The sequence below is a fragment of the Xenopus laevis genome, chromosome 2L (assembly GCF_017654675.1).
Source record: "Xenopus laevis strain J_2021 chromosome 2L, Xenopus_laevis_v10.1, whole genome shotgun sequence".
In the NCBI taxonomy this organism is placed as follows: domain Eukaryota; kingdom Metazoa; phylum Chordata; class Amphibia; order Anura; family Pipidae; genus Xenopus; species Xenopus laevis.
The window spans coordinates 68,438,720-68,510,808 of NC_054373.1; the positions used below are offsets into that span (position 1 = coordinate 68,438,720).

At 41.0% G+C, this 72,089-nt stretch overlaps 3 protein-coding genes across 3 annotated transcripts; all 3 read right to left on the reverse strand.

Moving 5' to 3' along the window:
• Nucleotides 1-394: 394 nt before the first annotated feature.
• LOC121399720 lies at nt 395-19,575 on the reverse strand. The gene is made up of 3 exons (XM_041581271.1): nt 19,065-19,575; nt 17,575-18,504; nt 395-951 (listed from the first exon to the last, which is right to left on the reverse strand). The coding sequence occupies exons 1-3, from the start codon at nt 19,519-19,521 to the stop codon at nt 395-397; spliced, it is 1,944 nt and encodes a 647-aa protein (XP_041437205.1). The 5' UTR covers nt 19,522-19,575.
• A 4,992-nt stretch (nt 19,576-24,567) lies between these two features.
• On the reverse strand, nt 24,568-29,483 carry prok1.L (prokineticin 1 L homeolog). The gene is made up of 3 exons (XM_018241123.2): nt 29,330-29,483; nt 27,336-27,461; nt 24,568-24,982 (listed from the first exon to the last, which is right to left on the reverse strand). Exons 1-3 carry the CDS (start codon nt 29,399-29,401, stop codon nt 24,860-24,862), a joined length of 321 nt encoding a protein of 106 aa, XP_018096612.1. The 5' UTR covers nt 29,402-29,483; the 3' UTR covers nt 24,568-24,859.
• An 18,506-nt stretch (nt 29,484-47,989) lies between these two features.
• On the reverse strand, nt 47,990-50,957 carry LOC121399958. The gene is made up of 3 exons (XM_041581997.1): nt 49,831-50,957; nt 49,484-49,643; nt 47,990-49,409 (listed from the first exon to the last, which is right to left on the reverse strand). The coding sequence occupies exons 1-3, from the start codon at nt 50,096-50,098 to the stop codon at nt 48,527-48,529; spliced, it is 1,311 nt and encodes a 436-aa protein (XP_041437931.1). The 5' UTR covers nt 50,099-50,957; the 3' UTR covers nt 47,990-48,526.
• Nucleotides 50,958-72,089: the final 21,132 nt, after the last annotated feature.

Consider the following 72,089-nt stretch of genomic DNA (forward strand, 5'->3'; position numbering starts at 1 on the left):
AGTACAAATTCAAAATTATGATAACCAAGTTAAACAGTAAAGAGCCGGCAAAGCATATATGGTTAGTACAGTCCTTCCAAGATTCTATAGTAAGTTACCATTATCCCAAGTCACTGTTTCAATCTTCACCACGAGATGGCTCTGAGTTAGGAGAACTTTGTTTAAGATGCAAATGCTGCAGCAACTCAGTTGCTTCGTCTAAATCTGCTGTGGAGTATTGCTTTCCATGGTGTAGAAAATGAAGACAGAAGGGGAAGGCCCATCTATATTTTATGTTATTTTGCTGCAAAACTGTTGTAATAGGCTTAAAGGAACGTCTTTTAGCAATTGTAGCAGGGGCTATATCTGCAAACAGTTGTAATGGGTGACCTTCATATTCTAGTCGAGTAGATTGTCATGCTGCTTGCATTATTGTTTCCTTTGTTGTATAATAATGAAGCTTTAGAATCACATCTCTGGGATTGCCTTCTTGAGGTGGTCTTCCCAATGCTCTATGTATTCTGTCAATTTCCATTCTAGATGATGGAAGGTGTGGAACGAGAATGGAAAAAAATTCAGTAATGTCAGATTCCAAATTTTTATAGGACTCTGAAAAGCCTCTGATTCTGATATTTCCTCGGTGTGATCTATTTTCCATGTCTTCCATTTTATCCTGTAGTTCTTGAAGTTGATAGCATAAAGAATCTATTTCTGTTTCATGACCCTCCAGGACTGTTGTTGCATCATCTAGTCTGTGCTCTAGGGTATCTGTTCTTTTGCTGATTTCTTTAATTTCCTTTGATAAAGAAGTAGTAATTCTCTTTGTAGTTATATCTAGTTCCGTACGCAACATTATTTTGAATTGTTCCATTAACGAGACATCTCTTGAATGAAGTTTAGAAGGCTGAGATTGCAATACTACTTGTTCGGCAGGTTCCTCTGACTCAGACCAGTTTACTGTGCAACCAGTTTCTGTAGCCAAGTATGCATCAAGATTTTTTGGCTTTTACTTTGGTGTAGTTTTTTGGGGAGGAGGGGCTTTCCCTATTTTCCTCATGTTGCAGATATTGCAGCTTATCAACAAAAATCCAAAATGGTGGATGAGTTGTTGCAAATTATGATATCATTATGGCTCCGAAGATTACACAAGTCCATAGTCTTTAAGATGTGTTAGCTATCCACTCAAATCTGCTCAAATAAAGCAGTAGCAAAGTAGTATATTTGAAAGCTTCTAACACATATACAGTAGTTGCCAAGATGGTTACAGGATTAAATGTGGAGGGAGCGGAGTTAGCTTTCATAGATATGTGGAGGAAGGTAAAACATATAGTATAGCAATGAGGAGAATGTTCCTGTTTTCCCAGCTGTATTGGCATAAAAGTTATGGCGGGTAAAATATATCCTGTCGAGCTATGCAGAGAAATATAACCTGCGGAACATTGTTTAGGCCTCAATGGCGCACCACGTCAAAGAGGAGTAGCTCTGCAAGTGCTGACATAAGTAGCTTCAACACAGAAATAGTCAACAGCGACCGGATTTATCGGTCCACACGCATTCTCACCTGTTGCTACTGCAATGCACCGGGTCCGAGTACAAACGGCACCAAACACCACAAGCGGGTCACGGCAGGCTCCAATGGCGGCGTCCGCCAAATCAGCTAGAACGGGCAGTCGCGACCGTCACCTGGATCCCCCGGTCTGTAGTATTACCCTTTAGGAGTTAGTACAGCGGATTGTCCAACTTCCGACTGGCAAAAAGCCTCTGGTTAGGTTGCTATGTGCGGAGCCCAAACCGATGCGACTGCTCCTGTTCGTGGCTAACTCCGCCTACCCACTCCTGTATTTTCATGGTCTGCCAGACCTGGATTTTACAGCAACTGTGCCTGTAGCCTTCCATTTCCTGATTACATTCCTTACAGTTGAAACTGACAGTTAGATAGCTTTTTGTAGCCTTCCCCTAAACCATGATTCTGAACAATCTTTGTTTTCAGATCTTTTGAGAGTTGCTTTGAGGATCCCATGTTGTCACTCTTCAGAGGAGAGTCAAACAGAAGCACAACTTGCAATTGGCCATCTTAAATACCCTTTCTCGTGATTGGACACACATGCCTATGAAGTTCAAGGCTTAACGAGCTAATCCAACCAATTTGGTATTGCCAGTAATCAGTATTGAGCAGTTACATGCATTCAAATTAGCAAAATTACAAGAGTACCCAAATTTTTGCACAGACAGTTTTTGACAGTTAATTTAATCCCATACAACTGAATACTGCTTCACTACAAATCTTTGTTCAGAAAACATCCCAGTACTCAGATGTTCCTGGGAAATGAAAGACATACCACTGTTATCTTTTTTGTAGAAAGTGGAGTAAATTATTATGCAGGCTGAGAGGGGTTCCCAAACTTTTTCATATGACTGTACTTAAAAAACTTTTTTGGGTTTGTCTTAGCCTCTGCCCAATAGTCATTAATGTGGTTCCTGGTGTGTTTCCTGTTGGCTGTGTTTGGCCCTTTTTGATCTGTTGTCTACACAACGTCCACTCCCACCTAGTAGAGTAGAGCAATAGATAATACAGTACATATATAAAAAGTACTATATGGCATGAGGATATAGTTATTCTAAAACAAAAAAAAAGTAAAGATAGCATTAGAGAGAAACACATACCATATTCATTATAACATCACTGTAGTTTTCTACATGTTATGCAGAGCTCACCTCTGTCTGCTTTGTATCATAATAATAGTGGCATGATACTCAACATAATATGGCTCACAGAACCCCCATAATATAGAACAGTGATTCTCTCCTAACTTCATTGCCATTACACTATTAGCACCGTTTTAATACTCATTATAGAGGTTTGGGACCTGTTATCCAGAATGCCTGTGACCTGGGTTTTTCCAGACTAGGTTAACACCTAGTTAATTAAAAAAGATATTTAGTGACCCGATATACATCACAAACCACTAAAAACATGCCCTTTCCTATAAAATCAAGGCAGCATGAATAGGAGAGACCCCTCTAATACAGGTATGGGACCTGTTCTCCAGAATGCTTGGGACCTAGGGGTTTCCAGATAATGGGTATTTTTGTAATTTGTATTTCCATGCCTTAACTCTACTAAAAAAAACAATTTAAGCAACAATTAAACCCAATAGATTTATTTTGCCTCCAAAATAGGCATCAAGTGCAAGTACTGTTTTATTATTACAGAGAAAAAAGAAATACTTTTTGAAAACTTTAATTGATTAAAACAAGACCTTTACATTTAGATATATTAGGGAATTCTAATATACAGTAACTACTAGAATAGATACATGGTGAAATGTTGCCAAAGGTGTGGTGTACATAAAGTGTAAAAACAAAGAAATGTTGCACTTAATACAAAGGTGTTTAAGCAAAAGTTAACACATGATGTGAAAAATCAGGAATGGTCTTAAAGGGCCCCAGTCCTGGCAACTCTGTAATAATAAACCAGTACAAGGGTATTTCATTGAAACTAAGATATATTTAATCCTTATTGTAAGCAAAACAATCCTTATGGGTTTATTTAAAGGGACTGTTCACCTTTAAATTAACTTTTAAATACATAGAAAGGTTGCACTTAACACAAAGGTATTTAAGCAAAAGTTAACACATCCTTGATTTTCAAATGATCTGGTTATGTTCTCCATTAGTACAGGTATGGGATCCATTATCCAGAAAGCTCTGAATTACAGAAAGGCTATCTCCCATTGACTTACTTTTATCCAAATAATTCAAATTTTAAAAAATGATTTCCTTTTTCTCTGTAATAATAAAATATCACCTTGTACTTGATCCAAACAAAGATATAATTAATCCTTATTGGAAGTAAAACCAGCCTATTGGGTGTATTTCATGTTTACATTATTTTCTTGTAGACTTAAGGTATAAATATCTATTGGTGTATTTCATGTTTACATTATTTTCTTGTAGACTTAAGGTATAAATATCCAAATTTCAGAAAGATCTGTTATCAGGAAAACCCTAGGTCCCGAGTATTCTGGATAACATGTAACGTGTTAAACTTGCATTAACTTGAGGGTTCAGGGCATAATTTTTCCTCTTTATAGATGCCTGGTGAGGCCTCTCCTTAAGTATGCAGAAGGGCACCAGACCTGGCAACTCTGTAATAATAAACCAGTACCTTGTATTTCATTCAAACTAAGATATATATAATCCGTATTGTAAGCAAAACAATCCTAATGGGTTTATTTAAAGGGACTGTTCATCTTTAAATTAACTTTTAATATGATGTAGGGAGTAATATTCTTAAGGTGGCCATACACGGACAGATAAAGCTGCCGATATCGGTCATTTGAACCAATTTGACAGCTTATCTGCCCGTGTATGGGGGCTTCCAACGGGTCTTCCCGATCGATATCTGGCCACGATAACGATCAGGAAGGTTTGATTATAAAACCGACCGACCCGTCGGAGCACCTTGGCGCATCGTAATTCGATCGTTCGAATTACCCCCGATATAGCCATGCCGTTAGTGGCATATCGGGGAAAGATCCGCTCGTTTGGCGATGTCGCCAAACGAGCAGATCTTTGAGTCTATGGCCACCTTTAGACAATGTGCAAAGGGTTTTAATTTATTATTTGTGTTTTTTGATTTATTTAGCTTTTTATTCAGCAGCTCTCCTGTTTGAAATTTCAGTTTGCTAGGGTCCAAGTGACCCCATTACAAAGCTGGAAAAAGTCAGAAGGAGGTTAATAATAAAAAAAAAACTGCAAAAAAATAAAGCAGACCAATTGAAAGTTTCTTAGTATTGGCCAGTCTAATATAATATATTATAATATAATAAATATAAAATATACTATATATATATAAATAAATATAATATACTAAAAGTTAACTCAAAGGTGAACCATTTACATGATTTTTAAGTAGACAAAGTATTTTCTTGGGTGTACCAAATAAGAATTGTGATTAGCTTTTTAAGAGTCTGTATGCAAACTGGTCAACAGGAGGCTCTGTTTTTAAGCAACCAAAACTTGCCTCCAAGCCAATAATTAAAAAATGTTCCAGAGCCATTGGTTGGGTATCACTGATTTATCATATGCCCTTTTCATCAAATAAAAAAGGGGGTATGTTTCCTCTAGCCTAAACCCAACACTTCCCATCACCCCAAGAACAACATCGCCACAGTGAAACATGGTGGTGGCCAGGGCTGGACTGGGAGTAAAAAGCAGCCCGAGCTAAAAAAATCAAAACAGCCCACATGTAAATAAACACTGGTTTTGTACTCATCCAAACATATATTGGGGTAAAACTGCAAAAATTATGTGCATAAAGAGCTGCCTTTCTCACTTTTACACATTAATGTAAACTATTACAGTTATTAACTATTATTATGACATTACAGTACAGTAAAATGTTCTTTTCTGGCACCACACAAATCTAGTGTGTCTTTATTAACCATTTTGCCATTTATTATAAGCCCTGAACATCTTATTTAAAAATGAAAAGGATTCATTAGTTACATTACAGTATGGGGTACATTGCTTATAATATGCAAGTGATACTCAAAGTTCCCTGCATCTTTGTGCCTTTATTTGGTCACAGAACCTCTCAGTAAATTCTAATATCTTCATCATTTACAGTAGGGGGTACATTATCCCTCATAATACATGAGTGATATGGTTCAAGGTGGGAGAAAAACTACTAGGCAAATCTGTGCAAGGAATAAGCTGATAAGGGAAGTGTATTGGCTAGGTACCAGGCAATACACAGAGATCTCAAAAAGCAGCCTGCCCACAGCTCTGTACAGGTTTCTCCACACTGGCGCCCCAGATGCTCTGGGAGTTAGAATGCAGCAATATAGGGGGAGAATAAGAGTAAGTCGTATGGGAGCAGAATTACTGTGTGTGTTTTGGGTACCTGAGGATGAATAGAGTATAACAGTGCATTAGTAGCAGACTCATGCAGCAATTACACAACAGTAACTTTCACTTTTCACGCTGTCCATGAAGTATGCACAGTATGCACAGTTTGTCTGAACACAGTGACATCTACAGGCCATTTGTATAAACACCACATATTCCCCCTATAGTAGGAAAGCATTTGGGCAAATGTAATAAACAAAACAATTAAACAGTATGCATTTTAAAACAATATTATACATTCTTCACATCACAAAGTCCTTGGTCCATGCAGGTAGTTTTCCGATTCTCTCAGTACGCCTTATAGGTTCACTTTCTTCAAGCCTATTGCAGTTGACATCAGGATTAGGAAAATGTCCTTCATCAAATGGAGCTTCTCCAAAGTCATATCTAACAGGACGACTTGCATTCCATATGCTTCCATCAGACAGTTCATATGTGTATGGTCCTCGCTGGCGTCTCATTTCAAGTGGTGTAGTAAATTTAGATTGTCCTTGTTTCAGTATTCCTGGTTTCTTAATTCTGACTAAAGATCCAGACTGAAAGTGTACTTCTCTGGAGACACGTTTTCTTTCAGTATAAGCCTTGCATTTGGCTTGGTGACGTTTCACAATGTCAGCAGTAGATGATTTTGTAGGCACAGTATTTTGTGGAAGTGCGCTTCTGTCTCCCATGTAATAATTCAGCTGGAGATGATTGGGTTGTTGCATGGCACGTTGCTCTGTAGTTATGTAGGAACTCTGTTGTAAATACTTTCCAAGATTTCGAAGTAAGATTTGCTGTCTGTAGTGCTTCTTTCAGACTGTTGAATCGCTCGATTTCTCAGTTTGCTTGTGGGTAATACACTGAAGATTTCATATGCACAATATTTCTCTCTCTCAGAAAGAATTCAAACTCATATGAGCCAAACTGTGGTCCGTGGTCTGATATTACTCCTTTGAATTACCTTCTTTGCTGAAGACTGTAGGCAGAAATGTTATTACTGTAGCTGATGTTATATGAGAAACAAATGCAATTTCAGGCCATTTACTGTAATAGTCTATCGAGGTTATAGCTAGAGATGTCGCGAACTGTTCGCCGGCGAACTTGTTCGCGCGAACATCGGGTGTTCGCGCTCGCCGGAAGTTCGCGAACGTCGCGCGACGTTCGCCATTTTGGGTTCGCCATTGTTGGCGCTTTTTTTTGCCCTCTCACCCCAGACCAGCAGGTACATGGCAGCCAATCAGGAAGCTCTCCCCTGGACCACTCCCCTTCCCTATAAAAACCGAAGCCCTGCAGCGTTTTTTCACTCTGCCTGTGTGTGCTGAAGAGATAGTGTAGGGAGAGAGCTGCTGCCTGTTAGTGATTTCAGGGACAGTTGAAAGTTTGCTGGCTAGTAATCGTTTTGATACTGCTCTGTTATTGGAGGGTCAGAAGTCTGCAGGGGTTTGAGGGACATTTTAGCTTAGGTAGCTTTGCTGGCTAGTAATCTACCTTCTACTGCAGTGCTCTGTATGTAGCTGCAGTGGGCAGCTGTCCTGCTTCTGATCTCATCTGCTGACTGCTGCAATAACAGTAGTCCTTGTAAGGACTGCTTTTATTTATTTTTTTGTTGTTTTACTACTACTACTACTACTACTACTATAAGAGCCCAGTGCTATTAGTCTAGCAGTGTTGGGGAGTGGGACTGGTGTGCTAATCTGCTGCTCCTAGTAGTTCAGCAGCACCAACTTTAATTTTTTTTTTTTAATATTCATTTTTTTTTTATTTTACTTTTTTTATTTTACTACCGCTGTAGTAGTGTATAAGTTGACCTTTTAGGCATTATTTGCCCTGTAGGCATTATTTGCACACTGTTTTCTTCAACCCGCCATCGAGCTGTGTGACCTTGTTCACATTCTGTCTAAATATCCATAATATTACCGTCTCCAGAAAAAACACCGGAGTCACTTTTTTCAAGCAGCCATAATATATTTTACGTAATCCGTATCCACCGCTGTAGTAGTGTATACGTTGGCCTTGTAGGCATTATTTGCACACTGTTTTCTTCAACCCGCCATCGAGCTGTGTGACCTTGTTCCCATTCTGTCTAAATATCCATAATATTACCGTCTCCAGAAAAAACACCGGAGTCACTTTTTTCAAGCAGCATTCATATATTTTACGTAATCCGTATCCACCGCTGTAGTAGTGTATACGTTGGCCTTGTAGGCATTATTTGCACACTGTTTTCTTCAACCCGCCATCGAGCTGTGTGACCTTGTTCCCATTCTGTCTAAATATCCATAATATTACCGTCTCCAGAAAAAACACCGGAGTCACTTTTTTCAAGCAGCATTCATATATTTTACGTAATCCGTATCCACCGCTGTAGTAGTGTATACGTTGGCCTTGTAGGCATTATTTGCACACTGTTTTCTTCAACCCGCCATCGAGCTGTGTGACCTTGTTCCCATTCTGTCTAAATATCCATAATATTACCGTCTCCAGAAAAAACACCGGAGTCACTTTTTTCAAGCAGCATTCATATATTTTACGTAATCCGTATCCACCGCTGTAGTAGTGTATACGTTGGCCTTGTAGGCATTATTTGCACACTGTTTTCTTCAACCCGCCATCGAGCTGTGTGACCTTGTTCCCATTCTGTCTAAATATCCATAATATTACCGTCTCCAGAAAAAACACCGGAGTCACTTTTTTCAAGCAGCATTCATATATTTTACGTAATCCGTATCCACCGCTGTAGTAGTGTATACGTTGACCTTGTAGGCATTATTTGCACACTGTTTTCTTCAACCCGCCATCGAGCTGTGTGACCTTGTTCACATTTTGTCTAAATATTGATAATATTATCGTCTCTAGAAAAACCACTTGAGTTACTTTTTTTCAAGCAGCATTCATATATTTTACGTAATCCGTATCCACCGCTGTAGTAGTGTATACGTTGACCTTGTAGGCATTATTTGCACACTGTTTTCTTCAACCCGCCATCGAGCTGTGTGACCTTGTTCCCATTCTGTCTAAATATCCATAATATTACCGTCTCCAGAAAAAACACCGGAGTCACTTTTTTCAAGCAGCATTCATATATTTTACGTAATCCGTATCCACCGCTGTAGTAGTGTATACGTTGGCCTTGTAGGCATTATTTGCACACTGTTTTCTTCAACCCGCCATCGAGCTGTGTGACCTTGTTCCCATTCTGTCTAAATATCCATAATATTACCGTCTCCAGAAAAAACACCGGAGTCACTTTTTTCAAGCAGCATTCATATATTTTACGTAATCCGTATCCACCGCTGTAGTAGTGTATACATTGGCCTTGTAGGCATTATTTGCACACTGTTTTCTTCAACCCGCCATCGAGCTGTGTGACCTTGTTCCCATTCTGTCTAAATATCCATAATATTACCGTCTCCAGAAAAAACACCGGAGTCACTTTTTTTCAAGCAGCATTCATATATTTTACGTAATCCGTATCCACCGCTGTAGTAGTGTATACGTTGACCTTGTAGGCATTATTTGCACACTGTTTTCTTCAACCCGCCATCGAGCTGTGTGACCTTGTTCACATTTTGTCTAAATATTGATAATATTATCGTCTCTAGAAAAACCACTTGAGTTACTTTTTTTCAAGCAGCATTCATATATTTTACGTAATCCGTATCCACCGCTGTAGTAGTGTATACGTTGACCTTGTAGGCATTATTTGCACACTGTTTTCTTCAACCCGCCATCGAGCTGTGTGACCTTGTTCACATTTTGTCTAAATATTGATAATATTATCGTCTCTAGAAAAACCACTTGAGTTACTTTTTTTCAAGCAGCATTCATATATTTTACGTAATCCGTATCCACCGCTGTAGTAGTGTATACGTTGACCTTGTAGGCATTATTTGCACACTGTTTTCTTCAACCCGCCATCGAGCTGTGTGACCTTGTTCACATTTTGTCTAAATATTGATAATATTATCGTCTCTAGAAAAACCACTTGAGTTACTTTTTTTCAAGCAGCATTCATATATTTTACGTAATCCGTATCCACCGCTGTAGTAGTGTATACGTTGACCTTGTAGGCATTATTTGCACACTGTTTTCTTCAACCCGCCATCGAGCTGTGTGACCTTGTTCACATTTTGTCTAAATATTGATAATATTATCGTCTCTAGAAAAACCACTTGAGTTACTTTTTTCAAGCAGCATTCATATATTTTACGTAATCCGTATCCACCGCTGTAGTAGTGTATACGTTGACTTTGTAGGCATTATTTGCACAGTGTTTTCTTCAACCCGCCATCTAGCTGTGTGTATTATCGTTTCCAGAAAAACCAACTGAGTTTTTGTTGTTGTTGTTGTTTTTTTAAAAATAATGCCAGGCAAAGGCAGGCCGCCACGCAGAGGCCGTGCTAGGGGCCGTGCTGCTATGCAATCCTGTGGCCCTAGCAAATTGCCCAGTTTTAAAAAGCCAATGACCCTGAACTCCCAAAATGCTGAAGAGGTAGTTGACTGGCTTACACAGCACACCCCATCCTCTACCGTTTCTAACTTTACCACAACATCCTCCTCATCCTCCACTGCTATGGCCACCCCACGTAACACTTCCTCCACCACCGGTGCCCCTTCTTCACTGGGGTCAGAGGAGTTATTTTCCAATGAGTTTCTTGAACTGAGTAATGCGCAACCATTATTGCCAGAAGAAGATGAAGGAGATGAGGACCTTACACCAGATTTAATTCTGGCAGAGAACACGATAGAGATGGACATAATGAGTGATGAGGAGGAGGTCCCCGCTGCTGCTTCCTTCTGTGATGTGTCAGAAGAAATTGATGCATCTGAGGAGAATGATGATGAGGAGATTGATGTTTTGTGGGTGCCTAGTAGAAGAGAGCAAGAGGAGGGTAGTTCAGATGGAGAGACGGAGAGTCAGAGAGGCAGTAGGAGAATAAGACTTAGAAGAAGCAGGGAGGACAGCCCGCAGGGATCAGTAGGGCAACAACATGTATCGGCACCTGTGTTCAGCCGGCCAACGCACCCGCCATTGCCGCCAATACCGCCAACTCCGCCAACTTCTACTGTTACCGCCAGATCGCACACTTCCAAAAAGTCAGCAGTGTGGGATTTTTTTAATGTGTGTGCCTCTGACAAAAGCATTGTAATTTGCAATGAGTGCAGTCAGAAACTGAGCCTTGGTAAGCCCAACAGCCACATAGGTACAACTTCTATGCGAAGGCACATGAGCGGCAAGCACAAAGCACTTTGGGAGCAACACCTCAAAGGCAACAGGCAAACTAAAAGCCACACTCCTTCTGGTCCAGCATCTTACTGCTCTACCTCTGCTCTCCTTGACCCGTCTGAACCACCCTCCACTCCGCCTTCCACCTTGACCACCTGTTCCCATTCCCAGTCATCTGCCACCAGCCAAGTTTCTGTGAAGGCCATGTTTGAGCGTAAGAAGCCAATGTCTGACTGTCACCCCCTTGCCCGGCGTCTGACAGCTGGCTTGTCTGCACTCTTAGCCCGCCAGCTTTTACCATACCAGCTGGTGGACTCTGAGGCCTTCCGCAAATTTGTAGCAATTGGGACACCGCAGTGGAAGGTACCCAGCCGCAATTTTTTTTCTAAAAAGGGAATACCACACCTGTACCAACATGTGCAGAGCCAAGTTACCGCATCTCTGTCACTTAGTGTTGGGCCAAAGGTCCATATGACTACTGACGCATGGTCCTCCAAGCATGGTCAGGGCAGGTATGTCACCTACACTGCCCACTGGGTGAACTTGGTAATGGCTGGGAAGCAGGGAATGGGTAGCTCAACAACAACAGTGGAGTTGGTGTCACCGCCACGGATTGCACGCGGTTCTGCCACCACCTCTACTCCTCCATCGCTCTCTACCTCGTCTTCTTCTTCTTCTTACTCTGCTGCTGGGTCCTCCTTCTCCTCCTCCACACCTGTGCACCCCAGCTCCCCCTAGGCTATTCGACGTGCCAGGTACGCCGTTGTCACGCTGTCTTGGGGATGACGTGCCTGGAAAGCAAAAACCATACCGGATCTGTACTCCTGTCATCTCTGCAGTCACAGGCCGATCGGTGGCTGACCCCACACCAACTGCAGATCGGAAAAGTGGTGTGTGACAATGGAAGCAATCTGTTGGCAGCGTTGAGACTAGGCAATTTAACACATGTGCCCTGCATGGCACATGTGTTAAATTTAATAGTCCAACGTTTTGTCTCCAAGTACCCAGGATTCCAGGACGTTCTCACCCAGTCCAGAAAGGTGTCGGCCCATTTCAGACGTTCCTACACAGCCATGGCACGCCTTGCTGACATTCAGCAGCGCTACAACATGCCAGTCAGGCGTTTGATTTCTGACAGCCAGACTCGCTGGAATTCAACGCTCCTTATGTTGGAACGTCTGCTGCAACAACAAAGGGCCGTCAACGAGTACCTTTTTGAACTGGGTGGTAGGACTGGATCTGCACAGCTGGGGATTTTTTTCCCCCGTTACTGGGTGCTTATGCGCGATGCCTGCAGGCTCATGCGACCTTTTGAAGAGGTGACAAATATGGTCAGTCGCACCGAAGGCACCATCAGCGACCTAATACCCTTCGCTTTCTTCCTGGAGCGTGCCGTGCGACGAGTGACAGATGAGGCTGTAGACCAGCGTGACGAGGAGCTGGAAGCGCACGATTTCTGGTCGGAATCACCAGAACGAACCCAGGCACCTGCTGCAACGCAGGGAGAGGTGCCAGAAGTTGAGTCAGAGGAGGAAGGTGGCTTTGTGGAGGAGGAGGAGGAGGACCAACAGGAGCAGGCTTCCCAGGGGGCTAGTGGTGACCTTTTGGGGACCCCTGGTCTTGTACGTGGCTGGGGGGAGGAGACCGTGGATGATGCAGTCCTTGATAATGAGGAAGCGGAGATGGATAGCTCTGCATCCAACCTTGTGAGAATGGGGTCTTTCATGCTGTCATGCCTGTTGAAGGACCCCCGTATCAAGAGGCTTAAGGAGAAGGACCTGTACTGGGTCGCAACGCTACTAGACCCTCGGTACAAGCATAAAGTGTCAGAAATGTTACCAACATACCACAAGTCCGAAAAGATGCGGCATTTACAAACCAGCCTGCAAAACATGTTGTACAATGCTTTTAAGGGTGATGTCACTTCAGGAACTCATCAACATTCCAGGGGCAGAGGTGCCAGTAATCCTGCCACGAGCACACCTGCAAGGACAAAGCCCTTTGGCCAGTCTGTAACGTCAGACATGCAAATGTTTTTCTGTCCAAGGCAGCGCCACAACCCTTCTGGATCCACCCTCAAAGAACGCCTCGACCGGCAGGTAGCGGACTACCTGGCATTAACTGCAGATATCGACACTCTGAGGAGCGATGAACCCCTGGACTACTGGGTGCGCAGGCTTGATCTGTGGCCAGAGCTGTCACAATTTGCCATGAACCTCTTGTCTTGCCCAGCCTCAAGTGTGCTCTCAGAAAGGACCTTCAGTGCAGCAGGAGGGATTGTAACTGAGAAGAGAACTCGCCTAGGTCACAAAAGTGTCGATTACCTGACCTTTATTAAAATGAATGAGGGGTGGATCTCGGAGGGTTACTGCACGCCGGAAGACTTGTTCTGACTTCTATGCAGCTGTCCTTCTCTTCAAGCCTCATGACTCCACACACAGCTGTCCTTTAGCGTCCTCCTCCTCCCTTCGCCACCGTTACAAACTAGGGTGCAAACCCTACTGGTTTAATTTTTTCTGGCCTCTGTGCTTCAGTGGCTGCGACCAAAAAAATGCCTATTTTCTGCATTTATATGACATAATTTTTCTGGCCTCTGTGCTTCAGTGGCTGCAACCAAAAAAATTTATATTTTCAGCATTTATATGGCATAATTTTTCTGTCAACTGTGCTTCAGTGGCTGCGACCAAACAAATGCATATTTTCAGCATTTATATGGCATAATTTTTCTGGCCTCTGTGCTTCAGTGGCTGCAACCAAAAAAATTACTATTTTCAGCATTTATATGGCATAATTTTTCTGGCAACTGTGCTTCAGTGGCTGCGACCAAAAAAATGCATATTTTCTGCATTTATATGGCATAATTTTTCTGGCCTCTGTGCTTCAGTGGCTGCAACCAAAAAAAATTATATTTTCAGCATTTATATGGCATAATTTTTCTGTCAACTGTGCTTCAGTGGCTGCGACCAAAAAAATGCATATTTTCTGCATTTATATGGCATAATTTTTCTGGCCTCTGTGCTTCAGTGGCTGCAACCAAAAAAATTTATATTTTCAGCATTTATATGGCATAATTTTTCTGGCAACTGTGCTTCAGTGGCTGCGACCAAAAAAATGACTATTTTCAGCATTTATATGGCATATTTTTTCTGGCCTCTGTGCTTCAGTGGCTGTGGCCAAAAAAACTGGGCAAACAATGCCTACAAGGTCAACGACGTTGACCTTGTAGGCATTGTTTGCCCAGTTTTTTTGGCCACAGCCACTGAAGCACAGAGGCCAGAAAAAATATGCCATATAAATGCTGAAAATAGTCATTTTTTGCCATACGTTGACTCAACGTATATGGCAAAAAATGACTATTTTCAGCATTTATGTGGCATATTTTTTCTGGCAACTGTGCTTCAGTGGCTGCAACCAAAAAAACTGGGCAAACAATGTCTACAAGGTCAACGTATGGCGAAAAATTACTATTTTCAGCATTTATATGGCATATTTTTCTGGCAACTGTGCTTCAGTGGCTGCGTCCAAAAAAACTGGGCAAACAATGTCTACAAGGTCAACGTATGGCGAAAAATGACTATTTTCAGCATTTATATGGCATATTTTTTCTGGCAACTGTGCTTCAGTGGCTGCGTCCAAAAAAACTGGGCAAACAATGCCTACAAGGTCAACGTATGGCAGTTGTTTAAAGAGAACAGTAGATTACTAGCCAGCAAAGCTACCTAAGCTAAAATGTCCCTCAAATCCCTGCAGACTTCTGTCCCTCCAATACAGAGCAGTATCAAGCAGATTACTAGCCAGCAAACTTACTATCATCTGTCCCTGAAATCACTAACAGCTCTCCCCCTACACTATCTCTTCCAAGCACACACAGGCAGATTTTTCAGATACATTTTTGCCCTTGATCCCCCTCTGGCATGCCACTGTCCAGGTCGTTGCACCCTTTAAACAACTTTAAAATCATTTTTCTGGCCAGAAATGTCTTTTCTAGATGTTAAAGTTCGCCTTCCCATTGAAGTCTATGGGGTTCGCGAACCGTTCGCGAACCGCTCGCATTTTTGCGCAAGTTCGCGAATATGTTCGCGAACTTTTTTTCCGACGTTCGCTACATCCCTAGTTATAGCAAATATACAATCTATAGGAGCATCTGTAAAAGGACAGACAATATCAATAGCAAGTTTTTCCCATGCTCAATGCGGAAATGGTACTATCTGAAGTGGTGGTGTATGTGTGATAGCTGTTTTGTCACGATTCTGACAAGTAACACAAGAATGAATTGCAGTTACCGGCAGTGGCATCAATTTTTTTTCTCCTTTGTGTACAAATTTCTTTGCACAACCCAGTGAAGTGTTGCTTTGTGGTGAAATTTTAGACACTGTCTGTGTGGCAGGCACTGGTGCTGTAGTAATGAGACCATCAACTAATTGTAGGTTTAATGCAGCAAAGAGATCCCTTCCAAGTATAGCAGTACTCTTATTCACAATGTAAAAGTCAGATTTTGCAGTATTTGATTCAAATTGTACAGTCAGTGGCAAGCAACCAAGCACAGGGATTGGACCCTTTAAGTAACTGACCAGTTTCAGGGCAGGTGTAACAGGCGGATCTTTTGCAAAGTATTTCAAGAAAATATCCTTTGGTAGTATAGAAACAGCTGAACCTGTATCAATCATCAGGTTAATGGAGTGTCCCTTGTCAGCAAAAGCAGTACTGACACTGGCAGTGCATATAAACTTGTCTGGAATAAATGTACCAGCTTTAGCCACACTTAATACTGTGACATTTGTAGTAGTGACTTCATGAACATCATTAGCAGAACTACGGCAGATCTGATCAAAATATCCTACTTTTGTGCATTTGCGGCACCATTTAGCTTTTGTAGGACATGTAACATGATTTGCAGTGTGTTGTGTTGAACCACAGTGAAAGCAGTATTTTCTATTTGTATTTGCTGCATGGTTTTTCAGTGTAGGTGAATCCCTTTCCTTAGCACTGTATTTTGCCTGTAATAAACAAAAGGAACACCAAGAGCCCCAATAGTGTAATATGTATTGGTAAGGGATAATGAAATAAGAGTAGATAACATATACTCACAAACCAAGGTTACCAATAGGCAACCACTGTAAAGGCAGGTGGGGAGATTGTCCTGACCCCACTCAGGATTAAGAAGTCGCTCTCTGTAGATAGAAAAAGGGTATCAACCCTCCACCCAAGGTGGACTTAGTATTGTATAAAAAGAACAGAGGCGCCAAAAGAATAAAAGGATATAAACGAGTTTAAAAACCAAAACTTGGTAAACAGAGGAGGCAGTAGTGAACTTACCTCCTCCAAGCAGACACAAAACGACTGTAATTTAGCAGTCAAAATTTATTAACGAACTCCAATCAGTGCAACGCGTTTCACGGGCTCAGACACGCTTCTTCAGGCAATAAACATAGGAGTTACAGCTGTGAATTTCAGAGACCAAAGTGACAAATAGTATGCTGTATGCTTATTTATCAAAACAAAAGCTTTTTTAGTATTACAAAAATATGTATGGTAGTCATTATTCTGGATAAAGGTATGGTGCAGGGATTGGTTAGCTATTAAAAAAAGGGGGGGTTTTTGGGATATACCAACGTAAAGGTTGATGTATTTTGCCTGTGACTGTGCATTATTAGGCCACAGTGCTGAATTCACAATCTGTACATTCCCAGTGTCACGGTCGGCACCCTACACCAGAACAGATGCCAGGCACCCTGGTCTCGGCTCGACTTCACCAGTTAAGTGACCGCCTTTGGCCTCGGGAGGAGCCCTCGGCGTACTCAGATGCCACCTGGACTTAACGAGAGGTGCAAGGCATAAGTTCTGGCAGGCAATGGGGCACGACTGTTTTACAAGGATGCTGGAAGATAGGAAGCCACAGGAACAGGCAGGCCGGGCTAGCACAAGTAGTAGAATAGTCAGACAGGCCAAAATCAGGATAGAGAAAGCGTAGAATGGTCAATGGACAGGCAGAGGTCAGGTTTGGAGATGTCAGAATAGTCACAGACTAGCAGGATCAGGATTGGAGAGTTCGGAGTTAACAGTTAACAGGCAAAAGGTCAGGATTAGAGAGATCAGCGTAGTAAATCAGGCAGGCAAGGGTCAAACACGGTAGAGATATCAGGAATCACAAGTAATAGCACCCAGGAACAAGCTAATTTGAACCTAACAACGGGCAACTTGCTAAAACCTAAATTCCCCTTAAATACATTTGAATTTGGCGCCATTGCGCGCTGACGTCACACGCCAGCATCACTGCGCCTTTAAGAACTGAGCGTGCGCGGTGCGCGCCTTAGGGGAAACCGGCACCAGGAAGTGAGCCGAAGCTGCAGGAGCTGCGCAGCGGGCGTCCACGCCGAAGGAGCGGCGGTGGACCCCGCTGCCCACTAGACCACCGGGGTAAGTCCTGACATTACCCCCCCCTCTAGGAGGGGCCACTGGACCCTCAAGCTTACCAGGAGACCTGGAATAAGACTGTCTCCTAAGGTGGTCTACCCTGGCATCAGACTTGACCAGACTTTTCACCAACACTGAAGTAGGACATGATTGTTGGTGGACCTGTATGGCTGGTTTTAACACAGAAACATGAAACAGGTTAGATAACAGAAATATCTCAGGTAACTCAAGGCGGACAGAGGTTGGGTTCACAATTTCCACAATAGGGTATGGGCCTATAACTTTGGGCCCCTGCTTAAGAGCTGGAATTTTAAGCTTAATATTCCCTGTGGATAACCAAACCAAGTCCCCAACCTGAAATTTGGGTACCTCCCTATGGGACTTAACTACTGCTCTTTTTTGAGCGGATGGAACTGCTGATAGGGAACTACGTACCCCAGAACAAGACTTAGAGCTATGCTCAACAGAAGGGAGTTTCTCTAAGGAAGTACCAGCTACCATCAGAGTGGAAGCTAGACATGAATCTTGGCACTTGGAACCCCACTGAATAACCTCCCCAGTTACCCAATCAATGTGGGGGTTGTGCACCTGTAGCCATGGTAACCCCAGAATTAACGGGGACGAGGAACCATCAAGAATGTGAAAAGCTAATTTTTCATAATGCATATTGTTCACACACATGGATAATGCTTTGGATTTTTGGGTTACCAAACCTGACCCCAGTGGGCTTTTATCAATAGCAGAAATCCTCATAGGAGGTGTGAGGGGATTAAGGGGAATATTATACCTTTCTGCGAAGGCAGCATCTAAAAAATTTCCCCCAGCCCCCGAATCCACTAAGGCCGAAACTGTAACAGAACCCCCAGGCCAGGATAAAACTACAGGTACTAAGTTTTTTGAGGCGAATTGGGAAGAGGAAATCTCTCTACCCAAATGGAGCTTCCCTTCTCCACAAAGGTTTTGAGAATTTCCAGGCCTCTTGGGACAATTTTTTTTTTTTTTTTTATAAGTTTTTATTTAAAATTTTTCAACATTCAACATACACAAGACAAATATTAAAAGGAAAAAAAAAATAAAAATAAAAAAAAATAAATAAAAAGATAGTAGAAGGGAGACAGTTGTGAGGGAAGGGGGAGGTAAGGTACAGGGTGTCATATCCAGCATAATGGAATACATGCAGTTAATCAGTTTGCACTTTCAACCAGGTACCCCATACAGCATCAAATTTTTCGGGGCAGCCCCTTGACAGATAGGTCAGTTTCTGATTTGAGAGAGAATCATTTATCAGCTTTTGCCAATATTGTAGTGTAGGAGGGTTAAGTGACTTCCAATGCATTAATATGGCTTTCTTGGCAAAATATAAGAGCTGTAGGTAACAGATTCTAGAATAGGAACGTAGCTGCAGGTCCCCCGTTATCCCCAATAAACAAGTTTCTGGTGAACGAATACTTGGCAATGCGAGTTTTTCATTCAAGAATTGAAGTACAACACTCCAAAATCTCCGATTACCGGACAGGTCCAGAATATATGAAACATGGTTTGGGACAATTTTTAAGGAAATGCCCCTTATCCCCACAATACATGCATAGACCCAGGGATCGCCTACGGGCCCTTTCCTCGGAAGACAGGCGTGTAGCCCCCAATTGCATGGGTTCCCCCTGAGGGTTAGGAAACGAGGGAGTTGGAGACTCGTCAATACATGTAGTAGGGAAAACTATATCCTCCTCAGCTCGTCTTTCCCTTTGCCTCCTATCAATTTGAATGGCTAACCTCATGAGGTCATCCAACGTGGAAGAAGGAGGGAAATTAACCAGGCTATTTTTGACAGGGCTAGAAAGACCCACCCGGAATTGACTACGAAGAGCTGTATCATTCCACCCCGTCTCAACTGACCAGCGGTGGAATTCAGTACAATACTCCTCAATAACTCTTTTCCCTTGACGGAGTTTACGAATAGCGGAGTCGGCAGAACTAGCACGATCCGGGTCATCGTATAACATGGCCATGGTAGCAAAAAATGCTTCTAGGGATAAACGGGCAGGGTCAGAGGAGGGTAATCTTAGTGCCCAGACTTGTGGGTCACCTTGTAGTAAGGTCATAACGAACCTTACTTCCTCCTCACCAGTAGGGAAGTTGTGAGGGAAAAAACTGAGGTATAACTTACAAGCCTCTTGAAAAACAAAAAATTTACCCCTATCCCCACTAAACTTATCAGGAAAGGGGATTTTTGGGTCATGGGAAAAATCTCTATTACCAGGAGTTACTGACGAAGTAGACCCCTCAGGAATCTCAGATTGCTGTGCATCCAACCTCTCAGAGAGAGACCGCAGACCTTGAATAATGAAATTCTGCTTCCCCTCTTGTTCATCGAGGCGCTGGAGGAGGGTCGAATACAGCAGTTCAGTGGTTTGCGGAATAGCAGGAGCTTCTTCCATTTTGTTCCGTCTCATGGGCCCGTTCTACTGTCACGGTCGGCACCCTACACCAGAACAGATGCCAGGCACCCTGGTCTCGGCTCGACTTCACCAGTTAAGTGACCGCCTTTGGCCTCGGGAGGAGCCCTCGGCGTACTCAGATGCCACCTGGACTTAACGAGAGGTGCAAGGCATAAGTTCTGGCAGGCAATGGGGCACGACTGTTTTACAAGGATGCTGGAAGATAGGAAGCCACAGGAACAGGCAGGCCGGGCTAGCACAAGTAGTAGAATAGTCAGACAGGCCAAAATCAGGATAGAGAAAGCGTAGCATGGTCAATGGACAGGCAGAGGTCAGGTTTGGAGATGTCAGAATAGTCACAGACTAGCAGGATCAGGATTGGAGAATTCGGAGTTAACAGTTAACAGGCAAAAGGTCAGGATTAGAGAGATCAGCGTAGTAAATCAGGCAGGCAAGGGTCAAACACGGTAGAGATATCAGGAATCACAAGTAATAGCACCCAGGAACAAGCTAATTTGAACCTAACAACGGGCAACTTGCTAAAACCTAAATTCCCCTTAAATATATTTGAATTTGGCGCCATTGCGCGCTGACGTCACACGCCAGCATCACTGCGCCTTTAAGAACCGAGCGTGCGCGGCGCGCGCGCCTTAGGGGAAACCGGCACCAGGAAGTGAGCCGGAGCTGCAGGAGCTGCGCAGCGGGCGTCCACGCCGAAGGAGCGGCGGTGGACCCCGCTGCTCACTAGACCACCGGGGTAAGTCCTGACACCCAGCAGTTCCCTGACTGAGAGTTTTAGCCTCTGCCACTGCTGTTTCAATTTGGCTAGAAACTGTAATATCAAATCCAAAAAAGTTTATTCCAAAGCATTCTTTCAAAGTTTAAAAAATTATTCTTTATTTAGCATAAATATTAAAAAATAGGCATACAGACCAATTGATGTTCCGCCTTACGCGTTTCGTACCCACTGGCAGGCATGCCTATGAATAAGTGCCAGTGGGTACGAAACGCGCAAGACGGAACAACAATTGGTCTGTATGCCTATTTTTTAATATTTATGCTAAATAAAGAATAATTTTTTAAACTTTGAAAGAATGCTTTGGAATAAACTTTTTTGGACTTGATATATGTGCCCTTTTGAGCTGGGGGCTATATTCCAATGTTTTTGGCCCTTTTTTTGACAGGCCCTTATAGATTGCAGCATTTGGTCAGTAATTTAGAAACTGTAATAGCCTTTGCAAGGGTTAAATCCTGCTCTAGGAGCAGTCTCTCTCTAATGCGAGATGAGTTTGTTTTTTCCACTATTTGGTCTCTTAGCATTTCATCTGTTAGATTGCCAAACTCAAAGGTAACAACCAGCTCTCTCAAAGCTGCTACAAATTGTTCTGTGGATTTGCCATTACATTGTCCACGTTGGTGGAATTTATATCTTTCAGCAACCACATTTACTCTTGGCACAAAGTTCTTTGTAGCAGTAAGAGCAGTTTCATAAGTATCATCAGGTAATGGTAATGTATAGAATATACGCTGTCCCTCTGCTCCCAGGCAGTGAATAAGTAAAGCACGCTTTCTAGCAGCAGAAATCTCCCCTTGGTCAGCAGCAATAATGTAATTTTCAAACATTCGAATCCAAGCAGTAAAAGGTATGGTAGGCTCACCAGGGTTTGGAAGAAAAGGTGCAGGCTGCTGCAGTGGTAGAAGAGCCATCTCATCGTCAATTTGTTATGTTTTGGGTAGCCGAGGATGAGTAGAGTATAACAGTGCTTTATTAGCAGACTCATGCAGCCATTACACAACAGTAACTTTTACTTTTTAAGCTGTCCAGGAAGTATGCACATTATGTCTGAACACAATGACATCTACAGGCCATTTGGATAAACACCACACTGTGCTTTGTGTCCCTCCTGCTGCCTGCCAAGCTACCTCCTTCTAACTAAGTCTGTCCAAGTCCCTGAAATTTCTGCAGAAAGTTCCTGCTCGCTTCCCTGACTCTACCAATCACTCCACCCCCTTTCTCTGTGCAGCAGCACATTCATTAGATCTGGATGTCAAGTCCATGCACAGGCTGCCTATTCTTCTGCCGTTTTTTTCTTGCCTTCATTCAAAGCAGCGGAGAGAGGGAGGTAAGTGCCTGCACGGGAAAACACACAGCTGATCTGTTCAAGAGTGGCCCACATAAACAAAAAATAGAGCTGCCCCCCAAATGGACAGATTGCCGGTCCGGCCCTGGTGGTGGCAGCATCATGCTGTGGGGATGTATTTCGGCAGCAGGGACTGGGAATGTGGTCCGAGTCGAGGGAAAGACAGGGATATTCTTGAGCAAAACCTGTGTCAGTTTGTCTGTGATTTGAGACTGGGATGGAGGTTCACCTTCCAGCAGGACAATGACCCGAAACATAGTGCTAAAGCAGTGGTCCCCAACCAATGGCACGTGAGCAAATGTTGCTTACCAACCCCTTGGATGTTGCTCACAATGGCCTCAAAGCAGGTGCTTATTCTTTAATTCATGGCCTAGTGTAACATTTTGGTTGCATAAATCCCAAGTGTACCACTTGGCCAATCACCACATTTATTTACCACCTCCCGGGAAGATTTTTCCTTCTTGTGTTGCTCAGGCCCGGATTTGTGGCGAGGCCACATAGGCCCGGGCCTAAGGTGGCAAGACTGTAGGGGCGGCATGCTGCCCAGCCTCCAGCAGGCGCACACACGCATCTGAGGGGGAATAGGGGTTTTTGAGTGACGTTTGTGGGCACTAGGACCCAGAGGCGTGCTGTTGGCAGGCACTAGGACCCTGCGGCACACAGTGGCCTAGGGGCACGGAAGGCATAAATCTGGCCCTGGTGTTGATCCCCAACTCCTTTTACATATGAATGTTGCTCATGAGTAAAGAAGGTTGGGGACCCCTCTCCTAAAGGAATACTCTAATGGTTTAAGGGGAAACATTTAAATGTGTTGGAATGGCCTAGTCAAAATCCAAACATCAATCCAATTGAGAATCTGTGGTCAGACTTGAAGATTTCTGTTCACAAGTGAAAAACCATCTAACATGAAGGAGCTGGAGCAGTTTTGCCTTGAGGAATGGGCAAAAATCCCAGTGGCAAGCTCATAGAGACTTATCCAAAGCAACTTGCAGCTGTAATTGCCTCAAAAGGTGACTCTACAAAATACTGACTTTAGGGGGGTGAAAAGTTATGCACGCTGAAGATGTATAAAAAATGGTCTGTATGGCTGGCATATAAGAGGAGAACATTTTTTGAAATGTTTGTTTTCATTTCCTTCACCTTGCCTGTTGTTAAAAGCAAAACATAAAAATATAAATTGATTCTGGGTGTAAGGTGTATATGCTTGCTTACAAGCATACACAATGTTTCCTTTACTCAGTTAGCAAAATTATGAAAACACACAATGGGATAAAGCGATTGGCTACTAGATTGAGGGTTCTTGCGAGTAGAGTCCACTGTTTTGTTCACAAAACATACAGGTATGGGACCTGTTATCAAGAATGCTCAGGACCTGGGGTTCTTTCTGTAATTTGGATATCCAAACATTTAGGGATTATCTATTAAAGTCTGAATGCCAAAAACTGAACTGAATGCAATTTTTAGTTTTTTTAACTATAAAATCGTAAATCATACCTCGAGATGGAAAAAGTCAGAATCCGAAAATTCGGCATCTCAGACCTACCGAGGTTGTATATAAGTCAATGGGAGAGGTCCCTATGGTATTTCGTTTCTGTGGTCTGTGCTGGAATTAGCCCAAAAATCCAACTATTTCTGACTTTTCTGGCAAAAAGCTGAAAAATGTGGGCTTTTAGGGAAATTCAGATTTTTGTTCCTTTTTGTCTGTGTTTGTCCTCGATCAGATTAAATTGTGCTTTTTTAATAATAAATAAGGTCCAATAGTGGATTCTAATTTGGTAGGACTTTTTATTTTATTTATTTAAATTCGAATTTCGTCTGGATAAAACAAATTTTAAGTATTAAATGAACCCAATAGGATTGTTTTGCCTCTAATAAGTAATTATTATATCTAAGTTTAGATCATGTACAAGGTACTGTTTCAATTTTAAAAATCTAATTTATCTAATTAAAATTGAGTTTATGGGAGATGGCCTACCCATAATTTGGAAATTTATTTGTAATGGGTTTCCGTATAACATATCCCATACCTGTATTTGCATTAACATCAAACGCAATACTAGATTATGTGCAGTCAATGCAGGGCCGCTTCTGCCATGAGGCAAGGTGAGATCCTTGCCTCAGACGCAGTAAGCGGCTAGTTACAAGGGGCGGCAAAAAGCCGCCTCTTGTAACTTTAAGAGCCGAACTTCCGGGTTTTAACCCGGAAATTCGTCTCTGGTAGTGCAGCAAGCACCATTGCGCTTAATGCACTAGTGATACTGCCCCCTTAGACCCGCTCCGACGCAAATTTATAAACGCGGAGCGGGAGAGGAGGGGGGCTCAGGCGGCAGCAGCCCCAGGATCGGCGCTGAGTCAATGTGCAGTTTATTGTTTCAGTCACTCATACCAGTAACTATACATGAAAAAAGACTCCTCTTGCATGCAAAATTCCACTTTAAAATTAGATTTTACTGTAAAAAACAATAGTGTTGCCTGGTTCTATATGTATTCTTGCAGATTTAATACTCACTAATATATATAATATTTGACTTACAGCATACACCACCTTAAAATGCTGAATGGGGCAGGATAAAGAGGCATTTTAATGTGCAAGGCTTTAATATGTGATTCAGAACTATAAAACACACAATTCATTAGATTTAACTCTAGATCCTTTACCAATCCCAATTACTGAAAGCTGTTGGTTTATCATTGTGTCACAAAAAGCATGAACATGTTTGTGGTTATTTTTTTATTGTGTGAAATGAGGAGAGGACAGTGAGCACCCTTCACTTTAAATCCATTGTCTTAAAATCCACTGAACACCGAAATCTGCCATCCAAAAACTTGGAACAAACAAGGCTGGGGAGGCAGGGACAAGTGTGGTGCAGTCTCTTTCCAAAGAAAGGGACCTATAGAGATAGAAGTAGAAAATAAAAAGAGTGCAGAGTTTAAACATTATGGTTCAATTATTAAGCAGGAGCAGAAATAGTTTTTGAAAGTACATAAGTGTGATGGGGTAGTGGCTTTTGCAGTTTTTAGTCAATAGCACAAATAAAGGCACAGACAATGCAGTTACCCCTGGCAACCACACAACAAGTGATTATAATCCAGTGCAGGTTTGCCCTAATGAAAGGCAATAGAGTTGAATTGGTTACTAGAGGTCATTTCCCAGTGCTAAGATACTCCTATATATATGAATTTATCTAAAAGCACTTCAACATAATAGTCATCTTTTATATATTACCAGTATAACAGTGTAAGGGCCATTTATCCCTTTACCCCAGGTATTCACAGACAAAGTAAAAAAAAGTAAAGTAAAGTAAAATTTAGTTAACAACAACTTTCATTTTGGCATATTAAAAGGTTTAGAGTAGCAGCTGGCTCATAGTGCTGTCTGCCGATCTGATGCAAAACAACATAGGAGACATTATTTAAAATAGTCACCACACAGATAAAGTGGTCAAGGTGCACTGGCCCCGAACCCTTAGGAGCAGATAAACGAACAGCAAAAAACCTGGCATCCAAGCACTTTACATACTTAAATAATTAATTACATTAAAAGATCAATATCTCCAGTGGATCACACTGATTGCCTGGATGCCCCTAGTCTGATATCAGATATCACAGTGATTTCCCCTTTCCACCACCCACTGCTGCAACCATAAGTTCTATAAGTTCAACACAGCAAATTCTTTTTAGGCAGATGAACAGTTGTACAAATATAAACTGAAACATTTACAATGCAGGCTCTACTGCTATTTTTCTTAGATTTTGTCTGCAACAGCATGGCTAAAACTAACAAATCTCGGGACTAAAATATATTATAGATTCATATTTTGTTTATGAATGTAAAGGTGTGCATGATTACATTATAAGTACTGATGTGAAGATTTTTTAGCACATTAAAGGGGAAAAATAAAATTTAATATAAGCTTCAGCATACTAAAATAAAAAACTTTATAAATTTAATCAATTAAAAAATTTTGCATCATTTCTGAAATAATTAAGTTCATCTTCACTATCCCTCTCTCAGCATCTGTTTCTATTCATACTGTCTTCTTGTAGCAGTTGGGTGTCAGCTGTTCATTGACATTTAGATTCAATATATCTTATAGGGGGGGGCTCCCTTTCGTAGAAGATGTATTAGAGCTCATTCAAATAACTGATTCCAGTACAAACAAAATAATTGCCTTTTGTACAAATCCTGCATGTAGAGAGACATGGGGGCAGATTTACTAAGGTTCGAGTGAATATTCTAAGTTAAAAAAGTTTGAATTTCGAAGTAATTTTTTGGGTACTTCGACATCGAATAGGCAATATCTGACTTTGATTCGAACGATTCGAAGTTAAAATCATTCCACTATTCGACCATTCGATAAACGAAGTACTGTCTCTTTAAAAAAAACTTTAACTTCAATACTTCGCCAAATTAAACCTGCCAAAGTGCTATGTTAGCCTATGGGGACCTTCTAGAGCATTTTTCTAAGTTTATGGCATTCGAAGGAAAATAGCTCGAATGGTATGATTCGAAGCACGATTGTAGAACGATTGTAGTACGATCGTACTACGATCCGAATAAGATCGTACGTTGCTAAAAATCCTACGAATTTGAATGTGAATTTCTTAGGATTCAATTCAATGGTCGAATTTCGAAGTATTTTACACTTCGAAATTCGACCCTTGATAAATCTTCCCCATGATGTCTGGTGATTTTAATAGAGTGAGCTCTAATACTTCTTCTAGGCAAAACGAGCCGCCCCTATAAGATATATTGGATCTAACTGTAAATGATTATCTGACACCCAACTCCTGCATGAAGAGAGAATGAAGAGAAATGGATGCCGAGAGAGGGAAAGTGAAGATAAACTTGAATTGGTTTTATTTAGAAAGTTTCTTATTTCAGTATTATGAAGCTTATATTAAATTTTCATTTTCGCAATAGTTCCCTTATAATAATAGAAGTACTACCAGCACTGATCGCAATGAGAATAATTTTTTTTTACAATTTCTTACAATTATATTTACAATATAATATATCACTGAATTTGTTATATTTTGGTGTCCAAATTTATCTTGAAGGTAAGATTAAGGTAGATTAAAAGTCAACACAATCTGCTGTAGATACAACCTACAAAAACCTCTGTTTCTAACCTTTTACATTGGTAATCACGCAGTATTCCTCATTTATAAGCTTCTTGGCTTGTAAGTGGAGATGGAGAAAAACACTATCCACCAAATTTTACTAATGCAGTAAATGGATACCTTATGGCTAAACGGGTGACACTCTTCTCCTACTTGCCCCAGTGGCGTACACATCCTTAGCCCTCGCAACCACAGACTGATTGCACAGCAAGTCCCAATTCCACACTGCAGATCCCTCTGGCACGCCTAGAGAATGGCAAGAAAATACTAATTTATAAGCAAGGATGGCACATGCTATGACTTTGTCCATTACTTTTATGTTCATGTGCTTTTAAAGAAGAACTAAAGCTTAATTTAAGAGTAGGACCGAAATGCCCTTTAGCAGTGAAAATCTGTCTCCAAAGATGTCCCAGTAGCTCCCCGTCTTCCTTTCTGATGATTCACTGCAAATGCTCTGTGTTGCTGTCAGTTACATGAGCTAAGGAATCCACTTACAATATACAGCACACGTAGAATACAATATAAGGCTGATTAGTAATTAATACAGATAATTACTACATTGCAGCACAGAAACTAGTGCAGCTAGCAACATAATTTAATAATCAGCCCTGTAGCATCCGCTTATATTAAAGACAAACCTCAATTACTATAATCTGCAACAACCCCTAAGCTTAGCTTCTCAACAGCTGCTCAGAGTATTCTGAGCATGTGAGTGTCGTAGACACTTTCCATTGCTGTGACAAATCTGAAGTCCTGTATCATTGCTGCTATTAAGAAGCTGAGACTTTAGGCTGGTGCAATAAGTTCAGTATGTAAAATACGGCATTTTTAGCTATATTCATTATTAGGGTTTAGTTTTCCTTTAAAGAATGTTTTCTCTTCTACTGGGTTAGTAAGTGATCATTGTGCGTGCAGAACATGTTCAGTAAGAACATGTTAAGACGATACACTGCTTATCAATAATGACATGCAGTGCTCAGGTTTAGGGTTTGATGGTCATTAAATATTACATGTGTGGAATGCATACTATATTGGTGAAATACAATATAACTAATGGATAATAAACAAATCAGGTCATATTTAAAGCAGATGTCTTGCAGTGCCATAGGTTTCTTGGCATCAGAATGCTTTTGCCGGAAAGCTAGTTGAGCAACTCACAGGCTGCAAAATGAAGAAGGGGGAGGTTTTCATTGGGCTGGACAGGTAATTGCTACAATTCTGGTGGTGTATTACAGCACTAAGGAATATTTTACATTAGTTTTGCTTATAAGATCTGTTTGGATTTTAGATATAATTTTCATTTAGAAAAGGGATGCCTAAGTTGCCAGCTAAGAAAGAGATTTTGTAGGCTGATACAATTCCACAGATGTCACAGTTGAAATTTCCATTATGCACAAAAAATATCTGTACTTTTTGGAATCTAATTATTAACCTTGCATGGACCAAACATGGAGTAACTTCAGTTCCCTTGTTTGCTCTATTAAGCCTAAGAAATAACAAAAACCATTGGTTTTTCATTATTGAAACATCAAGCAAAAAGTATGTTCATGTTCATCTATTTACGTCATGCTGTTTTTGTTTCGATCTTGCATGGGAATTGCCACAATACCTTTGCTGCAAAAGACAAAATAGTAGGAAACAAATTGCTGGGAATCAAATATAATTCCTGTAAATGTAAGTCGTTAAAAAAAAAATCACAAAAGTATAGTGGCTCATTAGTTCTGTAAAAACTATAGTCAAACACTAAATAAAAGTGAATTTGAACAGAATCTGATCCTTTAATCAAAAGTTTCAATGTATATTTGCCATAAAAACATTGATATGAACACCAAAAAAACCTTGAGATCTAGCTACAAAATAACATTCCTGAACAACATATATTTGAGATATATAGGCACAACTGTATTCACAATTATTCACAGAGATTATAGTATGACACTGGATCCTGCATATTTTTGCACATTTGGATTTTTAAAAATTAATCACAGAAGTGGTTCTGGAAAGACACTGTTAGTTACTTAAATTAAGTTCTAACCAATTGGTACCTCATGCTATGTTAAATCAGAATGTTCAAATAGTTTGATCCATGCAAAAATATGATTATAATAACTTACCCCAGTTATAACAGCACACTTTGTGTATGCCACCAACAGCATCAACAAAAAAAATTTTGTTTTTAGTTTCATGACAAACTAAAGATGAAAAGTGGGGCAAGTCCTCCTGAGCTGATCTAGAAGCAGGGTGCTGCAGGCTGGTGCTTCTGTGATCTGACACCTCCAGCCTGTGTATATAAGGGAGATGCTCTTTCTGGTTTCCTCCCTGATGTAATGTTCCTCTGAATCAGTAATCTATAATGAGCATTAGCAAAATAAGGAATTCTCTGACAAACTGCTCTCATCATCACAGAACTAAATGACTTTAGATACACTGGTAATAGGGGAACATCAGATGAATGTCATGTTTGTTTTACCATACTTTTTAAAACTGAACACTTTTTAATTTGATCTGAGAAATATCTATGTGAGGGTTAGTTACCATGACCAGAAAAACTGTGAGAATCATATGTTTTTATGGCACTAGTTAATAAATGAGGATGATTCACATACAAAAAAACATAAAATGCTGCTGAATTTTCTTTTGGGTGATCAAAAAGGTGTTTTCAAAAAAACTTGAAAAATGTGGAAAAAATAGCTTGCATTTTGCCTAGGACAACTCTAGGATGACTTCTACATGAACTCGCAATTAACAAGATTTTAGATGCAGAAGTTTTACATTTGTGTTTTTCAAGTTTTTTTGTGCTTAATAAATACCAAACATTTGAGTTTATGAAAATATAATTAGAATTTGAGTTTTTGTGCAAAAAAAAAAATCAAATCATGGCAAAAATTCTAGAAGTGCTGCAAATAATAACATGTTGGAAATACAGCTCTAGCCCCAGGTCCCTTATATAATGACATTGATTATTTAAATGGCCACTGGTTTGGGTATTGCATTGAATATTCTTTTTTCTACCTGTAATAGTTTCTTGTAATTGGGAAGAAAAAAGGAATATATAGTGGATTAAAACACTGTAAAAATTATTTCCAAGAACCATTATTTAGGTTGCAACCCAGCCAATAATTTTACAGTCAGGATGGTAGAAATATTAATTCACCCCAATATTAATAAATATGAAAGACGACAGAGATACAAAGGCTAGTATACCTTTCCATGAGGATCCAGTAACATAGTACAGGTGTGGGACCTGTTATCCAGAATGCTCGGGACCTGGGGTCTTCCCGGAAAACAGATCTTTCCATAATTTGGATCTTCATACCTTAAATCTACTAGAAAATCCGTTAAAAATTAAATAAAACCAATAGGCTAGTGTTGTATCAATTAGGAATTAATTATATCTTAGTTTGAAACAAATACAATGTATTGTTTTATTACTACAGACTAAAAGGAAATAATAATGGATTTCCAGATAAAGGATCCCATACCTGCACATCATGAATGGCTTATGTAAATGCAAATATATAAATATGAAATTTGTTCTGGTTCAGAGAACCTGCTATACAGTATTTATTTGGCATAACAGGTAGAAAAGTGCCATTTCCACTGAAATAGTAAATATTTTTGCTAATGTTATTGGCTATTTTACTCTGTTTTGATTTGTTATGTGTAATTAAACTAAAACAATTTTAGTTTGACAATGTCAGAAACAGCACAGAAATATATAAATATAAAATAGTTTTATTTAGTTGTACTGTAGAAACTGAAAAGTATTTAATGCAGAGTTTTTTTGTGTAACAATCTAAAAATAGCTTTATGGGGAAAATAACTTTGCATCTTATTGCCAATATACATCTTTGGTAAGCGGCTGAGAGCCACTAAAACAGTAGCAGTCCATCCAAAATAAAATTTAAATTCTACTTGGACAGGAAATAATTATACATTCTTTGGATATTAGAAGGGTCAGTCACAATTTTTTCTCACCCTATTGGTAACAGATAGGGCACATTTATTGTTATGATAGTAATGCGAAATTTTTTTGATATACTGTCTGTATCATAGGATTAATATGCTAATTGTTAGCCAGAGAGGGGAAAGCATCAGTATAAACTGAGTATAAATGATGGCTTATCGTATAAATAACACACTGAATACGTTAATCAGTCTTCTAAATGACCAACCACTGGGCACAGGGAGGTTAAAGACTGCAAATAAAAAAATGTGAAGTTATTATTTACGTAACAGCATGGATTTATTTCATACTTATTATAAAGTATATTTATTATATTTCTTTAGAAGGTATATCTAATATATATACAGATATCCTGTTTTCCTTACCCATATTTACAGATACACATACACACCAACACATACTGTATATTTAAAATACCCTGGCAGAGGACAGGCTGTGGACAGTCACATGATAGTGGCATAACAGTAGGGGGCACAGACCCTGTTGCTTCTGGGGGCACAGGGGGCCAAGCAAGAGCCCACACCCTCCCTGCTCCCCCTGTCCCATTTATTTAAAATAAATGCTGCAGATTGCAGGTTGAACTTGTGTGCCCACTGAAATATTTTTTTCCAGGGATCCAAGCATGACAATATATAGTATATACAATATTTTAATTATATACAGGTGCTTAAATTTAAAAGATAGCTATTTGTTTGCAAATTTTTGACCCTAAAATACCAGGCCAAATTAAATTATATAAGGAAATGTACCACTACAGTGCTACCACAAAAAATCAATCTGGTAATAATTACTTTAGTCAATACAGATGCCCGGAACACAGTTAAGGATTTAAAAATCAGACTATTATGCTACTGACCATACACACAAGACTGATGACTTGCCAAAAAAAAAACGATTGCAACAGAATTAGTATATACAATTTATCTTCCAGAATCATTTTCATTCAAAATACATACATATGATCATTAACTAAATTGAATCAAATTAAAGGGAATGTTCAACTTTTGCAAAGTCCTACCAAAGTGGTAGGACTTTGCAAAATAAGCATGAGTCACATGACCTCCTTCTTTATATAAACTTTTAAATCCTGCCTAACAGACATACGCCTCCTCCTTTTCTATTGCCTCTGTCCCTCCGAAACAAAAGTATAGCCACTGATATTTACTGCCCAGTCATGTGACTCATTCAGCCATGTAGACTACTGCCAACACCTACGGGTGCGCTACATGTGTTTTAGCTTTAGAGTTTATAAGTGGAACATTTTTTTTTCAAAAAAAGTTAATAAGCGGTTATTTTACTGCTGGTAGCAAATAGCATTTTCCCCTCTTTCTTCTAATTAAGGGGGAGGAGTTAATCAGGTAAATTCTGATCAGGCTTTGTGTGCTCTGGTTGAAACCTTAACCTTGTGAATTCAAAGCAAGTGTTGCATGTGATCTAAGTGTTGCATGTGAATTAAGTGTTAAGCAGCATTAAAAACCATAAGGCGTTAGTGTTTGCTGTGCATGCTGGGAGCGCTGGGTGCAAGAAGGGACTAAGTGCAAATAACTGACTGCTGTGTGTTCTGTGAGTTATCTGACTGAGACAAACTGATTTTTCTTTTCTCTGTTTGGGGTTAACTCTTGGATACATTGAGTGCATTTATTTTCTTTTTGTGTTTTAGCTTTAGAGTTTCTAAGGGGAACATTTTTAAAAGAAAAAGTTAATAAGGGTTTATTTTACTGCTGGTAGCAAATAGCATTTTTTCCCTCTTTCCCCTAATTAAGGGGGAGGAGATAATCAGGAATATTCTGATCAGGCGCTGTGTTCTGTGCTTTGAAAGCTTTTTCTCTGAGAGTCATAAGCGAGTGTGGGAGCTGCTAAGTGAGTGTTAAAAACATTAAGGCTTTTAAAACCGAAAAGGCGTTTGTGAGGAATTGCATTTGGGAGATTGTAAGTACCCAGTGTAAATATGAGTGCAAGTAGGTTTGCTGGTATCACTCAGTGTGTCACATGTCACATGTATGTGGTGTTGGAGCAGCAATTCCATGCAGTATTTACATGTGAGAGATGTCGGTAGGTTCTCATCTTGGAATCTGAGCTGCAGACTCTAAGGGGTGAACTTGCAGCACTGAGAGCAACGGCAAATGAGGGGGAGGAAAGGAGGATCGCAGAGCAACCACTGGCAGGGGCTAGTGGAGTGGGGGGAGGAGAAGCGGCAGTGGAGGCTAATGAGGGAGGAAGGTTTGTGACAGTCAGAAGGTTAAGTAGGGGACAGAAGGGCAGGGGGGCTGGTCCACAGCTTGTCCAAAACAGCAAATTTACCATTTTAGCTGAAGATGCTGGGGAGGAAAACTCTGAACTGGTGTGTATGGAGCAGACTGACTCACAGAACACCCTGGGAGGCAGTGGTTCTAATACAGGTGGTGGGTGGAGTGCAAGGAAGGAAAGGCAGGTTATAATTATAGGGGATTTAATTTTTAGAAAGGTGGATAGGGTAATCTGTCGTAAGGCCCCTACATGTCGAACAGTCTGCTGCTTGCCTGGTGCTAGGGTTCGGCATGTGGTGGAACGAGTGGACAGATTATTGGGAGCAGGGCTGGTCCTATCAAATGTGGGGCCCAATTGGGACCATGTTGGCGGGGCCCCTAGACAAAGTGTTGCTGGCTACTGACACAGCAAGTATTTAGGAAAATAAGGGCATACAGGCACAAAATAGAAAGGAAAGGGGCAGTGCGGGGCCCCCAGAGGTGCGGGGCCCAATTGGGCCCAATTGGTCCAATTGGCCTAAGGCCGGCCCTGATTGGGAGGGGCTGGGAAAGACCCAGTGGTCTAGGTACACATAGCTTCCAATGACAAAGTTAGAGGAGGTGGTGAAGTCCTCAAGAACGATTTTAAAAAAACTAGGTGTAAAGTTGAAGGCGAGGACTTCCAAGGTAATTTTATCAGAGATATTACCTGAGCCACGAGCAACGCTGAGGAGACAGCAAGAGAGATTGGTGTAAGGAGGAGGGTTTTGGGTTTTTAGAGAACTGGGCTGATTTCTCAGTCTGCTACAGGCTCTTTGCTAGGGATGGGCTGCACCTCGATGATGGTGCAGCTGTTTTGGGAGAGAAGATGGCTAGACGGTTGGAGGATATTTTAAACTAGGTGTGTGGGGGGGAGGGTTCAGTAAAAGATTCAGTGGAAGACAGGTTAGATGAGAGAGTGGGCAAAGAAAGGGAAAATGGGGGAGGAGATTTGGCTGGGGATACTGTTAAGGATAGGGAGGACCACATGACATTTGTTCAATATGGTACCAGTATTAAATGCATGTTTAGAAATGCAAGGAGTCTGACTGGTAAAATGGGAGAGCTGGAGGTGCTGGTGCTGGAGGGAAAATATGATGTGATTGGTATTGCTGAAAGATCAATTATCTGGAAAACCCATGGTTCCAAGCATTCCATTTTTAGCAAAACCATTGTCCTAAAAGGAGTTTCTAAAGTCAAAAACTACAAAAAAGAAATGTTGTATAGTTATGGCTATAGATATCATGTTACTACTTAGGCCCATTTATTAAAGGTTGAGTTGTGTTTTCTCAAAAAAAATTTCAAGGTTAGTTTCACTAGACAAATGTCAATATTTCCAGTAGTCAACACAAATTCCACATTTCAATACAGGCTGGAAGCTTTATCAGGAAACCCCTTATTCGCTCAAATGACTAGGCACTAGGTTATTGTCGGGAGTGCACCCTATGTGTAAAAATTCCAAAAAGCTCAGAGAGGATAAGACACATACTAGTGGGGCACTTCAACTTTTCCATGTTTGGAGTTAAAACTTAACTTTTATTTATTCAGAATTGAAAATTAAAAACCTATTCATATCAGTTCAGCACCCTTAGAAAATTATTAAGGGGGTGATTCTTCTAATAAAGAATCATAATAATAATGCATATTTCAATTGAACTATAGAGATTTGGTCAAAGGTATCTGTATTACCTTATGTGCCCTGATAGGTGTGCATGCGGGAACAACACAGTGTTTCTGGGGCAGCTGGGGAGAGCAGGTCTGGGCCTGTGGGGGCCCATCTGTTTTTTTCCCGGTGTCCCGCTGGCCAATGTCCGACCCTGAGTGTGCCATCAGACTTAGGGCAGTGACTGTTTCCATTTAAGGAGTATAAAGGGAGGTCCAACCTTGGGTCAGAGCTCCCTTTAGCTCATAACAAGGTTACACTGTTTTAGCAACAGTATGTAGGTTTTAACCCCAAATCTTACTCTAATTGACTCTCAGAAAAATCTATGATCGTATGTTTTTATAACTTAATTTGCTAATTTCAAAACCACAAACAAATGCAGTCCATCCTTGCACTAAATGAAGATTTAAAAGCTAGTTTCATGATGTAATTAAATAAATTAAACATGAATTAGAAAACCTTTCACATTTGTTGATTTAATGACACTCTAAAAATAATTTGTGGTGTGATAAATTTGTATACATTGCTGTGTTCAAACAGCTGTTGATTCCCTATTCAAATTAATAAGTTGCCTAGATGAATGATAGCTGCTGTGTCAGACTATTGATTTGTTTTCTCTTAGGCAATGAGAAAGATTACGTAGGCTCAGCTGAAAGGGAAACTGATGTGCCATTTTATAAGTCTTTATAACATTAAACATTTTTAAATAGTCAGAGTCCAGATAAATGGTGGCAGTTTTCATAAAATGATGTGGTTTGGTATTATTTTATATTTTTAGTTGGAAGGGAATATATATATTTTGCACAATATCTAGTGTTGGTATAAATAACGCTTTACTGGGTATGTCTGTAATATGATTATGGATAAATACGCCATATCACATGGTGGGCATTATTATTATTAACATGTATTTATATAGCGCCAACATATTGCATAGCACTGTAAAGTAAATGTTATTATACAACTAAATCACATATAAATTATATACATAGAACATATGGAGTTACATACATTGCAATTTTACCCGTTTCGCTTCGCCAAAAATTCACCGACATCGAAATGTCGCCGACGCCCATTAAAGTCTATGGGCGTCAAAATTTTTTTGCCGCGTGTCTTTTTATTTTGACGCCCAAAGCCATATGTCTATGGGCGTCAATTTTTCGGCGAAACAAGGCTAAAAAATTGGTCCATCCCTAATCACAATCAATACCGGTACAAAAGATGAGGAAGGCCCTATGCAGAAAGAGCTTACACTCTAAAGGGAAGGGAGTAATACACAAGGTGTGGGAGTTGGCAAGATTGAATTAAGTGGGTGAGAAATGTGGTAATGTATGTGGTGTTGCGTTTGGTAGTTAAGCAGAGTGATGGTAGGCTTCTTGAAAGAAGTGTGTTTTAAGAGATTTCTTGAAAGCAGAAAGGTTGGGAGAAAGTCGGACAGACTGCGGGATAGAGTTCCAGAGGAGAGGTGCAGCCCTTGCAAAGTCTTGCATGTGAGGAGGTAATGAGAGAAGAGTTGAGTAGCAGGTCAGTAGAGGAGCGTAGTAAGCGGTTGGGTAATTTGGACCATACCATATGTCAACTAAAATGGCATTTAAACATTTGAAAAAAAGAGTAGGATTGTATACAAATTAGGGATGTACCGAATCCAAGATTTGGTTTGGGAATTCAGCCAGGATTCTGCCTTTTTCAGCAGGATTCAATTTGTATATGCAAATTATGTTATAGGGTAACCCTTTTAAAATAACAAAGTAGTATAAAGGTGATCCTTTTATTGGCTAACATATAATCATAACAAGCTTTCAGAACATTTTAGTTCCTTTTTCAAGCTGATAACAATGAAGCTGTGGTGTTCTCTGGTATATATATCAAACATTCAGCTCATAGGTCAAATGACCAACAAAAAGGAATATCAATCTATGTGTGAGGTTTCAAAGTCTTTTATGAGGGGATTTGCAAGAGACAAGCAGATAAGGTACAAGATAATGTGGGTCAAATAGGCTGAGTATAAATTAGGACTGAATTATTGTAGTGTAGAGTAGAATCAAAGGAATTCCATATGATCTCTTAGTCCAGATCCACACATGTTTGTATTTCTGACCTAGTGCAGTCCATTCTTAGTTCACATAATTAGCCATAAATCCAAGGCCCAGATTTAGTCCCTTCTCCAGAGAATTTAAAGTTTCCATTAATTTGTATTCCCACACTTTTCTATCAATCTGTTTTAAAATTGCCCTTAAGAACCCAAATTCTTAAATCCTTTATGAAGTGATGAGGGGCATTGAAATTATTTCCTATTGGTGTATCCACTTTTTTATAGGTTACAGGGAATCGGTGGTGTGTATTTCTCTTTCTCAGACTTTGCCCCATCTGTCCTATATACAGTCCCCCTGTTTTGCAATTAGTGCATTGTATTAAGTATACCATATTGGATGTAGTGACCATGGATGCTGTATTCCTCTAGTGTTACATAGTTACATAGTTACATAGTTAAATTGGGTTGAAAAAAGACAAAGTCCATCAAGTTCAACCCCTCCAAAAGAAAACCCAGCATCCATACATACACCCATCCCTACTTTTAATTAAATTCTATATACCCATACTAACTATAGAGCTTAGTATCAGAATAGTGTGTCTGGAATTGTATGTAATTTATCTGAAGTCAGGATGAGTGGTCAGGTTTTGCATTGTTTTTTGCCCCAGCGGTATGTTCCATTTTTGGTGGGGTGCAATAAGGCACTTCTTGTTGGTTGGGAGGCTGTCTGAATGCTAGGAGTGATGGCTCTGGGAATATGCTTTTGAGCCTCTCGTCCTTATGAAGTGTACCTTGTAGATCTCTGGCTGTTTTTCTAAGGGTCCTTAGTTGTGTATTGTATGTGACCACTAGGGGAACACGATTTATTTCAGGTTTTTGTTTATACTGTAGAAGGTGACCTCTGGGAATCCTGGTGGCTCTATGAATGTATTGATCTACAATCATGGCGTTGTAGCCCCTGTCGATGAAATCTGCTTTGAGTGTTTTGAGGTGGCGGTTCCTTTCACCAGTGTCTGAACATATACGATTATATCGTAAAGCCTGGCTGTAGATTGTTGAGTGTTTAGTGTGGTCAGGGTGAAAGCTGTCATACATTAGATATGATGGTTTGTCTGTTGGTTTTCGATATATGGTGGTTTAAATAGCATTTTCCCTGATGTGAATGGTTGTGTCCAGAAAGTGGATGTGAGTGGGAGAATAGCTCATTTTGATAGTTGAATGAAAGTCTTGAAACTGTTTGTGAAACTGAATAAGTTCTTGTTCAGTATCTGTCCAGATTATGAATATGTCATCTATATAGCGACGGTATGTCAAAGACTTGGTGTTGCAGGTGGAGAGAAAATTATCTTCTAGTTTTGCCATGAAGAGGTTGGCATATTGGGGTGCAAAGCGTGGACCCATACTGGTTCCCATCCGTTGCAGAAATACTTCCTGGCCGAAAAAGAAGCAGTTGTGTGTTAATGTAAACTCAATCAGTTGTACAACTGCTTGGGATAGTAGGTCATGCTTTTCCAGAATTTTTTTGCAGGCATCTATACCATCCTTGTGTGGAATGCTTGTATATAATGATTCAACATCCATTGTTACCAAAATGGTATCCTCCAGAAGTGGTCCTATGCCTGCAAGATTGTTTAGCAGATCAGTTGTATCTTGTAAATAGCTTGTTGTTCCCCTTACAACAGGTTTTAAGATCTGCTCAACCCATCTTGATATGCCCTCTGTCAGAGTGCCAATCTCAGATACTATAGGTCGTCCAGGGTTACCTTTTTTGTGGATTTTAGGAAGCATACAGAAGGTGCCTGTTTTGGGATTCTCTGGTACCAAATCTACCAGATTTGATTGTGTGGCTGGTAGTGTCTTGATTAAGTTGTTTAGTTCTTTCCTATAGGCAATTCTGGGGTTAGTATCTAGTTTAATATAGTGATTGGAGTTTGATAACTGTCTGTGGGCCTCTGTGATGTAGTCCAAAGTGTTCATAATGACTACTGAACCCCCTTTATTTGCTGGTTTGATGAATTCCATATGATCTTTTAGGCCAGGTCCACACATGTTTGTATTTCTGACCTAGTGCAGTCTTCTTAATTAGAATTAGTCCACATAAATAGCCATAAATCCAAGCCCCAGATTTAGTCCCTTCTCCAGAGAATTGAAAGTTTCCCTTAATTTGTATTCCAACACTTTTCTATCATTATCTGTCTTAAAATTGCCCTTAAGAACCCAAATTCTTAAATCGTTTATGGAATGATGAGGAGCATTGAAATAATTTCCTATTGGTGTATCCAGTTTTTTATTGGTTACAGTGAATCGGTGGTGTGTATTTCTCTTTCTCAGACTTTGCCCCGTCTCTCCTATATACAGTCCCCCTGTTTTGCATTTAGTGCATTGTATTAAGTATACCACATTGGAAGAAGAACAGTTGTAGTGACCATGGATGCTGTATTCCTCTAATGTGTCTAGAATTGGTAATTTGTCTGAAGTCAGGATGAGTGGTCAGGTTTTGCATTGTTTTTTGCCACAGGGGTATGTTGCATTTTTGGTGGGGTGCAATAAGGCACTTCTTGTTATTAGTGACTTATGGTTGGGAGGCTGTCTGAATGCTAGGAGTGGTGGCTCTGGGAATATGCTTTTGAGCCTCTCGTTCATATGAAGTGTACCTTGTAGATCTCTGGCTGTTTTTCTAAGGGTCCTTAGTTGTGGATTGTATGTGACCACTAGGGGAACACAATTTATTTCAGGTTTTTGTTTATACTGTAGAAGGTGACCTCTGGGAATCCTGGTGGCTCTATGAATGTATTGATCTACAATCATGGGGTATTTTCCATTTTTGGTGGGGTTCCTGTTGTGTGGAGGTGTCAGAACAGTTGTAGTGACCCCAAATTGTTCATGGCAAAACTAGAAGAGCACTACCTCTCCACCTGCAACACCAAGCCTTTGACATACCTCCGCTATATAGATGACATATTTATAATCTGGATGGGATATGCAAATTAGGGACGGGAAATCACATAACTTTTTGTCACAGAACAAGGTACAAATGTTTTTAACATTTTTTTTCCACCTTTCCCCTTCCCGTCCCTAATTTGCACATGCCAATTAGGATTCGGTTCGGTATTCGTCTGAATCTTTCATGAAGCATTTGGGGATTTGTTGAGTCCCAAATAGTGGATTCGGTGAATCCCTAATAGAAAAGTATATTTATGTACATAAGTTATGATAACTGCTGATGATTGATGAAAATAGACTCAATATGAGATGGTCTAATTATTTGGGGTCTTTCTGGGTAACAGGTTTTTGGATAATGAATGCCATAGTATAGCCCAGCTCCCCCCTCCCCTGCATGTGTGAGACGTAGAAAGTGCACACTCTGTGACACCTTGCAGGGAGCGGGAGTGCACATAGACAAGCAACAGTAATAAGCGGCTGTGGTAGAAACAAGGGTCTACACCAGGGGGTAGACGATAGAAGAAGTATGTGCCTAGCGCCCCCCTCCGTTGCACCCTAGGTACATGCCTCTTCCGCCTACCCCTAATTCCGCCCTTACCCCAATCCACACCTGGCCAAGCTTGCTGCACCAATTTGTATACCCACGCTGTATCTGCCCCTTCTATCATGTCATTAAAGGTGGCTGGGCAAATGCACTGCCACATCTGTTGTGGGACTTGGAACTAGGGTTGCCAGCTTTCCTCCCAACTAACTCTGGGCGGGGTGGACTGTGATGTAGTGGGAGATGGGCCGTGACGCAACAGGGCAGGATGTGATGTATCGGGCGGGTTGTCATGTCAGGGGGTGGGGCTATGACATAGTGATTGGCGATTGGCTTAACTTCGTGTCAATTTTAGGGAACCGTAATTCCTAATTTGGAAAACTGGGCAGGCAGTTTTGATGTGGACAGCCCTTCAAAAAAACGGGCAGTCCGGGTCAAAACTGGACAGGTGGGAACCCTACGGGGAACAAGACAGAGAGATTGGAGAGCAGATTCAGCCTTCAACATCACTACTGCAGTTGCAATCTCTATCTGCCTTACACTGCACAATTTACATGACCACCACACCATTTAAACCTACACTACGGAACAACCCTCTGAATATAACATTTACACTGAAATGTTGATCCTTGTGATTTTTTTATTTTTAACCCTTTGCCTGCCAATCACGTATGGCGTACGTGCTGGCAGGCAAATGCTCAGGCTACCAAGAACGCACATTGCACGTTCTTTAGCAGCCAAGCTATTCTCTCTGTGTCAGTGGGTTTTGCTGCCTCCACAGAGAGTGGGAATGGAAGACAGCCTCCTAGGCATTCATTTTTACTTCTAATTGAAGTGGGTCAATACTTAAGCCTTTAAATATGGCAGGGTCCATGTGTATTTATAGGCATTTAAGTTAACCCACTTCATAGCTTTAGTGTTGCTATAGACAAATTTAGCCATAATTCAAAAAAGGGAAGTTTGTGTTTATCATCCATCGGGCATTGGCAAGTGCTTTATGGTTTTTAGCAAGATGTAGGAGGATGTTGTCAGAAAACATAGAAATACTGTTTTTAAGTGGGCCCGCACTGAGTCTCTCTACCTCCAGGTAGCATATACTAAACTCCATGGGCACATTAGCCATCGCAAGTGGTGAGAGGGGGCTCTGCTGGGTACCATATGTGACCAAAAGTGTAGGGAAATGTCACTGTTAATCTCTTCCTAAACTGGGTAGTAGGAGCATATTTAAATACATATTTTATTTTACAATTACTTGTCTAGCAATATGTAATGTCTCTGTAAGAAATGTTTGTACATGTCAATTCAGGTAAAGAATTGTAATGTAATGAGCCATCTCCAAAATCTCCACTGCAATCCTCCCAGAAAAAACGAAGATGTGAAGGGTTACTACAAATGAGTTATCATTGATCCTGAATAAACAATCATGCAAATGATTATTATTGTTTAGCCTCTGTGCTCAGTGATTGTAAATAACTAAGTCATTCTCAGTTTATGGCTAGTATATTGATGTGTGTGCTTCAACCACCTCACAAAATTCCCTTTCGGTCAGAGTGCAGAGCAGTGTACAGACCCTTGCCATGGGCGAAATATACAGCAGAAGAGAGAAAAACTGCAGCACCTCTTATTTGAAAAATGTGAAAATTTATTTCAATTGGTCAGTAACCAACAGGCAACGTTTCGGGCCTGGTCTTGAGAAAGGGCAAGACCAGGCCCGAAACGTTGCCTGCTGGTTTATGACCAATTGAAATAAATTTTCACATTTTGCAAATAAGAGGTGCTGCAATTGTTCTCTCTTCTATGGCTAGTATATTGGCACAGGGAAGATATATTTTGCAATCAGGGGTGTATGCATGGCCACCATGAGATGGGGATTGAAAAAATAAGCCTAAGACCCATAAAAAAAAGTGAAGCTTCAGTCCTGTACATGATGTAAGATATAAAAGGTTATTTACAAATGCCTTAAAAAAAAAAAAGCATTGAGCCTTTATATGGTCATGGAAGTCACTGGAAGTCATGGAAGTCACTGGTAACTTCTAATTTTTCATCATACTTTATAGTAGGGGTACATTATATATCGTGCCACAATAACTCCACATGTGTTGCACACTGACACCATATCAATAAAATCATGCTTGTGTCATCCCAGCCTACTTTACTCCCTATAAGCCTCTATTTTAAAGTTACCCATTCATAGGCCAGATTTTGCTTCATTATTTGGTGTCATGCCACTAAGCAGGTGCAAAGCCTGATATGGTTTGGTGCATAATCCCATGTATATGCAAATAGGGATAAGGATGTTATAAATCAGACTGGATTTCGCAAAGATGCGATAATAACCAGAGAGTCGGGCAGAGAAGGGAACTTGGGGTAGGTGACAGAGGAGGTACGTGCCTGGCGCCCCCCCAGCTTTGCACCCAAGGCACGTGCCTACTCTGCCTACCCCTAATTCCGGCCCTGCCATATACTGCTATATCCATATACTGCTATTTATCTATTGCAACTCCTTATTCTGGTAATTCTGCTTATATCCCTACTTGTATCTGTTAACCCCAATAACTTTTGTCTGTTAGGCCTACTCTACTTTAGTGCTTCTGATAAATATCTCAAACACACATCTGTGTCCACTCCTCAGTGAACAAGAGATATTTTTATAGCCCCAAACTTGGTTCTGGTGTCTGTAAAGTTCTGCCCTTTGATAGCTGATTAATTGATTAAATAGTCAACTAGGCTCTGTTTTTTTTTATTTATTTTTTTCCAATCAGCTACATTTACATTTAGGCCCAGCATAGGGGATGGCACTAGTGTCAGGGGCAGTTATACAAGGCAGTTCGACAAGGCATTGACAAGGCAAAAGGAACTGGATTCCCCTGCAATCAACAGTGAACCATCTGGGATAAGAAGAAAACAGATCTGTTTGTACCTGCTAGTTTGTTACTTCTTACTCCAAAATGCTTTATGCAGTATTTCTCCTCCTTTCACTGTCATGCTTCATAAAACATTTTGCACCACCTCCCCCATCAAGTCCCAGTTCTATACAAATCTCAGCCTCTCTACTTTCCTCTCCTTCCCTCTCCACACATGAAGTTTTTAAGTACTCTGTTTAGCTATTCCAGGAAACTCCTCTTTTTCATACAAACTACGGGGTAAATTTATCAAAGAGTGAAGTTCCGCCACTAGAGTGAAATTCCGCAGCTCACAATTCATTTCTATGGGATTTTGAAAGGCTATTTATCAATGGGTGAAAGTGAAAGTTCACCCTTTCATAAATACGCTTTTAAAAAACCCACTCTAGTGGTGGAACTTCACTATTAACTTCACTCTTTGATAAATATACCCCTATGAACTTAGTGAGAGCAGGATGTCTATCTTTCCTTTATATTGCTGGCAGTTAGGGACATTTCCCCAAACCCTGGCCCTTACCCCATCCCAGTTATATCACGGCCATGAGCTCCTCCTCTTTGGTGAAAATTCCAACAGTACAGAACTCTTATTCCTATACCCAAAAGCCCAGTTAATCTTTCCTGTGCTCTCTGGAATGCCAGATCTGTTTGCAATAAACTCATCGCTTTACTTCTCCTACCGACACTGCCTCACCTGTTGCCCTGTCCCATGGGGGCCTACACCTTACTCAAACTCCCAGGCCTGGTAACAGACCTTGAGGTGGGGTAGGTTTGCTTCTCTCTCCCCGCTGTACTTTTAAAGTTCTTCCACCTGTTCCTTCCCTATCATTCTCCTCATTTGAGGCTCACTGCATTAGGCTCTTTTCTCCTTTTTCACTCTGCATTGCTGTCATATATTGACCACCAGGACCAACTGCACAATTTCTGGACAACTTTGCTGCATGGCTTCCTTACTTTCTTTCATCTAACATCCCATCCATCATATTAGGTGACTTTAATATACCCATTAACAACCCTTCTGTCTCTAAACTTCTATCACTCACCTCCTCCCTAGGCTTATCTTTGTGCTCGGACTCCCCCTCTCACTCCAATGGTAATGCTCTAGATCTCATATTTACCAGACTCTGTTCTACCACCAATTTTACTAACTCACCATTTCCCCTTTCTGATCACAATATTATATCCCTATTAGAAGGAGGGATATGGATTTAAAGGTATTTTTTAAATGTGTGCATATGAGTAATATCCCTGCAGTAAACACCAGCCATTTGGTTTTTGGTGTGCTACCACCATAATGTGGATATGGTCTTAAAAGTTCTTGTGGTAAAATGGGTATGGTGGGAAAAATTCTGGCCCTCGGTACCACAGAAGTTGGACAGCACTGGTAACTAAATGAATAAGATTAACTTTGTACACTTGTCAAATTTTGAATTACATTTGATGCTTACAGCTGTTATATATTAACAGATGTAACTTCATGCAAATATCGTATGCTACTTTGAGTCAAGGGGCATTGTTTATACTTTAACATTTGTATAAACTAGATTATAATAAAATACATTATGTTATTTGATCAACTTTGCTGAGTTTTAAATTAAAGACAATGCTAAAAAGTATCTACTTACACACGGGCGTTTACTTATGCGTTTTTCAAACGCATGTTGAGTGTGTTCAAATTTCCATTTGCGTTTATCTGCGTTTTTTTAGACGCAGTTATATGCGTTTTATATGCGTTTTGTGTTGTCTCCTCTTTCTGTAAACGCATGTGCGTTTGTTGAATGTATAAAATTCCATGACCTCAACTTTCTATTTCCTGTGACTTTTGACCCTCAGATTCAGTTTGCTCTATAAACTATGGATTTATATGACATATTGAATTGTTTTCTCCAAGCAACATGCTTATTTTTTCTTTGTTTTAGGAAGAAGAGGATTGTCCCAAGGAAGGCGAGAATGTGGGTCCATCCTTTAATCTCCCAGAGATTTTCTAAGGGTCATTTTCATACTTTATTTCATGAGCTAAGAAAATATCCACCTAAATTTTTGGAGTTTACTCGTATGTCTATTATTGATTTTGATGAGCTTCTACAAATCCTGCGCCCTAGTTTACAAAAGCGTAATACAAATATGAGAAGATGCATTCCTCCAGAGGAGAGGCTGCTTGTGACCTTGAGGCAAGAAGAAATTATTTTTCCTGACATGTAACATCAACCTTTATATTTGAAACCGCTTACTTTGTACTGAAGACCTTCTCAGATTTTGTTTTTCCATCTATATGAACTGAATAATATTAGAATTGATTAACCAAAAAGGCCTCATAAGAGGATATTTTGCAGGAAAGTAACAGATCATTGTTAAAAGATAAATGCTTCAAAAGATATCCTTTACAAATTAAATTTCATTGAAATTTATGTGACAATATAATTGTCTACATCATATTAAATAGTATGTAAGGCTGCACCAAATTATTGAACAATATATGTCTATTAATATATCTATTAATTTTATTCCAACCTATCTTTTTTTTTTAGATTTCTTGCTACAGGGGAATCACTGTCCTCCTTACATTTTCATTTTTTGCTTGGTAAGATGATAGTTTGTTCGATCGTCCATGAAACATGCAAGGCAATATGGTTGTGTTTGAAAGAGCAAGTTATGCCTGAACCCAACACACAAATGTGGGAGGGTATTACAGAGAACTTCTACAGAACCACTCAGTTTCCCAACTGTCTTGGAGCACTAGATGGGAAACACATCCGTATACGCAAGCCACCAAGAAGTGGATCAAAGTTTTTTAATTATAAAAAATACTTTTCCATTGTTTTATTAGCATTAGTTGACAGCAATTATAAGTTCATTGCAATTGATGTTGGTGCATATGGCAGCACAGGTGATTCCCGTATTTTTAAAAATTCTGTTATGGGCCGCCACATCACAAGTGGCAGAATGAAATTTCCAAATCCAAAGTGTTTACCTGGAGGTCAAATTGCATTACCACATGTTTTAGTTGCTGATGAAGCTTTTGCAAGTTCTCAAAATATCTTAAAACCATACCCACAGAGAGGGCTTGATATTCGCAAACGGGTATATAACTATAGGCTGAGTAGAGCACGCAGAATGGTAGAGTGTGCTTTTGGAATTTTAGCCAATAAATGGCGCATTTTACATACCTCTATGCAGCTGGATGTGAAACATGTGGATATGGTCATTAAAGCATGCTGTGTGCTACATAATTTTCTAAGATTAAAAGACAGATATTTTAGTTTTGATGATATGTGTCATAATTTGACTGATGTTCATTGCCATGCTACTCGCTCTACTATACATGCCCTTCAGATACGAGATCATTTTGCAGATTTTTTTCTTTCTCCCGAAGGTGAAGTACATTGGCAATACCACAAAATGTAAAAAACATGTTCCTAAGCTGTACACATGAGTTACAATAATTGTCGTTTTGTTAACACACAGACATGATCTTTATTGTGTGTTTATATTTCATCTGTATTCTGTAATTTCTTAATATTCTGTATGTTGTTTTGGTTTAACAATACAAAAACCAGTCAAGACAATAAATGCTGTAAAACAAGAATGTTTATTCACATTTTAGTTAAACAATAAAGAAAAGTATTGTCACCACAGGCTGTTTATTTGGTTATACATTTCGTAGGCGGAGGAGTGTGCGCACAAAGCACTTGAAGCACCCATAGTACACAGTACTGATGACACAATCAACACTGAAGGGAGGGGGGAGGACAGAGTAGCGCTATCGCAGAACCCTTCTGAAAGACACAGGCTAAGCAGATTTAAGTGTGGTATAGTCACCTATTTGGCCTTACTTAACTCTGTCACAGAATTATTGTTGACGAATGTATATTATCAAAATTACTAATATGTGTGCAAGGAATAATTGCGAATGTGAACCTCCCCTCTAACTATTATGTAACAAATGTAAAGGTATATGACCTTTATATAAAACAAATAGACACTTGATTACAATGCCTTCAAAAACAGCCATTTACAACCCAAAACAAACATTTATCCCCACTATACTTACTCCATCAATGTGTGTGTGTCTATCCTCTATTCATGTGTGACTTAGCTTCACTATTTCACACTAGTAAAAAAAAACTTTATTTGCACCCTTTGCCTACAACATAAATTGTCTGCCAGGCAGCTCATAACAGTCCAGCACAAACATAAGGTACAACACAAAGCATAAATTATGCATAAAGAGATGCAACCATAAGTGAATGACACTGACAGTACAGTTGTTAGTGGCTGAAAGATTTGGAATTAAAGAAGAATTCACAGGCACTCCGAGGCAAATGCAAGCAGGGACAACCCTTGCGTGTTTACTAGCAGAAAACAGCAACGTTTTCGGCGATAAAACACCTTTGTCAAGCATGCTTGACAAAGGTGTTTTATGGGCAAAACCTTGTTGTTTTCTGCTAATAGACCCGGAAGGCTTGTCCCTGCTTGCATTTGCCTCGGAGTGCCTGTGAATTCTTCTTCGAATCTGTTTTAGAGGGTGCCGATCCCTCTATCGCCTATTCACCAGGCGTTCATTACACAAGGGTAGGGTCTGCGAGCAGTGCTTTGTATCCTGGAAGATTTGGATATCATAATGCTACTTATGCCATTGTTGAAATCAAAAATATAACACATTTAAAAGAATGTATCATATAAAGTATTGTTGAAATTTACACACTTTCTAGCAAAAACATTGAAGAGTAGTATATGTGAATGTCTTGAACCAAAAACTTTCAATATTGCACATAAATCTAAACATTACAGTTCACATTTACAAATTATATGTATTACTCAACAACATCAACTCCAAGATCACGCAGAAATGAATATTTCTTACACACCGAATTAGCATTATAGTCTGTCTCCTGACAAGAAGAAACATTCTCTGCAGATGGTGGTCTGCTTAAATTAGCAGTGTTTGTGTTAACATTTAGGAATGACTCTGTTGTTTGATTCTCATTTAAAGGGTTTGCATTAATATGTCCTGAAAGGTTGTTTTGTAAAGGAAGTTGCCTGATGCTGCACTGACAAATTCGGTGGGTTTGTTTGCAATTTATCTACTTGTGATTGCAGTGGAATGACATGCATTGGTATATTGTGCTTCAGGAGTGGTGGCTGTGTGTTGTTTTCAAAGGAATGGTGAGAGGTTTGTGCTTGATACTGCCTGTTGGTTAACTGTTGTGTGTAAGGATGAGGGTTAGAGTTTTGCAAAACATTTACTTGAGGATGGTAAGTTGGATAGGTTGATGACTGAATGTTTGTTTGCAATGTGTTTTTAGTATAGTTTGGCATTATCACACTATGAAACTTGGAAAATGAAGGTTGTTCTGTACACATCTGGTATGGTACACTGTAATCATATGTGTTCGAGTATATTTGAGGCCCTGCAACTGGAGGAAGTGTAGAATACTCTTTTGGTCTATATTCTGGATTAACAGAACTCTTAATAAAAGTATCTATACAATTAAGGACTGCAACTTTCATCTGTAACAGCTTGTTTTCAGGAACCTGCCTAATGTGAACAATCAAGCTTTTAGCAAAGCAAGTTGCTTCATCATCATCACATTGTATAGCTTTAGCTTTCTGATGTTCATGTAATTCGTTCTGTAAATTATTTAAAATACTCAGCACATCTTGAAATGATTCGTCAGCAGAATCAGATTTACTCTTTTTGCGACAACCAGCATTTTTAGGTGAAAGAATTTTTTTTGGAGGATTTGCCTTCTTTGCAGAATTTTCTGGTTCAGACCTTTCAATATCTAACGGGGAAGGTAGTGAGTATTCAGTTTCCTCTTCCTCATCTAACCCACCAACAGCGCACATCTCTGAAGAATTTTCCTCAAGGTTAGTTGAAGTTCTAAAGTTCAATGGACAATATTTGTAATAAAGATGTTGTCAACAAAATGTATTAAAGGCCAAAAAAATACTTACTCTCTCACTTCTACTGTCTTCTGTAAAAACATCAGTTCCTTAAAATATGGATGAGTTTTCAAACTCTGTGGTGACGATCCACTTTTTGTACTGTTTGAAGCTTGAAAATCTTTTCGGAATCGATCACGTATAGACCGCCAACGAGTCTGAATTTCTTTTTCTGAAATAATAAACAACATTACACCCAAACACACACAACATACACACACAGATATTGACACATGCAAACACATAGAGAGAGGCACAATCATTTACATACATACATAGCATAAAAACATGCACAGAAACCATATACAGTACATCTACAATAAAAACAAGTATGCATTTGTTTGTTAAATAATCATTACCTTTTAATTTTTGCTGAGTTTCAGTCAAGCTCTCCCAATCCATAAATACATCCTTACATATATCTAGCCATGCTAGCTTGCGTTTATAGCGATCATGATAACTTGATAAGCTGGAGTCGTAGACCTCTGGATGCTTTTCTACTGCATGTATTAATTCTTCAAGGCCCATTTTAGCACATAGTCCAAAATACACTTTGCAGAAAATTACCTGGTCAAACAAACAATACAAATGAACACTCAAAATAAAAGAACACAAATGGCACAACATTCAAACACACAATACATGCATCTTGCTATAACATACCCAAATTCCCTAGGATGGCAGAAGAACACGACAATGCCACTTGAATCTCTGCACACAATGCAACAACAACTCACTGCGCAGCAAATAAGCTCCAAACCAAAACGAGCCTTGTTGAAACTGGTTCTACATTTACTCCTGCGCCACTTCCTGTTTTTAGTACTTCCGGATTACACTCGAATAAACGCATCAAAAAGGTTGAAACAAATGCTTCAAAACGCAAGTTTCGGCGCTTATTTGCGGTTCCATAGACTTATACGGTGTTCTAAACGCGCGTCAAGCGCAAAGAAATGCAACATGCTGCGTCTCAAAAAACGCAATGAAGCGCAAATGGAGTAAAATGCAACTCTGAGCGCACATGAGTACAACCAGGTAGAAAATAATAGAATCAATTAGCGAATGCGCTCAGATGCGCTCAGACCTGCGTCTCAAACGCACATCAAACGCAGCCAAAAACGCCCGTGTGTAAGAGCCCTACTTATTCATAGTTTTCTTTACAATAAAAAAAAATATGTTGTATTACTATTAACACATAATATTCAATGTTAATCCTGATTAAAATTACGAAAAAAAAGAGTTGCTTGTTGCTACCATATTAGTGATGCTGTAAGTGCTATTAACTTGATGCAATTTGTGACAAAGTTTGGCTCAGTGATTAAGAATCTTTATAGCAAGCATATTATTATGTTGATATTGGTTTTATCTGATCTGCTTGACGCCACAATATTCTCATCACTCTATAAAGCAGCATCCTCTTCAGAGTCAATGAGATCTTATTGTCATCTTCACGCTTGTATTTATTCATGATGAAACCATCATCATTTATCTTTCTTTGAAGGGATGCAAGAAATACAGCTCACCAAATGTCATAAGTCTTTATTATTATGAACATTGGGTTCAGGCAAAGTATATGAAAAATTGCCCAAGTCAATGTAAGTCATTTATTAAGAAGCTTCAAGCACAACAATGATTCTGTGTTTGCATATAATTTAAGAAAGGGTAATTTATGCCAGCTTCTCTTGCTTTTATCTCTCACCTTTCCTTCTCTATTTTTTCATTTACAGGGGATGGCTAATGGGATAAAACACAGTGACTTTTTATATATAAAATAAAGTGCATATGCTTAAAGGTATCTACCTGCAAACGTGTAATAATTTATGAATGTGTTATGGGACGTTAAGCATTTCATTTGTTTCTGGCTATTGTGGGGGTTCACTCGCTGGTAGGCTGCACATGAGGCGACTTCACACACCAGGATCGGCTTCCTGCCCGCGTTTATTTTCCAGCGGCTGCAGAAATTTCCCCTCGCAGAGGGAAGGTAACCAAAAAACAGAAATATCCAGCCTCCTGGCTAACACAAAATAAATGCTTTCAGTTTGTCTCACACACATTCAGCACTGCAGCTCAGCATCAGGTGTACTAAATAGGCCTAGGGCCTATTGAAAACCTGGCCTACGGATTTGGGAATCCGCCCCACCCTACTCTTGCGGGTTCCCAGTAAGACCAGTCCCGGATCATCAATTACAAAAACCTTGCAGAGAGACATGGGACAAATTCACTAACATTCGTAGTTTCGCCAGGCGCAACTTCGTCGCGCTTCGCCGCACTTCGCCAGGCGTAGTTTCGCCAGCGCTCCGCAAATTCACTAAAATACGAAGTTGCACTCAGGGGTAGCGTAAGGTTGCGAAGTTGCGATAGCGTTGATTCGCTATGTAAAGTGAAGTTACGCTAGCGAAGGCTAATTTGCATACGGCGCAAAATTCAAATTTCAATGGAGGAATACGTATCAGCACTACAAATGCCTAGAAAACCTTCAAATCAGCAAATAAAAATTTTATTTTGCCCTACACATGTGTCCACTGTCTAGGTAAGTTGCCATGAGTCAGGAAATGTAGGGGGGAAGGAGGGGAGCCCCAAAAAATTTTTCGATCTTTTTCAGCCTATCACCCATAATGTAGAAAACACGCCAGCGTTTTTTGGGACTTAGAAAAAATTTTGACTTTTTTTCAAACAATCCCTATCTACTCTATTGCGCTTCGCCAGGTCTGAGGTGGCGAAGGAAGTCTAGCGTAAAAGGTAGCGTTCAGTACACTGCGCTAGTTAGTGAATTTGCGTAGTTACGTCGCTAGCGAGGCATGGGGGAAAGGGTGCAGGGAGTATTTACAAAATGTGCAAGCTGGTGTCTGTATTAAATGTTTACAAATGCAAAAAGCCTGACAGTAAAATGGCAAAGCTGCAGGAGAAATATGATTTAATTTGTATTGTTGAAACATGGCTGAAAAGACTGGGCAGTAAATATTGGAGGCTATACTTTGTTTTGGAGGGACAGGGGAAATAGAGAAGAGTATGTCTAAAAGCCGATATAAAGGAAGAAGTGATGGTGGAAAATAAGGAGGCGGAATGGAGCTTTTTACAGATTGAAAAGAGTCCAGCAAATTAATTATAGGAGTATGCTATAGTCCGCCTCAAGTTATTGAAGAGGAAGAGACTGAGCTCCTGTTGAAAAGGCTGCATGTTTGGGGGCAAGTAATGTTAATGGGAGACATTGACTGGAGCAGCAGTACTGTCAGGCTAATTCATAAAAACAAGTTAATAAACTTGTTCCATGACAATTTTATGGCACAGGTTGTTGAGGAGCCTACCAGAAATCATGCTATACTGTATTTAGAGATTTTTAACAACCCAGAGAATTTTACTTTTTGCAACAACAAATAAATGAGATAACAAATGTGCAAGTAATTGAACTCCTGGGTAACCATAATGTGATCTCATTTATTTTTTGTTGCAAAAAGTAAAATTGCACTGATCATAGAAAACATTATAATGCTTAATTGGGTATATTGTAAGTAGTGATGGGCGAATTTGCGCCGTTTTGCTTCACCGAAAAATTTGCGAATTTCGCGCGAAATTTGCGAAACGGCGAAAAATTCGCGAAACGGCGCCGGCGTCTCGTTTTTGACGCCGGCGCCCGTTTTTGACGCCGGCGCCCGTTTTTCCGACGCCGGCGCCCGTTTTTTACGCCGGAATTTTTTCCGCGAATTTTCGCGGGAGTTTCGCGAATTTATTTGCTGGCGGCGAATCGCGCAAATTCGCCGCGAATTCGCGCCTGGCGAATAAATTCGCCCATCACTAATTGTAAGCACATATAGATGCACACAGACACTGACAGGCACATTAGATGTTTCGGGACTAATTTAACCCATATTTATTTCACAAGGTGCAGGTCTGTTGGGTGTGTATGATCAGTATGTCATATCAGACATGAAACATCAAAGAGTAGGATGGAGCACACAAAACACACTTGAAAAAGTATCCATGTTACCCGAACATGTCTCGAAAGAATACGTTTTTTGCAACAAAGCCTGTATTTGTGTGCGCCATCCTACTCTTTGATGTTTCATATACTGAATATGGTATGCTGGTGTGACCTGTATGGAAAGAGAGTGCATTAACAGGGGTAATGTGTTGAAAAACATTGGTTTTATTCAGTCATATTAGACATGTCAACTCTCCTGATTTCTCTGGCAGTTACACTATTTTGACCCTTCCCACCACCCTAGGTCATTGTCCTCCCGAATTTAACAAGTGCATGCTCAATAAGCATTCACTGACATCCGCAAACTTGTGTATGCAAGCCAAAAAGTATATGTTCATGCACAAAACTTTCACCTCCCTGGGGTTGACATCTCTGCAAAGTAAGTCCAGGAAATAACACCTTCAATCAATCACTTCAATCAGTTGAACCCAATTATGGTTCATAGACATGTTGCCACTAAGAGTATATTGGATATAGCATGTGTAGGTGCAAGTAGCTTTGTGAATATTTTTCAAATATGTAAAATTTTGCACTTCAACTAGCTCTTTTGCTCATTTATGAAAATAAACGAGCCTTTGTTTGTGCTTCTTTTCAAACCATTGTAAATCTTTTTCCTTTGTGGCATTATTTTCACTTGTTCTCCAATACTGCCAGGACAGTAATTTAACTGCTAAGATGAGGAATTTGGAGACAAAAGCTAAATAGATAGCCAGGCATACATACAATAGGTCACATTCAAGCACCAGAGTGATAGCAGATAAAGACAACTAAGAGATGACAGTTGCACATGTGCCAAGACTGACTAAAAATCGAAAGGACACATTCCAAAACAATCATGAGAGCCAACTGTATATGGTAGAAATCAAAACTTAAACATATAACATTCCTCCAATTAAGTTTTAGTACAGGTATGGGACCTGTTATTCAGAATGCACCGGACCTGGGGTTTTCCGGATAACAGATCTTTCCGTAATTTGAATCTTCATACCTTAATCTACTAGAAAATCATGTAAACATTAAATAAACTCAAAAGGCTGTTTTTGCTTCCAATAATGATTAATTGTATCTTAGTTTGGATCAAGTACAAGGCACTGTTTTATTATTACAGAGAAAAAGGAAATAATTTTTAAAAAAATTGATAAAATGGAGTCTGTGGGAGATGACCTTTCTGTAATTTGGAGCTTTCTCGATAACTGGTTTCCAGATAACGGATTGCAAAAAAGAAAAACTTACACTCGCACACCCTGGCCGTCCAAAATCAAACGAATCCCAGGTGCTCGATGTTAGAGGAATTGGGCAACCTCAAAAACAGCGTAGACACAGAACACACCGGCACAACATGGGTAATTCTAGCAGGTTTAACCTTGCTCGTTTATTGCGGATGCAACGTTTCGGGCGTGACCCCTTTCTCAAGTTGCTTGAGAAAGGGGTCACGCCCCGAAACGTTGCATCCGCAATAAACGAGCAAGGTTAAACCTGCTAGAATTACCCATGTTGTGCCGGTGTGTTCCAGATAACGGATCCCATACCTGTATTATAATAATAACACATTTACTTTTTTGGGAACAGGCAATGATAAACATTGTATATAAATAAGTAGAAGCTATTCAGAAATATTGAGGATGTTTATGTGTACAATGTTTTTTAGGATAATGGCCCACAGGCAGGCAATGCTGGAACTATGGCTAGGCAGAAGAGGCTCATGCTATGATGTGTGGGCTGGTCTGAAACCCACAGGTAGGGTGGGTTTGGGCCGACTCCTGCACAAAATATTTGACCTAGCAACCTAGCACTGCTGGCTTTCGGCCCCTAAGGTCCATAAATAGAGGAAGAAGGGCAGGCCGGGCCGGATGTGGGTTGGGAGGGGATGGGTTAGGGTCGGGTGTGGGTCAACAATTTCACACACAGCTAGCTCATGTCTAGGGTGCAACACGGGGGGGGGGGTGCTGGGCATGTACCTCCTCTGTCTGCCTTTCCCTAGTTCAGAGTCCTGGAGAAACACCAGACCCCCATCTTTGAATGGACCACCCGTTGCTCACAATCGCACCTGACAGGCAACTACTACCTGACATGAGTAATCTTCATACAAGTCTGTGGGGATCCATTTCAGTCTCATTCTGCGTATGTGGGCTAGAAACACTGCTTTTATCTCAGGTGTTTCAGTAGACAAAAGAATGACCTGCAGTGGCGTAACTAGAAGTCACAGGGCCCCCCTGCAAAAAAAAAAATATGGGCCCCCCCCAATTTATCCTAGTCGATATATAAAGATAAATATATAGGAAGGTCAGTGATCCCAATGTTATTAATAGGGAATAACGATAAATATATAGGAAGGCCAGTGATATGATCCCAATGTTATTAATAGGGAATAAAGATAAATATATAGGAAGGTCAGTGATCCCAATGTTATTAATAGGGAATAAAGATAAATATATAGGAAGGTCAGTGATCCCAATGTTATTAATAGGGAATAAAGATAAATATATAGGAAGGTCAGTGATCCCAATGTTATTAATAGGGAATAAAGATAAATATATAGGAAGGTCAGTGATCCCAATGTTATTAATAGGGAATAAAGATAAATATATAGGAAGGTCAGTGATCCCAATGTTATTAATAGGGAATAAAGATAAATATATAGGAAGGCCAGTGATTCCAATGTTATTAATAGGGAATAAAGATAAATATATAGGAAGGTCAGTGATCCCAATGTTATTAATAGGGAATAAAGATAAATATATAGGAAGGTCAGTGATCCCAATGTTATTAATAGGGAATAACGATAAATATATAGGAAGGTCATTGATCCCAATGTTATTAAAAGGGAATAAAGATAAATATATAGGAAGACCGGTATTTTTTTCCAGAAAAGGTGGCACAGGCAAACATATTTGTAGGTGCCCAGCGTTTGCTGTTGCTGGTGATTCTGATGCATTTGAAGACTTACCTGTGACTTTCTGTGTGTCACCCTGGGAAGACTCCCTGTGTGTGTGGGTGGATTGGTGGTTTAGCAGCTGGAACTTTTAAGGGAGGCCCAAGCCAGAACAGTAACACTCCTGAAGTCTCACCACCTATTTTATATTAAAAGGGATGGGGGGGGCAGGAGGGAATCTATTTCCTACATTAAATGTTCTGGGTGGTGAAACCTTTACATGTACAGTAGGAAGAAATGGCCATTCAGCTACAATCACCCTTCCGTCGAGTCCCTCTACTTACTACCTGTGCCTGTGGGTTAAATCACATTAGTCAGACAGGAGCCCTGCATAAAACTCAGTCGTTGGGAGGTGGGGGCAGGGCCATTCCGTGATGTAGTGTCCTGCTCTGCCCTCTATCCAATAGTGTGTGCTCTGCATTGTGTGGGCGGGTCTTGTGGGCGGAACTTATGGGCGGGTCTTGCGGGCGGGCCCAGTGGAGGGGCGGTAGACAAAGGCGGGCCCAGCCTGGGCCTCTGCTGCCAGTTACAAATGTGTTCTGCTCTCCGCCTCTCCCTCCATTACTCTGTGTGTGTGATTATGCGGACATATAGGCGGGGACTGCTGACAGACAGAGGAAGAGCTGGAAAACGTAAGTCACATGCTCCCTGCGGCCTGCCCCTAGAAGTATGTGGAAGCACGAGTGAGGGAGTGGAACTTTTATGCCGAATAGTAGTTTGTTTGAACACCGGGTGGCCGGGCCAGCGGGCCCCCTGTCCTCCCGGGCCCCCCCCGCACCTGCGGGGTCTGCTTCCTCCCTAGTTACGCCACTGATGACCTGGAGAGGTGGAAAAACAAAGCAACATATCAAAACTAGATCACTGAAGTTAGGGATCTTGAATAAACTCAATGCAGACACAGATTCCTTTACTCAAAAGGTGGGCTACAGAATCCATATTAATAAATAGTATGTGTATGAAGTCCAGCATGATAGATACCAAACTGAGGTAACACATTACAAATCAAAAAATAATTTTTACTCTATATTCATGCTGTTAAAAAGTAGTTTATTTTATCATATTAAAATACATAGCAATTCCCCTCATGTGTTTCATGCTTACCCAGCACTTCATAGGCAATCTTAAAGGACAAAACACATCTCTCCATTTATATATACATTTTCAAATATACCCTCCCAAAAGCTAAAAACCAATCGTAATGGAGCTAGGCCATTATTGCACCAACACCTCGATTTGAGGTGTTTCAGACCAGCCCACTTAGCTATAAAACCATTTGACTTAACAAGTTTTTTTTTTAAAGTTTAATTTGTTACTAGCGCATGGTTCCATAAAAAATGTCATACATTTGTTTTGCAAAAATAAAAGCAATTTGTACAGAAACCCAATGCTCTAGTGATTTCTTCCATTTCAACCCTGGGAAAACAGTTACAAGACAGGAAGATAGGTAAGAAAGTAGAGAAAAGAGAATATTTTTAAGAGGGAGATAAGGCATACATTCATTACATCAAAATATAAGTAAGTTCTGGTGTAGATCAGAGTTGTACCAAAGTGGAGTATGAGGTGAGAGGACCCGAGGATGCTTTTCTATTCTATCAGAGCCTCTCTGACATGGGGGTTGGAAAGGCCATGCCCGGGGGCTTCCGATAGATCAAGTTCTGTAACCCCTCCAGTGAGCCAACCAATTGTGCCTCTAGCAACATCACCGGGTCCTCCGGGTCCAAGCTAAACTAACGTCTAACAGATGTCAATTGGGCTGCTAAAAAATATCCCAACATATCTGGCACTGCCATGCCCCCTTCTTTGATCGGGGAGGTCAGCACTTTATATTTTACCCTGGTTGAACCTTTTGACTAGTAGAGTCTAGTTAGTTGGCTTTGAAGTTTCCTAAAGAACCCAATCGGTATCCAGGTTGGAGATTTATTCTACCAATTAAGGATAAAGGGAGTCTGAACCATGTATCAATTGTGTGGACAAGTTGTGTCATTAATGGGTCTAAATTGAGCTCTTTAAATTTGTCTATTTGCAGATGTATAAATATTCCTAGATACTTTATTATTTCTACATGGACCAAGGGAAGTGAAGCATCCATATTAGTTAAGGCTAGGGGGTCTAGCGCCATTATAGACTATTTTGCCCAATTAATTTTTAGACCTGAGAATTTGGTGTGATTGTTGATTAATCGTAGAGCCTTATGCAGTGATGGACCTGGGTCATTAAGATAGAGGAGTGTATCATCCGCGAAGAGTGAAATATTTGCCCTAAGGTTCCCTATCTCGAAACCTTTTATCTCTTGCATTGCTCTAATTAGGCACGCTAGTGGTTCCATAGCTAGGGCGAAGAGACCCGGTGACAGGGGGCACCCTTGACGGGTTCCTCTAAATAATCTAAAGGGGGGAAAGAGTTCTAAATTGGAAAGGATTCTGGCAGTAGGTTGGCTATATAGAGCTTAGATCCAGGTAATGAAATTTTTATGGCAACCAAATATTTTCAAAGTTTGCCACAAATAGTCCCATTCGACTCATTATCCAAGAAGGCAATGACTCTGTTATCCATATTTGTATGTGTGGTTGTAAGATTGGTGTATAGTCTCCTAATAGGGGCTATTATTGAGGTTATCACATAGTTTAATCGTCTCGCAAGTATTTTGGCCAATATTTAAGCGTCCGAATTGATTAGTGAGATAGGCCTATAGGAGGAGTATAACTGAGGGTTTTTCCCTGGCTTTAGGATTAAGACTATTGTGGCATCTTTAAAAGACAGGGGGAGAGCTTCTGTGTATGAGGTTTGATTAAAGATATCTGTGAGGAGTGGGCTAATTGTTTAGTATACGTATGATACCACAAGTTTGGTATTCCATCTGGGCCAGGGGTTTTCCGTGGGGTAAAGCAGCTATAGCTTCCACTACTTCCTGTTCTTGTATAGGGGCATTTAGTAAAGCTCTATGTTCTAAAGATAGGTTTGGCAGGTCAAGTTGTTGTAAATAATTTGCTATTTCGGAGTTTGGAAGAGTATAGGAGCTGGTAGTACTCTGCCAAACTTTGGTTAATATCTAAGGGATTGGAAATTATCTCTGTGTCATTCTTGGAAAGGACATGGATAGCTGGTCTACCCTTGTCAAAAGGGCAAGTAGCTTACAGTTCTTATCCTCTTTTTCATATAGGGCAAATTTATTATGCATTTGACTTTTTGAGCACATTTCCATTGAGCCTGGGCATATTGCCGCTGGGCCATTACATGCATAAGTTTGGTTTGATCAGTAGGATCTTGGATATATCTCGCCTCTGCCTCTTTCAACTCACCCTCCGCTTTTATCATGTCTTGATTAGCAATTTTACGGACGTGGGCAATCTTGGAAATGTATTCACCTCGTATGTATGCTTTCATGGCGTCCCACACTAGGGGTAACTCAGCCGTATTTGTATTGATCTGGAGAAAATTAGTTATGGACTGCTCTATGTTTACCTTTATATCTGGATGGATAATCCAGTAAGGATTTAATCTCCAGGTTTAACTGGTGAAGGTTAAGTGGAGTTGCCAGGTGATTTTTAGCAGAGCATGGTCTGAAATTCCTCTGGGAAGGAATTCAGCTTTAGTAATTTTGGAGGACATGTCAGGGAGGCAAAGGCGAGATCAATCCTCGACATAGCACCCCTTGAGTAGCATGAAAAACATTTGTTCCTTCTGTATGGCATACCCTCCAGATATTTACCAAACCCGCCGTCTGCGTCCAGGCTTTTAGTGCCCAAATACCAGCTCTGGAAGTTAAAGGAGAGGTTAACCGATCTTTGTCATTACCCATTACTGCATTAAAATCCCCCATTATAATTAATGTATCTGGAGGTAAAGAAGCTATACATGGTGTGGGGGTTCACTCGCTGGTAGGCTGCAAAAGAGGCGACTTCACACACCAAGATCGGTATAAGGGCTTCCTGCCCGCGTTTATTTTCCAGCGGCTGCAGAAATTTCCCCTCGCAGGGGGAAGGTAACCGAAACACAACAGTTCAACAGAAAAAATCCAACCTTCTGGTTCACAAAATAAATGCTTTGCTTTCTCTCCTGAAGCTGAGCAATACCAGCAGTTTGTCTCACACACATTCAGCCCTGCTGCTCAGCATCAGGTGTACTAAATAGGCCTAGGGCCTCTTGAAAACCTGGCCTACGGATTTGGGAATCCGCCCCACCCTACTCTTGCGGGTTCCCAGTAAGACCAGTCCCGGATCAGCAATTACAAAAACATTGCAGAGAGACATATGGGGCAAATTCACTAAGCGCCGAAGCGCGAACGCTAGCGTTAATTCGCTAGCGTTTGGCATTTTCGTTACTGCGCAAATTCACTAACGAATGCTGGCGTAGTTTCGCTAGTGTTATTTCGCACCCTTACGCCTGGCGAATTTTTGCTAGCGACGTAACTACGCAAATTCACTAACTGAATTTTACTCTACCTTTTACGCTAGACTTCCTTCGCCACCTCAGACCTGGCGAAGCGCAATAGAGTAGATAGCGATTGTTTGAAAAAAAGTCAAAATTTTTTCTAAGTCCCAAAAAACGCTGGCGTGTTTTCTACATTATGGGTGATAGGCTGAAAAAGATCGAAAAAATTTTTGGGGCTCCCCTCCTTCCCCCCTACATTTCCTGACTCATGGCAACTTACCTAGACAGTGCGCACATGTGTAGGGCAAAATAAAATTTTTATTTGCTGATTTGAAGGTTTTCTAGGCATTTGTAGTGCTGATACGTATTCCTCCATTGAAATTTGAATTTTGCGCCGTATGCAAATTAGCCTTCACTAGCGTAACTTCGCTTTACATAGCGAATCAACGCTAGTGCAACCTTACGCTACCCCTGAGCGCAACTTCGGATTTTAGTGAATTTGCGGAGCGCTGGCGAAACTACGCCTGGCGAAGTGCGGCGAAGTGCGGCGAAGTTGCGGCTGGCGAAACTACGAATGTTAGTGAATTTGCCCCATAGTGTTTCTCTGCTAACAGCACTACTGGTCTCACCTCAGTAACAATATCTGAGAATCCGTGGCCCAACATACATTCCATCAATGACCTTTTTGTCACCATACCACATAGGTAACAGCTCATATAATAAAGAGTCATTAAATGGAGGAGGCAAATATACGCATATGATGATATAAGGGAAACCTGCTAAAGAGCCATGTAGAATCGTAAACCTGCCTTCTGGATCATTGTGGATACTTAATAACTGAAAAGGCAGAGACCTATTTATTAAGACAGAAGTTCCTCTGGAGTAATTAGAGTAGACCGAATGGCATGGGCTATCCATATCTTTTTAAGGGGATTGGAATTAGAGGATTTACAAATATGCATCTCCTGGAGACAAATAATGTGAGGGTTATATTTTCGTAGAAAATTGAACACATTGTTCCTCTGCCATACGCACGGTTAGGCTTTCTAGGGAGTCGGCTGTTCGTATCGGTCTGGCCGCCATTTTGGAAGTCCTCAACGAGTCACGGAGATGAGCTCTGATATCAGAGGTCTCTGCCAAAAGTTGTTTCTTTTTACCCATGGATGGAAGTTGCGTTCCGATTGAGCTGCAGATAGCGTTTTACTAGATTAGTCAGGATTATGACTGGATATATCAGGGGATCCAACGGAGGTCAGTCAAAACACGTCTGCTCACATCGCCAGTTGGTCACGGCCCCCAAATTGACTTAACAAGTTACAGATAATACATGTTCAGGGGTAAAGTTAAAACAGTATAGTATTTTTGTATCTCAGTTATAACAAATTGCTTTAAATAAAACAAGTCACATCAAATATAAAATTCAATCCCAGCGGTAAACATTTCTCCAAATAAAATATCCAATAAACGTCGCTTTTGTGTAACAAAGTCAGAATATCTCCTCCTCTAATGCCTGTTTTTACCTGTTCTATCCAAGAAGACACTGGCACACAAGGCAAGTAGCAGCAGGGTTATACCTTTGCGTGTTTATTCAGCAGACGTGCAACGTTTCGGGGTCAGACCCCTTTGTCAACCCTTGCGTGTTTATTCAGCAGACGTGCAACGTTTCGGGGTCAGACCCCTTTGTCAAGCATGCTTGACAAAGGGGTCTGACCCCGAAACGTTGCACGTCTGCTGAATAAACACGCAAGGGTATAACCCTGCTGCTACTTGCCTTGTGTGCCAGTGTCTTCTTGGACTGTTTGCTGAGGGGGCTGCCGATCCCTCCGACACCGTGCACCAGGCGCTGAAATTCTGAAGGCCAGGGTTGTGCGAGCGGGCTACACCTTCTTGCTTTACCTGTTCTATCGCCTGTACTGAAAAGTATTTCAAATTTCTATTGTTACATTCCGTAATGTCTAGTGACATTGGTTTTGTTACAGTATTTGATATTACTAATCTGACTGATAAATTCTCTAATTCGCTCTTTTAAGGACTGCATGGTGCAACAATATACTGTTTATTGCACTTTCTGCAGGTTATTAAATAGATACTCCTGTAACAATTCAAGGGGAGGAGTGCTAGTCTGGCAGGGTTTTTAAAGTGATGTAAGGTCGAAGAGCTCAGACTCACTTGTGTTTTTTTTTTCGTCATTGGTGTCAGTGGAGGATTTGGCAGCTGCTGTTGTAGATCTGGAGCCATCAATGGAAGTCATCAGAGCAGGAAAGGAGGCACCCAGGAGGAAGATCCTTTGGCCAAAGAGATTCCGAGACATGGGAGCAGGAGACAGCAAGGATGGATGGACCCAGACCGAAATGCAAGGTGAGATTCATTCCACAGGTGGCGATTTCCAGAAGAGCACCAGCGGATACAGGAAGCGGCGGAGCACGAGTAAAGAAGGGGAGTCATTGCAAAAATGGAGACACGAACGGGATGACATCACCGGAGGTACGGAAAGAGCCGATGTTGAGTCTTCCACTGGGAGTCCGGTAAGCAGGGCAGTGCAGGGGAAGGAGGATTGCGGGGTCTTACAGAAGTGGGAAGGGGGCCGGGACAAAGCTGCCACCAATGGAAGTTGTGGTAGATTGGGCAGGAGGGGAGACGGGCTGGATGAAGGGGGGCAGGGGAACAAGAGAAGCGGACGACCATGGAAAGGGGGGGTGTGATAGAGGAGTCTTTAGATGAGGTTGAGTGGGGAATGGAGGCTGCCCCCTCCATGGGATACGGAAAACGGAGAGCAAGGGGAGGTTGCAGTGCAAGATTAAGGGGAAAAGGCAACCAAGATATGTGCAGGATACAGAGAGGCCCAGGCATGGAGGAGGGCATCAGTACTGGGCCAATAGTGAATATGAGGAGTATTGGATGGAGGAAAATTATTTTGAAGAGGACAATTATGAGGTGGATAATGATTTTGGGTATGATTTTGTGCAAGCACGCAGACCATGGCAGTATGTAAGGAGACCCAGGTGGGCGGAGCAGCAGGGTAATATGTACAGGGGTAATACCTGTGTCCCAAGTTTCTTTTTCAGGAATAATTTTTGAGTGGTTGAAGGGTTTTTGCTAGCATTTATCTAGAGAAAAAGCCAGCCAACATTTGAATGTGATAAAGTACATAGATACTATAGTGGCTACATACCTTTTTTACAAGGGCACTTCCTGGTCTGATTATGACAGGGTATTTACAAAAAAGATTATTAATAGCAAGGTCATTTGGGCAAAAGAACATAGATTTATGGACAAGATGGGTCAAAAGAGGCAAGGGGGTTTTAATAATGTGAGTAAAGGGTCCATGGCATATAAACCAAGGAATATTTGTTTTGCCTACAAAGAGATGTAACTGGGGATACACTTGTAAATTCACACATGTTTGTTCTGCTTGTGGGTTGTCCCATGTGGTAAGGGAATCTAGCAAAAGGAAGGAGGTACAAGTGAATAGGCCGCCCTTTCGGGCAGCTCAGCAGAAGAGCATAAACGCCAATACAGATGGTCAAACTAAGGGAATCTGTACTAGCCTATACAGATCGGGATATAGCGGAGTTCTTAGCAAAAGGTTTTTTAGAAGATTTCAGGATACCAGTTTTAGAAGTTCCACCCCCAGCAAAGTTTACAGGAATTTAAAATCAGCCAGTCAACATGTGGAAGCTTTGAAACAAAAACTTAAGAATAAGTTAAACGCAGGGAGGATGGCAGGCCCATTTGAAGAGGTGCCTATAAAGGATTTAGTAGTGTCACCATTAGGCATAGTTCCCAAAAAAGAGCCAGGAAAATATAGGATGATTCAGCACCTGTCATACCCAGAAGGGGCATCAGTAAATGATGCGTTGAACACGGAGCAATTTAGGGTACAGTACCAATCTTTTGAGAAGGCATTAGAGATAGTTAAGATGCATGGGGAAAGGGCTCTGATGGCAAAGGTTGACATAGAGTCAGCGTTTAGGCTCTTACCATTGCACCCTGATAGTTTTAAGTTGACAGGATGCTATTTCCAGGGAGCTTTTTATGTGGACATGTGCTCGACATTTAGCACATTCCTGCATTGGCTATTGTAGAAGAGGTCAGGGAACAGAACCATAACCCATTATTTGCACGATTTTCTGATTATTGGATCAAGATATGGAAATACTTGCTGGGAGATGTTGGTAATATTTTTGCAAATGCTAAAGGAGTTGGGTGTGCCAGTAGCGCGGGAGAAGACAGTACTACCAACAACTTTCCTGGGTATTGAAATAGATACAGAGGCAAGTGTATGTAGGCTCCCCAAGGATAAGGTGGAAAGGACAAAGCAGGCAGTCAAAAAAATGATAGCTGGGAAGGTAACTTTGAAGGAAATGCAGAAAATTATGGGATTACTAAAGTTTGCATGTAGAGTAATTCCCATGGGAAAGATATTTAATAGGAGGCTGGAGAAGTCCACAACAGGGATAAGGAAGTAATTTCATAAAATTAGAATTATGGGAATTGAGGGAAGACTTGGTGGTATGGGACAAGATCCTGTCCAAGTTTAATGGGATAAGAATATGGATATCTGAGGTTAGGCTTAGCCAAGAATTGGAGTTCTTCATGGAAGCATCAGGTAACATCGGTTTTGGGGCTTATTTTGCTGGAAAATGGAGTGCTGGTAGATGGCTGCAGGTGTGGCATGCAAAAGGGTTAACAAAGAATTTGACATTGTTGGAGCTTTTCCCCATTTTGGTAGCATTGGAATTGTGGGCTGCAGAATTGAAAAATAAAGCAATAAGGTTCTTATCAGATAATATGGGAGTAGTTCATGCATTTAATAATCTGTCATCTGATTCAACTCCAGTAATTAGACTACTGAGGCAGCTGGTGCTAATTTGCATGAAGTTTAATATATCATTCAAAGCGCAGCATGTGCTAGGTGTAGAGAACACCATAGCAGACGCCTTATCTAGGAAAAAAAGGGAACTGCCGGGACGTGCCGGGAGATTGCTGCAGTCTCTTACCTCCCAGGGTGTCTCTCCAAGATTGTTGGTGCGCAAGCGTGAACTTCCGGGTTCCCAGCCCCAGTGACACTGGCGTTTGTTTGACCGGTTAAGGGGAGCCAAAGTTTTTACTGAGTTAGACTTACAAGGGGCATACAACCTCATCCGTATTCGTTAAGGGGATTAGTGGAAGACGGCCTTCAACACCCGGGATGGCCATTATGAATATTTAGTCATGCCCATTGGCATGTGCCTTATCAACTATGTTCTTCGGGAATTCTTGCAGACCTGTGTCATAGTCTATTTGGACGATATCTTGGTCTACTCTTCCTCGTTGTCTGATAATCTTGTCCAAGTGAAACAAGTTTTACACAATTTGAGGCAGAATTGTCTCTACGCCAAGTTTGAAAAGTGTGAATTTGGGATACATTATTTCTTCTTGCTTTGAGATGGACCCTGCCAAAGTCTCTGCTGTTCTTATTTGGCCTGCTCCCACGGGTCAGAAGGCTATTCAACGCTTTTTGGGATTTGCCAATTTTTATCGTAAATTCATCAATAATTTTTCCCAGACAGTGGCTCCTATTACGGCTCTCACAAGGAAACCTTTTAACTCTTCTTGGACCCCACAAGCACAGGAGGCATTTTTGACTCTTAAGAAATTGTTTAGTTCTGCTTCAATTATTCTTCATCCTGATCCTGCTCGCATTCTGGAGGTTGATGCCTCGGAGGTGGGAGTTGGGGCCGTCTTGTCTCATGCTGAATTTCAAGGGACTCTTCATCCCTGTGCTTATTTCTCTCATAGACTTTCTCCTGCCAAGAGGAATTATGATGTGGGTAACCGCAAACTTTTGGCTGTTAAGCTTGCACTGGAGGAGTGGTGCCAACTGTAAGAAAGGGCTAAGGAACCTATTACCATCTTGACTGACCATAAGAACCTTGAATATATTTCTTCTGCCAAGACTCAATCCTCATTGGGCTTTGTTTTTCTCCAGATTAAACTTTTTCATTTTCCTATCCACAAAGGTGGATACTTTGTCCAGATGTTTGGTTCAGTGAGGTGAATCCAATGCCACTTGCACCCATTATTTCCCCTGACTTAGTGGTGGCACCTATTTCTCTTTCATGGTCAGATCTGTCTAATGTGGAACGTCCTCCTGAGTGTCCTCCCGGCAAGATTTTTGTATCCCAGCAAAGAGTTCCTTGAATGGGCCCATTCTTCTAAGATATCTGGACATCCTGGCATCAAGAAGACTCACGACTTTATTTTGAGGTATTGTTGGTGGCCTTCATTGGCCAAAGATTTGTCTCTGCCTGCATCGTGTGTGCACAACAGAAGAGTCCTCAATCCTTACCGTATGGCCTTCTCCAATCCTTACCCGTTCCCGCTCAACCATGGCTCGATGTTGCCATGTACTTTATTGTGTATTTGCCAAAGTCTTTGGATATAACTACTATTCTTGTAGTGCTTGACAGATTCTCTAAGATGGCTCATTTTATCCCTCTGAAGAAACTGCTGGCTTGGCTCAAGTTTTCGTTAAGGAGATTTTCGGTTTGCATGTTGTTCCACAGTTCATTGTGTCGGATCGGGGGTACAGTTTGTATACAGATTTTGGTGTGCTTTTTCTAAACATTTGGGGATCAAATTAAATTTTTCCTCTGCTTATCGTCCTCAAAGCAATGGTCAGAATGAAAGGATCAAATCTTGGAACAGTTTTTACGATGCTTTATCTCTCGAAACCAAGATGATTGGGTTGATCTTCTTCCCTGGGCAGAGTTTGCTCACAATAACTTACAACATGACTCGCTGGGATCTTCTCCGTCCTTCACTGTGTTTGGCTACAATCCTTCTGCCCTTGCAGACTGAGATTCCTGCAGCAGATGCTATTGTTCGTGATTTCAAAACCATTTGGTCCAAAGCCCACCAATCTCTACTAAAAGCTTCATCTTCTCCCTTCCAAATTGGAGATTTTTGCACATCAAACTTTCCCCAGTCACCATGGCCAGCATTCACCAATGGGTTAATTCCCCCTGCTGGCCAGCGGACAGGACATCCTCCAATAGTTCAAAAGTTCACTTCCTCCCATGCCCCCTAGTCTTTTTTTGTCCTGTCCGGGCCAGGGAGAGGATTTTTTCTAAAAACAAGACTACAAGGAAACACATATTTGAGGGCCTGAAAGCTCCCCAGTGCGGGGTCAGCAAAGGTTAACTCACGATAGCCGTCAAGAGAGGTAAGCAGCGAATGGGTTCAGCCAGGAGACCGCGGCGGAAGTGACGTCAGAAGCGGAAGTTCCCGGGCGGCCATCTTGGTTAAGGGCAGTAAGCGCTTAGGAGCGCAGGGAACCTGTAAGGGCCGGAAGCGTTTTTTTGAAGGCGCCAAAGCAGTCGTTTTTAACCGGAGGAGGCATACTTATAAGAGGGCAGTAGTGGAAATCTATTTAAAGATCCCAAACGCTGCCTAGCCTATTTACGTCAGGATCACTTCCTGTGGGTGCCATTTCTGCCGTGGGAAACGGAACAGTGTGCACCAATACAGGTATGTTTGAGGACATCAGCATGAGATTCCTTATGTTAGAAGGAGAAAAGCTGATGGTTATTTTGTTTCCTTTTCATTCTCTTTCTGAGAAGTTTCACCTATGGAACCTGGTATGAAGGGGAAGTCCGCTCACCCTAAAGAGAAAAGGTGATGTTCTGACAGAGGGATTATGGCAGGGGCAAGGAGCTCAGGTAATAACAGTTTGTTATTTTTATGCAGCCTTCCTGCCACAGAAGGGAAAAAAGACAAGTCTCCTGAAAAGTCAGCAACTGCTCCAGAGAAGCCACAGGAGCCTGGAACCTCTTTATCTCAAGAGAATCAATTGTTTGCTGAGTCCTTAGCCTCAGTGATAAAACAGGCAGTAATACAAGGTTTTCAGGAGGTGTCAAGCTCTAAGAAGAGACCGAGACACGGTCATGGAAGACAAGGTGAATCCTTTTCAGAGGTGTCTGAAGGAGATTTGTCGGATGACTCGGATGTCCTGTCACAAGCAGGATCAGAGGAAGGAGATATTGAGTCAGAGGAGGAGTCCACATTTGATCTAGCAGTGATTGACCCACTGATTAAGGCGGTGAGACAGACCCTGGCTTTTCCTACAGAATCTGAAAAGTTGTCAGCAGCAGATAAATTATTTCCTTCTTCAAAGAAAAAGACAGCATGTTTTCCGGTACATTCATCAATTAAAGAGATTATTGTGACTGAATGGAGGAAAACCGAGAAGAGGGCTCAGACAGCGGGAAAATTCAATAAAAAATATCCCTTTGACGAGCAGGATTCTAAGTCCTGGGATTCACCACCGAAAGTGGATGCGGCTGTGGTGAGATTAGCTAAGAAGACTACACTCCCAGTAGACGATGCAGCTGTATTTAAAGAGCCGATGGAGAAGAAGATTGAGTTCAATTTAAGGAAGGCTTTTGGAGCAGCTGGTGCAGCTTGTAAGCCAGCAGTGGCATTAACATCAGTGTCTAGGGCTCTTAAAGTATGGTTGTCTGAGTTTGGAGAAGCAATTTCGTCCAATGTAAAAAGACCAAAGCTATTGGAGATGTTGGCAGATTGTAATATGGCAACAGAGTTTGTGTCTGAAGCATCAATAGATCTTGTACAATTCTCAGCAAGATCGATGGCGCTATCGGTGGCAGCCAGAAGGTGCTATGGCTCAAGTCATGGGCAGCTGATAGAGCATCAAAAGCTAATATGTGTCAGTTACCATTTGAAAGAGACATGTTGTTTGGAGAAAAGCTGGACGCAATCATAAAGAAGGTGTCAGGAGGCAAAAGTGTATTCCCGCCGCAAGAGAACCAAGTTAAAAAAGCACGGTTTGAGTCAAGCTATAACAAGACAAAAGATAAGTCATTCAGAACAACTAGACAGTATAAACCTGGTAGGGAATACTATAGGCAGTCTTCGTGGAGGTCAGGACATCAAAGCTCTAGAGGAACATCTAAGAGACCTGTTTTTTTTTCCTCCACCCCATCTACCTCCGGTCAGCAATGAAGGTGGCAAGGCCAAGAACAAAGTGGGGGGCAGGTTAGCCAATTTTTCCCCGGTCTGGGCCACAACTATTCACGATGCATGGGTGTTAAAAGTAGTAAGTTCAGGTTTTTTTCTGGAATTCAAAGCAACACCCAAAAGAGATTTTTTCGTGGAGTCGGTAGTCAAAGGAAAAGAGGAAAACAGGATGATAACTCAAGAATACCTGAATCAACTTTTCGAGTCTGGAGCAGTGGAAATAGTCGCTCCTCAAGAAAGACGTACAGGTTTTTATTCAAGACTTTTTTTGATAAAGAAGGCATCGGGCGCATTAAGACCTGTGCTAGATATGAGAAAATTAAACACATTCCTTCAGATAAGAAGATTCAAGATGGAGTCAATAGTGTCCATTATGCAAGCAGTCTCGGCGGGAGACTGGCTAACAAGCATAGATTTAAAGGACGCCTATTTTCATGCGCCAGTTGCTCAGGGGCAGAGGAAGTATCTGAGATTCGTGGTGGACGGCATTCATGTGCAGTTCAGGTGCCTGCCGTTTGGTCTTGTCCAGTCCCCAAGGGTGTTTACAAAGGTTCTGGTAACACTCATTGCGGAGTTAAGGAAGGAAGGGTTGGCAGTATACCACTATCTAGACGATATCCTGGTGGTGGCAAAGTCAAGGTCGGAAGCAGAGATGCATACTCACAGAGTAGAAGAATTCTTGCTAACACACGGTTGGGTGGTCAACCAGGAATAGAGCAATTTGGTTCCAACCCAAAACCTTCAGTATTTAGTGGCTCTCTTCCAAACGAAGAAGAACTTAGTCAGTCTTCCATTGGACAGACAAGGGAAGGTAATAAACCTAATAAAAGATTTCAGCAAGCAAAGAACAGTTTCTGTGCAACAGTATTGGGCTCTATGTCGGCGACAATACAGATTGTGATATGGGCAAAGTGGCACTTAAGGCCCTTACAACTTTTCCTTCTAAAGAAGGTGAGACAACCTCACTTACAACTACAGAGAAGATAGTAATATCTCAGGAGGTCAAGAACACCCTGTCTTGGTGGTGCAATCAAGAGAACCTGGCAAGAGGAGTTCCTCTAGAAGAGCCAGATTGGGTGGTAGTTACCACAGATGCGTCAAGTGTAGGGTGGGGAGCCCACACAGACGAGAGATTTGTTCAAGGCACGTGGAACGGAGAAAACGTGTCATCAAATATTTTGGAGCTAAGAGCAATAAAGGAAGCCCTGTTGTCTTTTTCACACATAGTGAAAGGAAACCATGTAAAGATCATGACAGACAACACGACGGCAGTTGCTTATATAATAAAGCAAGGGGGCACCAGAAGCGTGACCCTGATGGAGGAAGTAAAACCACTATTCCGATGGGCAGAAAGATGGTTGGGAGGATTAGCGGCAATCCATCTTCCAGGGAAAGAAAACTGGAAAGCAGACTTCCTCAGCCGGGCAATGTTAGATCCCGGAGAGTGGAATTTACACTAAGACATTGTAGAAAAGATGGTGAGAAAATGGGGCCAACCAGAGTTAGATGTTATGGCGTCCACAAAAAACAGGAAATGTCTTTGGTTCTTTTCAAGATTCCCCTGCAAGGAGGCAGAGGCAACAGACGGCCTAAGACAAGATTGGTCAAAAGGCCTAATTTATGTTTTTCCCCCCTATCCATTAATTTGGAGAGTGTTAAAAAAAAAATAAAAAGAGAAAAAGCAGATGCTATGGCGGTGATTCCCTTCTGGCCCAGGAGGCCATGGTTTCCCCTTCTCCAGAGGCTAGCGATAGAAAGGCCAATGAGCATGCAGTACTTTCCAGGCTGGTTATCGCAGGGGTCCATTCAAATAGAAGGGCACAATCATCTGTCTTTGATGGCTTGGTGGTTGAAAGGGAGAGATTAAAACGTCTTTCATTGGAAGATAATATAGTTGACTTATTATTGAAGTCAAGGAAAGCAAGTACTTCCAAGCAATATTATAAAGAAGTTTGGGAGATTTGTCACAGAGAAGAAGGGGGATCCTGTTTCACCATCATCCACAGTAGTGGTAGAATTTTTGTTTTCTGGATACGAGAAAAAATTACATTGCAGCACATTGAGAGGCCAGGTGTTGGCAATCTCAGCCTTAACAGGGAAGACGGGCAGAGGAGCCATTAATAAAAAGGAATATCCCAAAAGGGTTGAAGGCCCATTCTACCAGGGCATTGGCTAGTTCCTGGGCGGCACAAGCCAGGGAGTCGCCAGAAAACATCTGCAAATCAGCAAGATGGTCATCTTGGCATTATAAGCTGGATGTGTTATCTTCCCAAGAAGCTAAATTTGGAAGAAAAGTGTTGCAGTCTGTAATATTTTCT

Coding starts and splice junctions, on each gene's coding strand:
- LOC121399720 (XM_041581271.1), bottom strand. CDS start 19,521: ATGGCCATGTTATACGATGACCCGGATCGTGCTAGTTCTGCCGACTCC. Junction 18,505..19,064: donor TAAGGGGCATTTCCTTAAAA/ATTGTCCCAAAC, acceptor AAAAAAAAAAAA/ATTGTCCCAAGAGGCCTGGA. Junction 952..17,574: donor GTCTTATTCCAGGTCTCCTG/GTAAGCTTGAGG, acceptor ACTTGGCTACAG/AAACTGGTTGCACAGTAAAC.
- prok1.L (XM_018241123.2), bottom strand. CDS start 29,401: ATGAAACTAAAAACAAAATTTTTTTTGTTGATGCTGTTGGTGGCATAC. Junction 27,462..29,329: donor AGTGTGCTGTTATAACTGGG/GTAAGTTATTAT, acceptor GCCATTCTCTAG/GCGTGCCAGAGGGATCTGCA. Junction 24,983..27,335: donor GTCACCCGTTTAGCCATAAG/GTATCCATTTAC, acceptor CTATCTCTATAG/GTCCCTTTCTTTGGAAAGAG.
- LOC121399958 (XM_041581997.1), bottom strand. CDS start 50,098: ATGTTGTGCCATTTGTGTTCTTTTATTTTGAGTGTTCATTTGTATTGT. Junction 49,644..49,830: donor AACTCAGCAAAAATTAAAAG/GTAATGATTATT, acceptor TTATTATTTCAG/AAAAAGAAATTCAGACTCGT. Junction 49,410..49,483: donor AAGACAGTAGAAGTGAGAGA/GTAAGTATTTTT, acceptor ATTGAACTTTAG/AACTTCAACTAACCTTGAGG.